The sequence below is a fragment of the Ranitomeya variabilis genome, chromosome 2 (assembly GCF_051348905.1).
Source record: "Ranitomeya variabilis isolate aRanVar5 chromosome 2, aRanVar5.hap1, whole genome shotgun sequence".
In the NCBI taxonomy this organism is placed as follows: Eukaryota; Metazoa; Chordata; class Amphibia; order Anura; family Dendrobatidae; genus Ranitomeya; species Ranitomeya variabilis.
Window position 1 is genome coordinate 386,382,283 of NC_135233.1, and position 61,197 is coordinate 386,443,479.

The window sequence follows — 61,197 nt, forward strand, 5'->3', positions numbered from 1 at the left end:
TTCATGACCTTAATGAGCGGTACCACGTGATCGCTCATTCAGGACGAGCTCCAGACGCCGAGACATCGCTGGAGCAGGGTGAGTATCGTCTTCGAGGAGGGTGGGTGGGAGGCGGGCGGCCGGGGCGGCAGGGGGCAGGGGATTGGGCGGTCGGTCAGGAGGTGACCCAGGACTTATAAAAAAACCCAAAAACAACGAACCTTGCTCAGGTGCTGCCCCCTGCATTGTCCCCGCCCTAGGCACGTGCCCTCAAGTGCCTAGTGGCAAATACGGCCCTGATCACCGATACTGGTTTTTCCAATACCGGAAATATCAGGATGTGTGAAAGAACCCTTAAGGGTGTAATTTCAAAAATGGAAACCACTTTGAAGGGTTTTCTGCTTTTCTAGCACCTTAGAGGCTCCCAAAGTGGAATAGCACGCTTCCCTTCTGAGCCATGTCATGTGCCGTTACTGTGCTTTCTTACCACATATGGGGTATTGCCGCGTTCAGGAGACACATTGCCTAAAATATTGTGAGCTCCATATTCTCCTCCTTTGTGAAAATGAAAAAAACTTGGAGCTAAAACATTTTAGTGGGAATTTTTTATTTTTTTAATTCTCAGGGCTCAGTAATATAAAATTTGGTGAAACACATTTGGTGTCAAAACGCTCACTACACCCCATGGTTCATTAAGGGGTATGACAAATGGGATGACTTTGGGTGGGTTTCTGCTTTTCTGGCACTTCAAGGGCTCTGCAAATGTGAGCACTCACCATCCGCTAAAATCCACTTCTTTATTATGACATGTAGTCAAAAGGCAGGAAGGATCAGGGAACAAATGTGATTCCACAAGACGACGGCCGTTTCGTGCTGCCGCGCTTCCAGGGGTCTTGAATCTTGCTCGCATTTTCTAATAGACTGTTGTACTTCACGTTTGGATTTTTTCATGGAGAGCACCCGATATCTGCATGGGCATTTACGCATTATGAGGACATTGAATAAGTGTGTGCAGGTGACATAAACCAGCTGTTGGTGCGGCTTCTTGCTCTCTTTTTTTCAACTATTAACAATCAGATTGGCAGTTTGTGGTAAAACCTTATTAGCGCAGTATTTATACCCATATATCTGGGATTTTCGCTCACATTGTGGCTCTATTTTGGCTTCTGAATGTGGCCTAACCTGTAATATATTAATCTCAATGTTCTTGTTTGTTTTTCTAAGGACTTTCAATAACTTTAATTTCAATAAATATTTTTTATGTTGTGTTCTTTGTGGCCTTCAGGTGCTTCATAGGAATAAACAGAAGGTGAAATAAAAAAATATTTTTTTCCATTCATCGGTTGATTTAGCCTCAAATATTTTATTTTTGTAAGAGATAACAGGATAACATGGACCCCACAATTTATCTAATTTCTCCCGAACGAGGCGGTTTACCTCTGTTTAGATACAGCGGGGCTCGCAAGGGAAGGAGCGCAATTTGATTTTTGGAGTACAAATCTGGCTAGAATAAATGGTGGATGCCATGTCACCTCTGAACAGCCCACAGAGTGCCAGAACAGCAGAAACTCCCAATAAGTGACCCCCATAATAAAAATTACATCCCTCAAGGAAATCATCTGTGGTGTACTGAGCATGTTAAGGTCACAGGTTCTTTTCAGAATTGTATAACATTGATCCATGGAGACAGAAAAAATTAGCCCCAAATTTTTCATTTTCACAACAAGAAACAGAAAAATAAGAAAGCAAATTTTCTAATAGACTGATTGTTAATAGTGACGAGCGATCATGCTGGAGTAAGGTGTTATCAATAGTGATGAGCGAGTATACTAGTTACTCGGGTTTTTCTGAGCACGCTCGGGTGGTCTCAGAGTATTTGTGACTGCTCGGAAATTTCATTTTCCTCACCTCAGATGAACGATTTACAGCTACTAGCCAGACTGAGTACATGTAGGGGTTGCCTGGTTGCTAGGGAATCTCCACATGTATTCAGGCTGGCTAGTAGCTGTAAAACATTCAGCTGCGGCAATCAAAACTAAATCTCCGAACACTAACAAATACTCGAAGATCCCCCGAGCGTGCTCTGGAAAACCCGAGCAATGAGTATACTCGCTCATCACTAGTTTATAAACAGGCAGCCCATGCATGTGTTGTGGCTGTCGATCAGGCTCAATACATGCAGCCGCAGGTACTCATGGTATTAGAGCACTCAGAAGATACTCTATTAGCATTCGGGCATGCTCAGATAACACCTTATCCTAGCACAATCGCTCATTACTAATTGTTAGCGACCACACCATTTTGCAGGTAAATGTCTGATGGCTGCACGGATTACAGGTGAAACTGATGTTTAGGCCGCGATCACACATGCGAGAAATACGGCCGAGTCTCGCATGTTAATACCCGTCATTGCCGCCGTCACTCAGGAGCGGAGCGTGCGGCTGCATGTATTGCAGTGAGGACGCATGCTCAGCTCCTGAGTGACGGTGGCAATGACAGGTATTAACATGTGAGACTCAGCCGTATTTCTCGCATGTGTGATCCCGGCCTTAGGTTCAAGTTCACGCAGCCAGTAGCAAACAACCAAATTGTGGTGAAACCACATGCCAGTTTTCATTCTCATGTTTGCAGCACCACTGAGTAATGGCAGCACCCTCTCTCCCTCCTGAAAAGATGGGCTGACATTGTGCCCTGACTTATTTGGAAGAGGATCGAGTGCCCCTGTGGCCGCGGTTCCTCCTCTGCACTCTGCACTTCTGTTGGTCTGCGCTGCCCCCTGTGGTCAGTGATTGATTTTCCCCTGTACGTCCTGTTTCCCAACTGTACATCTGAATTTGCTGTTTCTTCTGTAGATTATTATTGCATTAAACGTTTTGTTACCTTATGTGACTGTTACCAATCTTTACATCGTATTCTGTCCTCCCTCCTGGCGGAGAACCTGTCAGTAAGGCTACTTTCACACTAGCGTTAACTGCAATACGTCGCAAATGCGTCGTTTTGCCGAAAATACGCATCCAGCAAAAGTTCTTGCTGGATACGTTTTTTCGTCATAGACTAACATTAGCGACGCATTTGCGACACATTGCCAAACGTCGCGTCCGTTTTGCGACGCTTGGGCGTGTGGTAGCGGACCGTCGGGAGAAAAAAACGTTACATGTAACGTTTTTTGCTCCCGACGGTCCGCTTTTTCCGACCGCGCATGCGCGGCCGGAACTCCGCCCCCACCTCCCCGCACCTCACAATGGGGCAGCGGATGCGTGGGAAAAATGCATCCGCTGCCCCCGTTGTGCGGCGGAGACCACGCTAGCGTCGGGAACGTCGGCCTGACGCACAGCGACGGGTTGTTCCCGAGGCTAGTGTGAAAGTAGCCTAACAAATCCCCAGCAGAGAGAAGGTGATGTGTGCGCTCGCTATGACATCAGTCTAGGGCAACAAGACACTATTTTCTCTCATCCGACTGGTCAGTGGGATCTGATTTTCTTCGATGTGGAGAATAAAAAGTTTTTTTTAAAACTCTCCACCTTCTCCATTCTGTTAGTCCCTGAAAATTGGATCACACTCAGATGTCATCAGCGCGCGGCCTGATGTTTTCCACAGACATAAATGGTGCGATCCAATAATCAGATCCGACTCAGTCCGATGAAAAAAATCAGACGTGCACTGATGTCAAAAGTATGATATTTTTTCACTGAACCTAGACATGTTTGGTGTCTATGAACTCATAAAGACCTGGAGAGCCATAACTGCAGGTGCGTTTTAGCATTTAGTGAACATGGTAAAAACTGAGATTACACTTTTTTTTGCAATTTCACTGCACTTGGAATTTTTTTCCTTATTTTCAAGTACAAGATTTGGTAAAACCAATGGTGTCTTTCAAAAGTACATGTCCCGCAAAAAACAAGCCCTCACATGGCCGTATTGACCGACAAATAAAAAAGTTATAGCGCTGGGAAGAAGCGGAGCGAAAAACAGAAACACAAAAACGAAAAAGGGCTGCGGCGTGAAAGGGTTAATACTAAAAAATAAAACCCCATTCGGCAGCCGGCTACCTCATCATATTTAGATTTTAGAGCAATGTTTAGTTTTTCACACATTAAAATATTTCACGCCCCTGATTTCTGCCCGTTCCTCTAGTGCTCCCCGCTCACACTGCCCTGTCACTCCGTCTCTAAACTCTGAGGCGCTGACGAAAATCATCGCTCTGGCATTCTCATTTGCTGATTTCCATCAGCTGACCTTCCCGCGATGCCTTCTGGGAAATGCAGTTCATCACTGGACGTTTCTTGCTTAGAAAGAAGCAAACGAGTACTCGCCTTCCCATAATCCTCCTGGCCGCAGTGTCACACGTACAGCCTGTCGCTTACCAGATGTGTTTGCCACAACCCCACGTAACGCTGAGAAGAAATGGCTGCCGCGGGTGACTGCCGGCTGCTCCGCGCTGTGGCTTTTACCTGAGAGTGCGGCGCCAATGCAGACAGGAGGTGGGCGGGTGCGGACCTGGACGTGCACAGGTCAGATGTGTTCATCACTTATATGGTGGGCGTGGTCATACCCTACCGACACCCGGCGATGTAGTGACCCGCTATCTCCAGCGTACAGGGGTGGGTGTGTGTGTGTTGTAGAGCGGCCCCCCGGTATAGTGTGTGTGTTGTAGAGCGGCCCCCCGGTATAGTGTGTGTGTTGTAGAGCGGCCCCCCGGTATAGTGTGTGTGTGTTGTAGAGCGGCCCCCCGGTATAGTGTGTGTGGTGTAGAGCGGCCCCCCGGTATAGTGTGTGTGGTGTAGAGCGGCCCCCCGGTATAGTGTGTGTGTTGTAGAGCGGCCCCCCGGTATAGTGTGTGTGTTGTAGAGCGGCCCCCCGGTATAGTGTGTGTGTTGTAGAGCGGCCCCCCGGTATAGTGTGTGTGTGTTGTAGAGCGGCCCCCCGGTATAGTGTGAGTTGTAGAGCGGCCCCCCGGTATAGTGTGTGTGTGTTGTAGAGCGGCCCCCCGGTATAGTGTGTGTGTGTTGTAGAGCGGCCCCCCGGTATAGTGTGTGTGTGTTGTAGAGCGGCCCCCCGGTATAGTGTGTGTGTGTTGTAGAGCGGCCCCCCGGTATAGTGTGTGTGTGTTGTAGAGCGGCCCCCCGGTATAGTGTGTGTGTGTTGTAGAGCGGCCCCCCGGTATAGTGTGTGTGTGTTGTAGAGCGGCCCCCCGGTATAGTGTGTGTGTGTTGTAGAGCGGCCCCCCGGTATAGTGTGTGTGTGTTGTAGAGCGGCCCCCCGGTATAGTGTGTGTGTGTTGTAGAGCGGCCCCCCGGTATAGTGTGTGTGTGTTGTAGAGCGGCCCCCCGGTATAGTGTGTGTGTGTGTGTTGTAGAGCGGCCCCCCGGTATAGTGTGTGTGTGTTGTAGAGCAGCCCCCCGGTATAGTGTGTGTGTGTTGTAGAGCGGCCCCCCGGTATAGTGTGTGTGTGTTGTAGAGCGGCCCCCCGGTATAGTGTGTGTGGTGTAGAGCGGCCCTTCTGTATAGTGTGTGTGGTGTAGAGCGGCCCTTCTGTATAGTGTGTGTGGTGTAGAGCGGCCCCCCGGTATAGTGTGTGTGTGTGTGTGGTGTAGAGCGGCCCCCCGGTATAGTGTGTGTGGTGTAGAGCGCCTCCCCGGTATAGTGTGTGTGTGTGGTGTGTAGAGCGGCCCCCCGGTATAGTGTGTGTGGTGTAGAGCGCCTCCCCGGTATAGTGTGTGTGTGTGGTGTGTAGAGCGGCCCCCCGGTATAGTGTGTGTAGAGCTGTTTGCCCTGTTATGACTGACACGCGCTGTTCCTGGTGCTCTGCATTCTCTTGGGGTCTGTGCACACGGTCAGTATACGCTGCGGGTTGGATGCTGTGTACTTGTGCAGCGTCCAGATCGTACAGGATAGTGGATGGGATTTGAAGAACTCGTGCCTACTATGTGTGCTCAGACGCCCGCGAATCACCCACAGAGACGGACATGCGGCGCATCTTTCCAGACTGCAGCATGTCTATTTATCTTGTGGAGACGTGAGCCTCTGCAAGATAAATGTCCCCGTACAATAATGTATTAGATGTGGTGATTCCGCACGGTTCATTGAACACATGAGCATTCGCCTGTGTTCAGTACAGTGTTGGCCTTTATTATGGTGCCTGTTGCAGTATTACGGTGCAGTAGTCGTTTTCCCCAGTATCAGTACCTCGTCCCCTATATTATGGGGATCACTGATATTGGTAATTATGAGCTTGTTGTATTATATTTGTGTGGTTCTTATAACTCCTGTAGGGAGCATTGACAGCACACCAGCCGCCCTCCAAGTACATGATGATGTTATACTGGGCCCTGGATGGGTGCTGGTGCCAGGTGGTGTCGAGGGTGTTACAGCATTACCCCTGGCGTCGTCCTAGGTTGTATCTTGGAGCTCTTTGGTGTCTGTGCATTATGTGTTACTCTCTTTTTTGTCTATACGTTTCCCCTCTGATGTGTGCAGCACTGCGGAATATGTTGGCGCTATAGAGATAAGTGATTATTATCATTCCTCACCTACTGTATCCTCACCCATCCCTTGTAGATTGTGAGCCTTCACGGGCAGGGTCCTCTCTCCTACTGTACCAGTTATGACTTGTATTGTTCAAGATTATTGTACTTGTTTTTATTATGTATACCCCTCCTCACTTGTAAAGCGCCATGGAATAAATGGCGCTATAACAATAAATAATAATAATAATAATAATTTACTAGTCATTGAGACTCGGCGCAGAAACAAAGCCTGGTACTTCTGGTGCCTGTGGTCTCTGTGACGGGGGGCGTATTTGGTATTTTGCCTCAGTATTTGTAAGCCAAAGCCAGAAGCAGCGAATAAATAATGACATGAAATATAATGGAGAGATTTGCACGTGTCGCCCGTTGGATCCGCTCCTGCTTTTGACTTACAAATACTGATGCAAATTGCTGGTCGAGATACGCAGGTGTGACAGAGGCCTGGAGATGGAGACAAGGATAAAATGCTTTTTCAAGTTATTCCCACTTTGATCTGTTGACGTGGATTCATATAAACAATTGTCGGTGGAGTGGCGGACGTATCACCGGACGGCTGCGCGCGTAGCTTCCCGTGTCTGCGCCCAGGTGGAAATGTATGCGAGCTGATGTATTTGCACAAGCAGTTTACACGGTGGACTCTTCCATCAGTGCTGGCGCAGCGCTTTCCATGTGCTCCTTCACGCTCAGCACGTTATGGATCATCAGGGGAACCTTCTTACCAGTATCACACGTAGCTCCTCTTTTTAGGGTCCATGTTCATTAGTGGGCACCCCCTTTATTGGGGGCACTGACTATTATTACAAATACAATCCCCATATACCACTATACCAGGGGCGCTGGTTAGAGACTATAATTCTGGGACAAGTGTCTCACATTTTATCAGGTGCCTGGCTTGTGACAAAATGAGTGGTTTTGAGTTATTTTGGTTTTTTTTTTTGAGCCTCCATCAATAATTGTCACTGCGGTGTGTGTCGGATATGTAGAGCATCATTGCTCCGCTATATACAGAAGACACGACGCAGATGTGAGCGGAGCTGTGGAGCAATGGTTTGCAGAGAACCGAGCTTCCCCTCCATGTGTGCCTGTGGCTATGGGGGAGGGCGGTCAGCACGTCACACTCTCTGCAGTCAGCCGGATAACTTGGTTGTTTGGCAGAATTGAATGTGAAACGTGTGTTGGTTGTTTTTGGGGTCTGGATATAATATGGCTGCTGTGATGACATCTGGCTCTATGTGCACTCAGACTTTTATGCTCAGGGCTAGCATTTGCTCCTGAAGGCAATTTAATAATGACAGATGGCCACAGAAGCCGAAATAGTAAAGTAAGGAGGCAGCGAGCAAATCTGGTGAATACAGAAGGCCAGAAACGTGGACAGTGCCAGGCAGGGGTCTACTGACAGTCATCTTATCCGTCTGTCCCTAGTGATCAGCTGTATTTTGTGGATTCCCTGCAGCACCCCCAGGGGTGAAATGAGGCATTGCACTGTTCCTATTCATCTCAATAACCTGTATTATACATAGAAGTGCCGGGTCCTCCAGAGAGACTCACTTTGTAGCTAATTAGTGAAGATCCACAGCGCCATCTTCTAAAGGGGTTGTCCAATAGTTAGATATTGATAGCCGGTGATTAGCATCAGATCTTGGTGGTCTGATACACGACACCCCCACTGATCAGCTGTTACCAGCTCCTGCAGAGGCTGGATGGACAGAGCCAGATCAGCACATCACCACACACTCTGATCACAGGATATTAACGACCTTAATGTTAATCCATCTGTACCTAAGCCACAGACCACCCATTAATTTAGAGTTCCCTTTGGGGGATATTTGAGAATGTTTTCTCTTTGTGACTCCACACAACTATCGATAGATATTTTGTGCCCTCATGGCTCGCTCTCGTATTTTCTTTCTCACTTGTTGCAAAAACCCTGTAGCCTTTTTTCTGTCTTGTGATGGCTGCTGGTTCTAGATCACTAAGGGAAATCACATCATGGTGGTGAGGAAGGGGGTGGAAAATAGCACAGTTCACAGCATCATGTGATGTCTGCGGCCGGTGGAGGGAGGATCAGACCCTGCACTGGATGTCTAGTCTGCAGTCAGGCCCGGAGCTGCAATTCTATAGGCGAAATGACAATCTGTCCTCTTCAGCGGCTTCCCTGAATACAGTTATACACTTCTCAAAAAATAAAGGGAACACTTAAACCACAGAATATAACTCCAAGTAAATCAAACTTCTGTGAAATCAAACTGTCCACTTAGGAAGCAACACTGTTTGACAATCAATTTCACATGCTGCTGTGCAAATGGAATAGACAACAGATGGAAATTATTGGCAATTATCAAGACACCCTCAGTAAAGGAGTGGTTCTGCAGGTGGGGACCACAGACCACATCTCAGTACCAATGCTTTCTGGCTGATATTTTGGTCACTTGAACGTTGGTTGTGCTTTCACACTCGTGGTAGCATGAGACGGACTCTACAACCCACACAAGTGGCTCAGGTAGTGCAGCTCATCCAGGATGGCACATCAATGCGAGCTGTGGCAAGAAGGTTTCATGTGTCTGTCAGCGTAGTGTCCGGAGGTTGGAGGTGCTACCAGGAGCCAGGCCAGTACACCAGAAGACGTGGAGGGGGCCGTAGGAGGGCAACAACCCAGCAGCAGGACCGCTACCTCAGCCTTTATGCAAGGAGGAACAGGAGCACTGCCACAGCCCTGCAAAATGACCTCCAGCAGGCCACAGATGTGCATGTGTCTGCACAAACGGTTAGAAATCGACTCCATGAGGATGGTCTGAGTGCCCGACGTCCACAGATGGGGGTTGTGCTCACAGCCCAACACTGTGCAGGATGCTTGGCATTTGCCACAGAACGCCAGGATTGGCAAATTTGCCACTGGAGCCCTGTGCTCTTCACAGATGAAAGCAGGTTCACATTGAGCACATGTGACAGAGTCTGGAGACGCCGTGGAGAGCAATCTGCCGCCTGCAACATTCTTCAGCATGACCGGTTTGGCAGTGGGTCAGTAATGGTGTGGGGTGGCATTTCTTTGGAGGGCCGCACAGCCCTCCATGTGTTCGCCAGAGGTAGCCTGACTGCCATTAGGTACCGAGATGAGTTCCTCAGACCCCTTGTGAAACCATATGCTAGTGCAGTTGGCCCTGGGTTCCTGCTAATGCAGTGCAATGCCAGACCTCATGTGGCTGGAGTGTGTCAGCAGTTCCGACAAGATGAAGGCACTGAAGCTATGGACTGGCCCGGCCGTTCCCCAGACCTGAATCCGATTGAACACATCTGGGACATCATGTCTAGCACCATCCACCAACGTCACGTTGCACCACAGACTGTCCAGGAGTTGGCGGATGCTTTAGTCCAGGTCTGGGAGGAGATCCCTCAGGAGACCATCCGCCGCCTCATCAGGACTATGCCCAGGCGTTGTAGGGAGGTCATACAGGCACATGGAGGCCACACACACTACTGAGCATCATTCTATTTTTCTTGAGGCATTTCCACTGAAGTTGGATCAGCCTGTAATTTGATTTTCCACTTTGTTTTGAGCATCATTCCAACTCCAGACCTCCTTGGGATATTAGTTGTGATTTACGTTGATCATTTTTATGTTTTATTGTTCTGAACACATTCCACTATGTAATGAATAAAGAGTACAAGCTCATGGCTGGACATGTCTACCCTCTGAATGTAATATTACAGCTTATGTATATGAAAAGCAAAGCAAGTTTGTGCACACATCACTGATCTGAAAGGCGTTTGTAGGTTCTCTCTGTATTTGCGTGGGTTTCCTCTGGGTTCTCCATTTTCCTCCCACATTCCAAAGCCTGATGGGGAATCTAGATTGTGAGCCCCTATGGGGACAGCGATGATAATGTATGTAAAACGCTGTGCAATATGATAGCGCTATATAAGCAAAGCATAATAAATACTGATCTGGAGTTACCTCCTATATTATACTCCAGAGCTGCACTCACTATTCTGCTGGTGCAGTCACTGTGTACATACATTACATTACTGATCCTGAGTTACATCCTGTATTATACTCCAGAGCTGCACTCACTATTCTGCTGGTGCATTCACTGTGTACATACATTACATTACTGATCCTGAGTTACATCCTGTATTATACTCCAGAGCTGCACTCACTATTCTGCTGGTGCAGTCACTGTGTACATACATTACATTACTGATCCTGAGTTACATCCTGTATTATACTCCAGAGCTGCGCTCACTATTCTGCTGGTGCAGTCACTGTGTACATACATTACTGATCCTGAGTTACATCCTGTATTATACTCCAGAGCTGCACTCACTATTCTGCTGGTGCAGTCACTGTGTACATACATTACATTACTGATCCTGAGTTACATCCTGTATTATACTCCAGAGCTGCGCTCACTATTCTGCTGGTGCATTCACTGTGTACATACATTACATTACTGATCCTGAGTTACCTCCTGTATTATACCCCGGAGCTGCACTCACTATTCTGCTGGTGCAGTCACTGTGTACATACATTACATTACTGATCCTGTATTACATCCTGTATTATACCCCAGAGCTGCACTCACTATTCTGCTGGTGCAGTCACTGTGTACATATGTGGCTCTTATTACAGTGAAGGAGCAGAAGTGCTTTTTCACTTCAACAATTGGCCCTTGTCTCATCCTCGGGGACCGCAATGTTTAAAACTCCTGACGTCAAAAGTTTTTTTTATAAAGTGACAGTTACGCTCTAAAACTACAGAAACTGTTAAACTGCTGGTGAGAGAAAGACTGATGTGGAAGTGAGCGGCTCAGGACGTTGCCACATAACCCAATCTTCTCCTATTTCTTCTATAGGAGACCATCTGGAACATCAGTATAAAAGCATATAGCGTTACTAAGCTTTCAATATGACTTTTCACATTTTCCAGGCACTTTACCTGCACTTTGGTGGGGGGTCCTAAAACTCTCCCCGATTGCTCAATAGACCCCCAAGCAGTGCACAGGGCAGCAGACCGGAGTACACAGCTCTTGCCTTTGTTCACACACAGACCTGCATATAGATTAAAAAGAAATCTTAGGCTAGGAAGCCGTACGCGCAAAAGCTGTGCCCTCCTGTCTGGTGATCTGTGCACCGCTCGAGGTCTATTGAGGAATTGGTGGGTGTCTCAGGACCTGACGCCCACCAGTGTGCAAGCACATAAGATGCCTGCCAAATATGCAAAGTCATATTCAAAGTTTAGTATTCAGCTTAAAAGGACATTTGGTATGAAAGTATCCGCTATCTGTCAATCAACACAGCGGGAAATGTTCCTGGCAGTAAAGTTTGGCTGACATGCAGTGCTCTTCCCATCATGTGTCCTTTCCAGCAGGATGCCGGGGCAGGTTAATTTTAGCTGACAAAAGGCTCACACTACTGGGTTGACTGCAACTTGTAGAGGATAAAACAAGCAGATGCCAACGTTTTTGTTGCATGAGTCAATACTGAGTGTCGCTGTAATGATGAGAAAAAAAACAATAATAGTTGTCTGATTTTTGTTTGTTTGTTTTTTAGGATTACACCGCCTCTAATGACATATTGGAGGTTTTTTTTCCTCCCCTGAGTAGCATTCTGCTTTAAGAAAGAAGGACTCTGATGATGGAGCGCTGCCGTTCATTCAAGTCCCTTGGTAGGTTCCCAGGGTCGTATATGGTGTCAGTCTTAGGAATGTGTCCTAGCGTTGTGTGAGTGCACGACGCCGGAGTGGTGGAGCCACGGCGCTGTGTGAGCACGATGCTGGAGTGGTGGAGCCACGGCGCTGTGTGAGTGCACGATGTCGGAGTGGTGGAGCCAAGGCGCTGTGAGAGTGCACGACGCCGGAGTGGTGCAACCAAGGCGCTGTGTGAGTGCACGACGCCGGAGTGGTGGAGCCAAGACACCGTGTGAGCGTACGAAGACGTAGTGGTGGAGCCGCGACGCTGTGTGAGTGCACAACGCCAGAGTGGTGGAGCCACTGCGCTGTGTGAGTGCATGACGCCGGAGTGGTGGAGCCACGGCGCTGTGTGAGTGCACGACACCGGAGTGGTGGAGCCACGGCGCTGTGTGAGTGCACGATGCTGGAGTGGTGGAGCCACGACGCTGTGTGAGTGCATGACGCCGGAGTGGTTTAGCCACGGCGCTGTGTGAGTGCACGACGCCGGAGTGGTGGAGCCACGGCGCTGTGTGAGTGCACGACGCCGGAGTGGTGGAGCCACGGCGCTGTGTGAGTGCACGACACCGGAGTGGTGGAGCCACGGCGCTGTGTGAGTGCACGACGCCGGAGTGGTGGAGCCACGGCGCTGTGTGAGTGCACGACGCCGGAGTGGTGGAGCCATGGCGCTGTGTGAGTGCACGATGCTGGAGTGGTGGAGCCACGGCACTGTGTGAGTGCACGACGCCGGAGTGGTGGAGCCACAGCTGCGGACACTTCGCAGACTTCACTCCTGTATCATTACAAGCTGAACACTAATAACATAATAAATTGATCTGCTGCGGATTTATAATCTGCTCTAAGGCTACGTTCACATTTGCGTTGTGTGCCGCAGCGTCGGCGACGCAACGCACAACGCAAATGTGAACGCATGCACAACGCAGCGTTTTTTGACACATGCGTCCACTTTTGCATGGTTTTGGGCGCAGAAAAAACTGCAACTTGCTGCGTTCTCTGCGCCCTGACGCATGCACCACAGCGACGCATGCGTCACAAAACGCAAATGCAACGCATGTCCATGCGCCCCCATGTTAAATATAGGGGTGCATGATGCATGCGGCGCCGAACGCAAATGTGAACGTAGCCTAAGGTCACTTCTCGCTGCGCTTTTTCTGCAGCGTGTGGATAAATTCGTCTTCTTTGCTGCTGCTGTGATAGATGCAGATCAGCATCAGTTGTCACCATCAATCTCCATATATAAATGATGAGGTCCTGAATCTGTGGAGACCTCCTGCTTTTTATAGCTAAACGCAGTTGTCAGTTTCTTGTTGATTTGCATTTTGTTTGTTTTTTTCTTGAAGAATGTAGCATGGTGAAGCCGACAGTCATGGTGAAGATCGAGGAGGAAGACCTGTATGACCCGCAGTGTGACGGATTCTCAGAGACCAGCGCAGGTGACCATTCATTTAGTAAATAGGATCGGTTATCAGATGAGTGGGGGTCAAGTTCCCAAAACCCCCCACTGATCAGCTATTTTCCGTGGAGTGGACCACTGCTCCATACAGCGTGTAGTGGCTATTACTGGTACTGCAGCTCGGCTCCTATTCATATGCATGCACCCTGCGCTATTACGGCTCTGTACATGCGACTGGAGCTGAAGGCAGCTGATCAGTGGGGGTGTCGGGAATTATTAATTTGTATTAAGTTGTATTAATAACCTATGTTATGGATAGGCCAACAACATGACCGTTCTGTACAAGCCATTTATTGGATCTATAAATCTGCCTTCATCTGCCCCCTCCCCCCCCCCACAGGGCCACCTCTGTCTATACACACACCTGCCTCTGCCTGCCCCCACCACCAGGGCCGCCTCTGCCTGCCCACACCAGGGCCGCCTCTGCCTGCCCACACCAGGGCCGCCTCTGCCTGCCCCCCACCACCAGGGCCGCCTCTGCCTGCCGCCCACAACAGGGCCGCCTCTGCCTGCCGCCCACACTAGGGCCGCCTCTGCCTGCCCCCCACCACCAGGGCCGCCTCTGCCTGCCCACACCAGGGCCGCCTCTGCCTGCCCACACCAGGGCCGCCTCTGCCTGCCCACACCAGGGCCGCCTCTGCCTGCCCCCCACCACCAGGGCCGCCTCTGCCTGCCCCCCACCACCAGGGCCACCTCTGCCTGCCCCCCACCACCAGGGCCACCTCTGCCTGCCCCCCACCACCAGGGCCGCCTCTGCCTGCCGCCCACCACCAGGGCCGCCTCTGCCTGCCCCCCACCACCAGGGCCACCTCTGCCTGCCCCCCACCACCAGGGCCGCCTCTGCCTGCCGCCCACCACCAGGGCCGCCTCTGCCTGCCGCCCACCACCAGGGCCACCTCTGCCTGCCCACACCAGGGCCGCCTCTGCCTGCCCACACCATGGCCGCCACTGCCTGCCCACACCAGGGCCGCCTCTGTCTGCCTGTGCTCACACGGTGATATTTACGCTCCTCCTGACACTCGCACACTGCGTCCTGCACTGTACATGACACGTGAGCTCAGGGCGTGGAGACTTCGGCTCGGATGTAGAATTGTGTACCAGCTGCTTCCTTCCAGCCGCTCTCACAATCATTTCCTGACGGAGCCCAAAGATGTGGCAGGCAGGAATGAAAGGCAGGAAAAGTGAGTTAGAATAAATGTCCCTGACTCCTTAACCAGCAATAAATCGCACCCATGTTATCTCTATAAGGGGCTTCATAAAGTGACTGACTGAGGGGTTTTCTGGACTCCAGATAAATTTGCAGAAGAATAAAACTGATTTGAGACAAAAAAATAGGCAAAAATGTAACAATGAATCCTCAGTGGTTGGATCAAACCAAACTGTAAGTTCTCACCTCTCCACTGGTAACTTTACTGGAATACCCCTGTAATTCAGCTTTTTTTTTTTTTTTTTTGTTTGTCCCCCAAGAGGACCGTACTCAGGTCCTTCCATCTCTATCATTATTTATTACCCGTGAAGCTGAATGAAGCAGATCGGCTCCAACATGAGGTACAAGGGCACAAACCCGAATCTTCCTGACGACCCCGGCCGCGCCTGCTGCTGCTGACATGTCGTGTTATTTTATGTTTCGCAGGGTATTCAGTGATTAATCCAGAAATCGCAATAAAGGAAGAAAGAAACGAGGACGACTCCTCTACCAGGAACGAAGAAATGTACGAGGAGGAGGAAAGTCCGGAGAGCAGCGGAGGTGAGTGGTGCGAGCGAGGACTGCAGTCCCGGGGTTGTCGCCATTCTTTCATTGTGTCTGTTCACTGCCTGGGATTTTGGGGCGAAGAGGAAAAGGACGGAGAGAAGTACTTTTAAAGGTGACGTCCATCTAAAGAAAAGTGTTTCTGATAGAACTGCAGATAACATACTACTGTACACGTGTTGGCACAGCTCCTCCCATGTCCTAGTTTCACCATTGGTCCCGGTCTCTCTTTTATGTCATTTGCTAGACACAATAGCGAAAGACCAATGCTGTGAAGGAGGCTGGGCCACTAGTGATGAGCGAGCGCGCTCCGTTACGATGTTATCAGAGCATGCTCGAGTGCTAATTGAGCATTTCGGCGTGCTTGAAAAATATGCTCGATTCGCCATAGTTGCGTGTGTTGCTGCTGTCAAACAGCCTCGAGACATGCAGCTACGGCGACTCGAGCATAGTCTTCGAGCGCCCCAAAGACACTCAGAAAGCACACGAGCATGCTCTAACACCTTATCCGAGCACGCTCCCTCATCACTACGGACCACCAAGCAGAGCCAGCCCCTTATCATCATGGCAGCCGACTTACCAGTGGCCTGTGCATTCACACACACAAGATGAGCAGAAATAGCTAAGAACATCTTTTTAATATTTAGGGGCTTTTGACCCTTTGGCTGTACATGTAGAGCAGAGGTGCGTCCCACCCTATGGAGCTGAGCTGGTGACATCCAATGAGGGCGCCGGCTGTGTTACACAGCTGTCAGCCCGTAGTAACTCCTAGCGTCCATGTACAGTGCAGACTCATCATCGGGTCCCGGTTGGACAGACTTTCTCTTTGGATGTTTTTTCCCCTCCATTTTATTTCTCCTCTGCACTTGATCTGCAAAGTAACAGCTGGCCGCTAATGCAAATTCTTCTCTTCCCCCAGGTCATTATGTAAAACACATCGTGGTGAAGCATGAAAAAGATGAAGGGGCCTATGGAATAGCTGAGCATCAGTATGAAGAGAGGATCAGCTCCCCCGAGCCCAGTCCAGGTAACTCTCCATCGCAGGCTCTGGGAATGGGGGGGATTAGCCTGTCTGCTAGTAGATGGGATCGATTACTTCATAATGGTGACGCAGGGTCATAGGGAGGACACACTGCACAATCTGCTGTTCTGGTGCTTTGGAAATGGTCTAGATTGAAAATCAGCTTTTATTGTGTGTATGCAGCTCCCATGCAGGCCTATGTGTCGTCATCAGAACAAACCCTCCATGTCGCCTAATCATGTAAATGTGTCATTGTTCTCCTCCCAAAAATCATCTGAGACACAGAACTGCATCTAAGCTGCATACGCAAAACGGAGATTTCTAATCTAGACTTTGCAAAGTTGCAGGTTTTTTTTTATGTATTGGAAGAATATGTATGACTCCGTAAATCTTCATACCCTGTAAGTAAATAGTCAGGTCTGACAGGTGAGCAGCTTTCACTTGTGTACCGTCGTGTGAGAAGATGACGGCTGGTGTTGTAGAAGGGGAAGCGGCTCTTCTCGGCACGCAGATACGGCCGAGGTCTCCTGTAATGCAGATTACTTTCCTCTTTTTCTTCTTTTCTACTTCACTATTCCAGTAACGTGGCTTTTGCTGTTTTCGATACCATTGGGGCCTTGCTCCACTCCCTGAAGCCGCTGCTTATCTTTCTCTCTGTCTTTACACCTCAATCTGATCAGTCTTTAACATCCAAATTTCCATCTGGGCGGCCCCAGAGGAGCAGGAAATGTCCCGCGGCCGACCTGTTTTTTCTGTAGAGAGCCAGACGGCCTACAAGGTGCGCAACAGGAGGATGGCAATCAGGGTGGAAGAACTGATCCGCCAAGTCCAGCATCACCCTGCGCTCTGGAGGCCATCGGACCCCGGATACAGCGACCGCTATAGAAAAGCTACGGCGTGGCTCGCGGTGTGCCAGAGCCTGTACCCGGATTGGGATGAGCTGGATGAAGGGGATAAAGGGATCCTAGGTAAGCCCATCGTACCAATGTAACGTGTATTACCAGTCTGCACAGTGTGTGAGACGAGCCGACGATGCTGTGCCACCGCAACCTTCTCCTCTGATTAATTTCCTGTCAACCTTTTTATTACCGGGTATTTGACCAAAAAGAGAAATCGGGAAACGTAGATCTGTTCCAGAATTACACAGAAACCTTCATTATAATATTAAATCACAGTATTTTATTTTTAAGTTTCTGCACTGTTCTGTCACTTTTTAATTCAACTTTTCCAGGAAAAATGAAACCATGGACTGACAGACTAAAGGGGCTAAGGGGCTTTGTGATCCACAGGGGACTTGCAGCGCATTATTCCCATGGTTCTCCCATGACCGGGTATCCCTCATCCGGGCCATAGACCACTAAATGGAGCTCCATGTACGGCCTTTCCACTCAGCGCCGACCCACCGTGATTCTGGCGATTGGTGGCACCTGCATCCTTATAATCTGTCCACCAGATTGGGAGTGACGTTTGTAGACTGGATTGTCCCTTTAGCAAAAGTAACTGTGAAAAGTGACTGCACATCATGGGTCAGACTTATCACTTATGGTTTTGTCTTGCTTTTTTTTTTTTTTTGCTGGTGGAATCTGCTCCAAGTTGTTCACAAATGGCGCAGAGGAGCTGACTACTATTTAGCAAATTTAATTATATATTTCTTTTGTGGATTTGCACCTTTTTAGAGTAAAGTCGTACAATCCTTTGTTTTGAAAACTGTCCTGCGCCGTTTAGAATTAGCGCATAACATGTTAGACTGATTCTGCGCCCTCCAGGGCTGGAGGACGATTATCAGCGTGGAGTGGCATTGTGAAAAGGTGCAGATTATGAATTGGGCTAAATATTTGGAGAATCAAGATGACGGCGAAAATCACTTTGGCTTTTTCTGTATTTTCCTCAGCTGAATTATGACCACAGATAACATAAAAGTTGTATGTGCAGAGAAACACAAAGCCTTTAAAAGACCAACGGCGCAGCAGGTTTAATGAAACCCAATTATTATCTTTAGCAAAAATTATGTAGAAAAAATAAATTCCCCTAAGGAGGACAACCGATTTGAGGAAGGACAGGTGTGGGACGTCTAGAGATAAGGATTGGTATGTGAATGTCGATAAATTTTAACTCCATGATGGAATCTGGAAATAATTGTTATAACAGCAAATCCACTGTGAAGCTCTCGGACAGTCCTTGGTGTGAGAACATTGACCACCACGGACCCTCCACCTGAACATCACAGAATGTGTTGGAGAGGACTGGAATCGTGAGAAGTGGAAAATGTCCCAACATACAAAAACCTTTCTAACTACTTTTTTTTTTAAACTGAAAACTAAACACGTGTCCCGAAAGAAAGGTGTAATAATGGAAGTCTCCACACAAAATATTCTGCTACGTTTTCCATTTCTTCTTTTTCTGAGATACTTTGAGTGTTTTGACTGGAAATTGAACAGAAGGGAGGTCCTGATTGATAGATAATCCATCACTGTTATTTCTCATCGTCTGACATCCGCTGCAGGCGTCATATTTACCTCCGTGTATATACATGGCCCCCACCACCCCATTATATAAGTGACGCATGATGACTTTATCGATTTGCGCAGTTGCATTTTTACTCAGGATTTTACATATTTTTCTAATTAGTTCATTAATATTTGTGTTTTCTTGTCTTTGCAGAGAATCTTATCCAGAAAAGATGGAGGAGCGCTCGTGATCAGTTTAGAAGGGAAATAGTTAACTACGAGGGTCTGAGCGGGTCGGCTCCACTCACCAAGAAGCCGTACATGTACCTCCAGCAGCTGATGTTCCTGAAGCCCGTCCTGGACCTGCGGCCGTAAGTCTACTTTCCATTCTTTTTTTTCTTTTTTTTTCTTTTGGCTTTGTTGCCATTTTTGTTTTGCAAATGTGTCTAATCATTTTTCTTATGTTTTACTATAGTGCAAACTCCAAGTCTGGGACAGAGGGAGATGCCAAGGTGGCCCGGGAGCACCTGCCGGGGGAGACGGAGCCTGAGCTGAGTGCAGCTAGACCAGCAGTTGTGGTCCCCGAGAGCTGCATCGAGCTTCCCGCCAACACCCCTGCCACCTTCCAGCACGCTCCACCATATCGACTTCCAGGGAGGAAAAACAAGAAGTCGGCCGCCCCCCCGAGCTTTACTACTGTGGAAACCTTTGACGGCCAAGTACTCGACTTCGTTCAGAGAAACATTGAGGAGGATTCGGAGGATGCGTTCTGCCGCAGCCTCGGACATTACATAAGACAGGTCCCTCAGGGATGGAGGTTGCGTCTGCGCACTGCGATACAGACCCTCATAGAGGGATTCATGCCCCCCAATAACCCAGAACAGGTTCTCGGCTTACTCAGCCAGGTTAAGCTGGCCCGTCCTGCTTGTGCGGCTCAACCAATGCACGTTGAGACTTCTGCCACGTCTGCGCCAATGTCTGCCTACCAGTCACCCACTCAGCTGATCAATGGCCGCTCTGCTTCCAACAGGACATATGCGTCTTATCCACAGTCCTCTCCCCGTCATCACCTGCCGCAGTCCAGACTCTCCTCAGGCTATGGCCACCATTCCCAGCCTGGCTATCCCGTCCATCATGAATCAAGTCCTCCCGTCCCTCTTAACTCCGGGGTCTCCTCTAATTCTGTTTCTCCCCCCTCTCACATCCCACCCTCCTCTCTGTCCCCCAATCATTCCCACCATCTGCCTATTTCATCCTGCCCTACCTCATACTATGGGCCCACCACCCGCACCCAAGCCCCCTACTCCGACTCCTGCTCACCCGAGTCCCATCAGTCCTCCCCTATGAATGTTTCATCCTCCCCATCGTCCCCTCCCAGGTTTTTAGACTTAAATTAACAATTTTTATTTTACAGGGTCACATTTGGGGCTTTTGTATTTTTATGTATAGAGATATTTATATAGATATTTGGGTCATGTAGGGCGAGATGGACGGTTATTACTAATGCACTGGGTGGTGAATGTACGGCATCGAGGCGGGTGAAGAAAAATGTCTCCTCCGCTGCAGAGAAAGGATAAGTCCAAACCACGTGCACCTTCATGTAAGAGGCACGAGATGATCACAGCACACAAGTGCATAGTTAATGACCCGGACTGGCCGCTCCATAGGGATCCATGATGCTCTCATGTCGGGGTCAATAGACCCACAGATCAGAAAAGGCGATTGCCGGATAATCTGCCCAGACACCAGTGATTCGGGAGCTTCCAGGTACCGTACAACTTACACGCACAATGCGGAAAGTTTATTAAAAGTAGTGCAGGGAGAATGGGGGCAGTTGTCCAAAGCAACCAAAGTCCATATTTTTTGGAAAAAGAAAACGGAAATCTGATTGGCTGCTGTGGGTACTACAACTCCCAATTTCCTCTGCATCACATTTGGCAAATGATCTGCACTCTGCAGTGTCAATTAAAGAAAAGTTTTCCCCAACTTGGGGACATAAAAAGTGAGTGGGTGGGTTACGTTACATCTTGTTACTTTGTCACTAATATGTGATTTTTTTTTTTTGTTATTTAATGATGTTTGTACATATTTTATTCAGTAAAAGTATTATGTTACTACTCTGTGTATGTGACTTCTGTCAAAAGACACAAAGCTGCTTTATAATGGGGGCGGCGAGGGTGTCGGGGGCTTATACAGCGATCTGATACAACCGTAATAAAGGGTCTGTACATGTAGATATTACATGCGGGGATTAGTCTTAGGCCGGGATCACACACAGCGAGATACGGCCGAGTCTTGCAGGTTAAAACCCAGCTCCGGAGTGCCGGTGCCAGTGTTTGGTTTTCACCTGCGAGACTCGGCCGTATCTCACTGTAGTGTGACTCCAACCTTAGGGACGGTCGTTCATACTTGTCTTCGGGGTACAAATGGCACCTCAGAGGTCCGCTAGGGCGTTTCCACCTCTGGTTTCGGATTGTGGTTTAGTGTTGAGCAAGGACATTTGGACTCGCTCGATTCACTGAGGACTAGCGATGAGAGAACCTAAACTGAAAAGTTCAGGGTTCGTACTGGACAGTGAATGTCTGGTGTTAAACGCCGAACCCTGATTTCTCACTGATAGCCATTGTGATGTTCGGAGGTCAAGGGAAGTCCTCTGCAGAGAGACCATTTTCCAGCTCAGAAGTTTGGTCACCATTGTTTTCAGTGGAGTTGTGGTTAAAGGTCAGGTACAGTTCTGATACCAGAGCCTGAACTTCCACATGTCCGCTCATCCCTACTGAGGACCCCTGCTCGCGCCTCCATGACTGCAGCTATAGTTCCCCCCTCTCCGCGGTTCTGAGGCAGCTTTGCTTGTAGTGACAGGATCGCCATTTTGGTGATATCCCAAATCCACTTATCCAAATCTACCAGCAGAAACTTGAAATGCAGCGAAGCCCAGAAATGGAGAATAAAAGCTGATATAAATATACTAGTTGGCCCGTGCGAAATTTTCGCACATTGGTTGTCAAATGTAAATATATGAGATGATGAACACAGAGGTATATGTGTCACTCACATATAATATATATAATATATATTTTCACGAATGTTTGAGCCCATGGATCCATTACATGTCCATTTTGCAAGCCTGCGAGAAAATCTCGCCATACGGATGCTTACATGAGAGAAAATCGCATCCTCGCACTGCAACTGCACACGGATGACATACGGATCACAGTTCAGGGAACATTTCTGTGATTCTCGTCCCTGTAAAACGGACCGTTTTTTTTTTTTTTTTTCTATTTATATGTTGTGTGTGACTCCAGCCTAAAGGAGATCCCCCAACATTAAACATAATGGTATTTTACTTACTGATCAGAAGGGGTCTGATTGTCAGGACCTTGCAAAAGAACAGGGGCAGCAGCATTTTTTTTCCCCTCCACAGCAGCACTGCCACCTATCTGCAGTGTAGGGAAGTGCAACATAGCCCTATGTATGTGAACGGAGCAGCTCCCTGTAAAGCACTTACTTTGACACTGCCACTTTGACAGTAAAAATAATGGAGAATTGACCCCATAACTGAGCGCATTTACACCATTGTATTATAATTGGGAATATCCCTTTAAAAAAAAAAAGTAATATCTGCAGATTATTTTACCTTTTTTTTTCTTCAATTTTTGCAAGGTTATTTCCACCAATCTCTCCCATCGGGAAATAATGTACAGTCTGAGTTATGTCAACGCTGCAGTTTTTTCTTGGAACCAGAGGGGACTCCAAGTCACCAATAAGCTGCAACCTTAGAAGGAAGATAGACTTTTCAATGACTGTCCAATAATACGGAAAATCTGATGGTTCAGAACCTGTCCGGTCCCTTTTAGGCTGCATTCATTTATATCTTCAGTTTTAAACCTGAAGTCTTAAACAGGTAAAGTTTTACTTTTGATTCTACTTCCACATATGTAGCAAATATTTTATATATACCTGCCTGAAATTGGCTGGGCAAGGAGTGCAGCAAGCTGGAAAGCCCCCAAGGCAAATGTTAGGATTTGTTTCAGCTTTGTGGTATTGTGCTTTGGGGTAGTGTGGTGCCATCTGCAGGTCATTTTTCCATACTGCAGGTTTATGAAAATTAATATTTAAAGTGTATTTTGTGATCACATCGTGGATGTGTGGTTTGTTTGGCTATTTTATTGCTGAAGGGGGCAAGTTTACCTTTCAAATGGTGTATAATTTGTGTTTGTGGGTGCAGTATGAACGGAGATACAAAGGAATCACCGAAAAAGAGTGTTTTGAACTAATATAGAAGGATATCTCGGTATGTGACCACAGTATTCAAAGTTGTAGTGTGAACTGATGGAAAATGTGCATTTAAACCAAATTACTTCATTTTAGCTTTTGTTTTACACACTTATCGTTAATTAAAATTATAGTTTTAATCTTACATTTTTTGCACAGCCACAACGTTGGCAACATCAACTGTGAATCCGATCGATTCGCAAAAATATTCTAGCAAATCACAGAATTCACAAATCTATTCAACAATAAACCTAATATCCATCTATTTATATAAAAAGGTATCAGCCACGCCCACTCCACTTAGCCCCAACCAATCGTTAAGCATGAGTGTGTATCAGCCACGCCCATTCCACTTAGCCCCAACCAATCACTAAGAATCTTTCATTTCACCAGAGCTGTTTAAAATAAGCTGAGCTGTGATTGGTTGCTATGAGCAACAGTTTTCCTTGTAGACAGTTGTGGTAACTGAGGTCTATTATTCTTCTCATTTCTGTGTTATCATCCTTCTGTAAAGCTGGAAATTAACACAATTTATTACCGTGCCGACACAGACCACCCTGTGCCACAGACTGCAGGGGGAGCCCAGAATCAGGAACTTCTTTGTCTGACATGAAGCATCTCATTAACTTCCAACACATTAAAAAAAGAAACACAAGATGAATTTCTCCAACCCAGGTATCATTTTAATAGGTGTAACAGCGCCAACCTGACAATGTTGTCTGACCGGATGATGTGGGATATTAGGGGTAGTAATCTGGTGGCTCTGACGAGATGATGTGGGATATTAGGGGTAGTAGTCTGGTGGCTCTGGCTGATGGGAGGATGTGTGATATTAGGGGTAGTAGTCTAGTGACTGGCTGTTGGGAGGATGTGGGATATTAGGTGTAGTAGTCCGGTGGCTCTGACGGGATGATGTGGGATATTAGGTGTAGTCCGGTGGCTCTGGCTGACGGATGATTGGGATATTAGGGGTAGTAATCTGGTGGCTCTGGCTGACGGGATGATGTGGGATATTAGGTGTAGTAGTCCGGTGGCTCTGACGGGATGATGTGGGATATTAGGTGTAGTCCGGTGGCTCTGGCTGACGGATGATTGGGATATTAGGGGTAGTAGTCCGGTGGCTCTGGCTGACGGATGATTGGGATATTAGAGGTAGTAGTCCGGTGGCTCTGGCTGACGGGATGATGTGGGATATTAGGGGTAGTAGTCCGGCGGCTCTGGCTGACGGTGAGATGTGGGATATTAGGGGTAGTAGTCCGGTGGCTCTGAAGGGATGATGTTGGATATTAGGGGTAGTAGTCCGGTGGCTCTGACGGGATGATGTAGGATATTAGGGTTAGTAGTCTGGTGACTCTGGCTGACGGGATGATGTGGGATATTAGGGGTAGTAGTCTGGTGGCTCTGGCTGACGTGATGATGTGGGATATTAGGATAGTCCGGTGGCTCTGGCTGACAGGATGATGTGTGGGATATTAGGGGTAGTAGTCCGGCGGCTCTGGCTGACGGTGAGATGTGGGATATTAGGGGTAGTAATCCGGTGGCTCTGAAGGGATGATGTTGGATATTAGGGGTAGTAGTCCGGTGGCTCTGACGGGATGATGTAGGATATTAGGGTTAGTAGTCTGGTGACTCTGGCTGACGTGATGATGTGGGATATTAGGATAGTCCGCTCTGGCTGACAGGATGATGTGTGGGATATTAGGGGTAGTAGTCCGGTGGCTCTGGCTGATGGGATGATGTGTGGGATATTAGGGGTAGTAGTCCGGTGGCTCTGGCTGATGGGATGATGTGTGGGATATTAGGGGTAGTAGTCCGGTGGTTCTGGCTGACGGGATTATGTGGGATATTAGGATAGTCCGGTGGCTCTGGCTGACAGGATGATGTGTGGGATATTAGGGGTAGTAGTCCGGTGGTTCTGGCTGACGGGATTATGTGGGATATTAGGGGTAGTAGTCCAGTGGCTCTGGCTGACAGGATGATGTGTGGGATATTAGGGGTAGTAGTCCGGTGGCTCTGGCTGATGGGATGATGTTGGATATTAGGGGTAGTAGTGCGGTGGCTCTGGCTGACGGGATGATGTTGGATATTAGGGGTAGTAGTCCAGTGGCTCTGGCTGACAGGATGATGTGGGAAATCTGTTCATCTTTGCATCGGAAGGAAAAACCAAAGTTGTTTACCAAAAGGCTCTTGAATGAGTTGAAAATAAAATACTATCAATACTTGGGTAATCATTTAGTTAATTTGTGTTGCAAATCTGTAGTGTTGAATATATGATGTGAAATGTTTTCATGTGCAATATAATCATTATAATTTGTTATAACTGACCACAGTGTGTTACTATTCCCGGCAACGCCGTGCTCTTCAGCTAGTATAATATATTGATGAATTGCAATATCATTAAAAAGAAAAGACCAAGCACAACAGATCCACAAATGAGTACGGTCTCCAATCCCATGAATTCAGAGAAATGTTAGAATCATTTCCATATGATGCCGGTCTTCTAAAGGATTGGACCCGGAATCCTATTTCTCTGTTTCTATGTACCTGAACTACATCCTCTGACACCTAAAGGACAAAACGCCTGACGAGAATGGAGCGACTCTGAAGCATGACCCAACAGCGTGAATATAACCCCACGTCAATACCACATTTTACTCCAGGAGCTAAAAGCCCCATTTTATGGTGTCTGGAAGGAGCATAATAAGATCTATGAAATAATCAGAATTGGTTCGAGATGTCCTGGCACTGTTCTGCCGATCCTGCGGCATCAAGCATATGGCCAGGGCCCGATCATAGATGGAGACTATAAGACTCTACATCTCATAACTTGTATACCATATACAGTTAGGTCCATATATATTTGGACAGAGACAACATTTTTCTTATTTTGGTTATAGACATTACCACAATGAATTTTAAACAAAACAATTCAGATGCAGTTGAAGTTCAGACTTTCAGCTTTCATTTAAGGGTATCCACATTAAAATTGGATGAAGGGTTTAGAAGTTTCAGCTTCTTAACATGTGCCACCCTGTTTTTAAAGGGACCAAAAGTAATTGGACAGATTCAATAATTTTAAATAAAATGTTTATTTTTAGTGCTTGTTTGAAAACCCTTCGTTGGCAATGACTGCCTGAAGTCTTGAATGCATGGACATCACCAGACGCTGTGTTTCCTCCTTTTTGATGCTCTGCCAGGCCTTCACTGCGGTGGTTTTCAGTTGCTGTTTGTCTGTGGGCCTTTCTGTCTGAAGTTTAGTCTTTAACAAGTGAAACGCATGCTCAATTGGGTTGAGATCAGGTGACTGACTTGGCCATTCAGGAATATTCCACTTCTTTGCTTTAATAAACTCCTGGGTTTCGTTGGCTTTATGTTTTGGGTCATTGTCCATCTGTAGTATGAAATGACGACCAACCAGTTTGGCTGCATTTGGCTGGATCTGAGCACACAGTATGGCGGCTCTGAATACCTCAGAATTCATTCGGCTGCTTCTGTCCTGTGTCACATCATCAATAAACACTAGTGACCCAGTGCCACTGGCAGCCATGCATGCCCAAGCCATCACACTGCCTCCGCCGTGTTTTACAGATGATGTGGTATGCTTTGGATCATGAGCTGTACCACGCCTTCGCCATACTTTTCTCTTTCCATCATTCTGGTAGAGGTTGATCTTGGTTTCATCTGTCCAAAGAATGTTCTTCCAGAACTGTGCTGGCTTTTTTAGATGTTTTTTAGCAAAGTCCAGTCTAGCCTTTTTATTCTTGATGCTTATGAGTGGCTTGCACCGTGCAGTGAACCCTCTGTATTTACTTTCATGCAGTCTTGTCTTTATGGTAGATTTGGATATTGATACGCCGACCTCCGGGAGAGTGTTGGTCACTTGGTTGGCTGTTGTGAAGGGGTTTCTCTTCACCATGGAGATTATTCTGCGATCATCCACTACTGTTGTCTTCCGTGGGCGCCCAGGTCTTTTTGCATTGATGAGTTCACCAGTGCTTTCTTTCCTTCTCAGGATGTACCAAACTGTATATTTTGCCACTCCTAATATTGTAGCAATTTCTCGGATGGGTTTTTTTCTGTTTTCGCAGCTTAAGGATGGCTTGTTTCACCTGCATGGAGAGCTCCTTTGACCGCATGTTTACTTCACAGCAAAACCTTCCAAATGCAAGAACCACATCTCAAATCAACTCCAGGCCTTTTATCTGCTTAATTGAGAATGACATAACGAAGGGATTACCCACACCTGTCCATGAAATAGCCTTGGAGTCAATTGTCCAATTACTTTAAAAACAGGGTGGCACATGTTAAGGAGCTGAAACTCCTAAACCCTTCATCCAATTTTAATGTGGATACCCTCAAATGAAAGCTGAAAGTCTGAACTTCAACTGCATCTGAATTGTTTTGTTTAAAATTCATTGTGGTAATGTCTATAACCAAAATAAGAAAAATGTTGTCTCTGTCCAAATATATATGGACCTAACTGTATAGAGATGTCACAGGCTGATTGAGATGCGAGCATCTTAATGATCCAGCTTGGGGTGCTACTGGAGCGTATTGAACCTCAGGCTCAAAATTGGGGTACATTGTGTTGGTTAACAAGGTGATGACACCTGACGTTGCTCCTCTGGGTAATTCCATCATTCTTTCTTTTCTACTAGATTATATTGTAGTAAAGATTAAAGAGGAAGAAGAGGAACCTTATGGGATGGATTATCGGCCAGCCATAGGCAGAGGCAGTCGCCCCCTCACCAATACAGGTGGGTGCCGCATCTTATTTTACTTATATAGCGACATTATTTCCACAGCTTTACAGACATTGTCATCACTGTCCCCATTGGGGCTCATAGTGACAGTGTAGATTCCCTATCGGGATGTCTGTGGAGTGTGGGAGGAAACTGGAGACCCCGGAGGAAACCCACAAAAATATGGAGAGAACATAAACTCCATGCAGATGTTGTCCTTGATGGGCGTTCTACCCAGAACCCCAGTGCTGCAAGGCCACAGTTCTAACCACTGAGCCACCCCTTCCCTATATATGGCACAGTGCTAACCATTGAGCATCTTATTTAGATAGGGAGGCAGTACTATCTGTTCTCACATCATTTATATGGATAGAGGAAGCAGGTACTATCTGTACCTTTGTGAAGGAGAAAATGGCTAATGAAATCAATTATTAAACCTTATATAAGTCAGTTCAGAGATGGTGTAACAAGATGGCGATTGTGTCTTCGAAACTGTCTTGAAGATCCTTGAAACGGTCTTGGAAGGAATCTATGGAATGCAGGAGTGAAGGCACTGGAATACACCATATTTGGAAATGAAGCTTGGAATGAACCAATTACAAAGTGATTAACTATTCTGAAGTTGTGCGACCTCCCCCATTTTCTGTTTTTAGTATTATCCTTTGTTCAGAATAAAGTAGTTGTGAGTGAGCCATCACTGAGAGAGGAGTGTGTGTATCGTCTCTGTGAATCTGATACATTCTGAGCCTCTAAGCGCGCACTCAGCTTATATTTGGTCAGGTTCAAGCAATCATATTGATCTCACTTTAAGAGCTCACCCTCACACCTTCAGGGATATAGAGAGAGGCCAGACTCAGTACTAACATCATTTAGGCCTCCATCACATACCCTGGTCATTCCTGTACAGGAAAAACCATTACTGGTGACATCCGTGGTCCGTGTCCATGTGACATCCGTGAGTCTGTTTGCTGTCCGTGTGACACGTACCAGCGCCTGGATAAAGCAGTACAGTTTGCGCTGATCCCAGGCTCCGGTGGCTGAAGGCAGTTGTCATCCTTGTCACCTGGTCTTCCTGAGATTAGCGCGACCAGGTGACAATGATGGGCGTTGTACTCAACAGCAGCTGTGTACCTCCTGTGTAAAATAAAGAAATATAAAAAAAAAAAAAAATGTGGTGGGCTTCTGTGTAATTTTTAGAACCAGTAGAGGAAAAGCCCATGGCTGGAAGATGATGTTAATAGTCTGGGAGAAGGAACAATACTCAGTAAGTTTCCCACTCACAGCTGTTTGCTTAGCCTTTCCTGATGAATATACGGGGTACCCGAGAAAAAAAGATGTAGGACCCCACTATAAATTCAAACCAGCAAATGCTAAACAGACAGCTGTGGGTTGATATTAATAGCCTGGGAAGGGGTCAGAGATATCCATAAGATGTGCCAAATCTGGCACTTAGCCTCGCTCTTCCCACTTACCCTGTTGCGGTGACAAGTGGGGTAATAGGGTTGGGGTTGATGTAACTTTGTATTAGTAGCTGACATCAATCCCTGGGGTTAATAATGGAGAGGCATCTATAAGACCCCCTATTACTAACCCCATAGTAAGTTTGGAAATAAACACACAGCAAGAATAAAATCCTTTATTTGAAATAAAACTCAACACCCTGTTTTACACATTTATTTAAAAATAAAAAACAAAGTTATACTCACCTTTACGCCTAAAATCCATTGAAGCCCATGTCCTCTGTAAAAAAAACAAATAATAAATAACCATATCTCTCACCTGTCCGACGTGACGATAATCCTCCGATGCCCATGTCCCCAGTGAATAAGCAAAAATAACCAAATGCCTTGCCTGACTGACGTGAAGATAATGTATCCATGTGAGAACTTTCTCACGCTAGCGGTGACGTCAGTGAGGTGAATGTGCTATCACCCACATCTCAGGGTCTCTGCTTGATGGCAGACTGAACGCTCGCATCATGCCACTGTTCAGCCTGTAGATGTTATAGTGCTAGACTCGTCAAGGGACAATTGGATTATCTTCACATAGGACAGGCGAGGGAAATGGTTGTTTATTATTTTAGTGTTTTTTTTTTTTGCTTTTTTTTACAGGGGACATGGGCATCAGTGGATTAGGCGTAAGGTTTTTAATCGTATGAACGTATATTTTAACATCTTGTAAGAATAAATAACAAACCATAAACAGTGATTGAAAAAAACAAAGGAACAGAAATCAGAGTTGGATATCGAGGTTTTCTATGTATGCAATAACATTATCATTTCCAGTGTAGAAATGATTCTTGTCACCAGTGTAAGATCTGAGGGGACATTCCTCGACAATGTGCTGAATTGTTTGATGGTCAGCTCCACAGTCACAGGCTGGAGAGTCAGATTTTCCCCACTTATGTATAAGTTCTGCACAGACACCAAAGTTTGTTCTGATGCGATTCAGAGTAACCCAGGTTTTCCTTGGTAGATTAAAGCCTGGTGGTGGATTTTGTAAGTGAGGAAATGTTTGAAGCTCACCGTCTACTGCACTGACCCAAAGTTCACGCCATTTCTCTTCTAAATTGAAATCATGTTCATACAGGGTAATTGGGATTCAGATAGGTGGATGTCTTGATTTCAGTCGCAGTATTTGAATATTTTGGATATTTTGATGTATTGGGAGGTTTTCATTATTCACTACTTAGGTGTATTCTTTAAGTAGGAGCTTTTGTCTTCTCAGATTTGCAGGTGCGATATGCTCAAGAAAGGTAACCAGTGGACAGGCGTAGGTATGATGGCACCAGATATTATGCCCATAGAGTTGTTCAGCTGAGTGTCGATTGCATTCACGTGACAACTATTCAGTCATACTGGAGCACAATATTCTGCGGCAGAGTACACCAAGGCAAGGGTAGACGTTCTCAAGACAGATGTTGAAGAACCCCAGGAGGATCCGTATAGTTTCTGAATAATATTATTGCGTGCTTTCAGATTCTGTGCTGTCTTATCCAAGTGAGATTTGAAGGTTAGGCTTCTATTAAGGATTACGCCTAAATACTTAGGATTGAAGTTGTTTGACAAGTTGAACTTCAAAATGTACTTTGAGTTCAGTCTTAGCACTTGCGTTGTGTAAATGAAAGCAACATACTTTTGTTTTTGATGGATTGGGCTTTAGCCTCCATTGTCGAAAATGCTTTCCCATTACACTAAGATCTTCTGTTGTAACCTCCTCTGCTTCCTCCATTGTTTTGCTCACTGTAGCAAGTGCCCAGTCATCGGCGTATCCAAATTTCTGTGATATTGTGTCAGGAATGTCAGCTAAGTACAAGGCAAACAGGAGAGGTGCCAGCACTGATCCCTGGGCCAAATAATTGTTTAAGGTTTTCTTACAACTGGTTGAATCACCCATGATAAGTTGAAAGGTTCGATATGCAATCATATTATTCAAAAGGTACATACATTTCTTACATGGGATCACCTTCAGAAACTTGTATAGAAGTCCTTCCCTCCACGCAGTGTCATATGCGGCAGAAAGATCGATGAACGCCATTGAGACCTTCTTGTTCTTTTGAAATTCAGCTTCAATTAAAGTCGTCAAGGCTAAAACTTGGTCACCACAGTTTCGATCAGGTCTAAAGCTGGCTTGCTCTACAGGTATTGAGTCGAAAATCTTTAAATTGATCTTGTTATAGATTAAGCGTTCTAAAAGCTAATATAGGCAACTCAATAAAGCATTGGGTCTATATCTTGATGGATTTTCTTTAGGCTTCCCAGGTTTTAACAATTCAATGATCTTTGCGTATTTTAATTACCGGATTTTTGCGCTATAAGACGCACTTTTTCCCCCCGAAAAATGTGAGGAAAATGGGGGCTGCGTCTTATAGTTGGAATGCAGGCTTCCCGGCAGTGGTGGTGCGGCGGCAGAGGTGCGGGGATGATGAGGCGCAGTGAGCGGGGTCCCTTTCACAGGTGAGGTGACGCAGCGGCCCGGTATCCAAGGTAAGCTGCAGAGCCGGGTGAATCATGGCTTTATCGGTGGCGGCGGCCATCTTCCTGAGGGCACGCGTGCGCAGATGGAGTGCTCTGCTTCCCGGGGCTTCAGGAAAATGGCCGCCACAATCTCCATCTGCGCACGCGCGGCCTCCCGCAGCCATTTTTCTGAAGCATTTTTCTGCGCATACTCAGCCTCAGGAAGATGACCACCATGATTCACCCGGCTCTGCTGTTTACCTTGGATACCGGGCCGCTGCGTCACCTCACCTTTGGAAGGGACCCTGCTCACGCCATACCGCTCACTGTGCCTCTTCATCCCCGCACCTCTGCCGCCGCCACAGCACTGCTGCAACCCCCCCATGGACACCAGGCCGTGGCGTCGCCCACCAAAACAGGAAGGGACCCTGCTCAGGTGCACGCCATATCGCCCACCGCTCCTGTGCCGACACCATGCCTCCTGTGACCCTGCTCTGCCACCGCCAGCCCTCAGGTAAGATACTGTAAATTCGGACAATAAGACGGACCCCCATCTTATAAAAAATCTTTTTTTCTGCAATATTCACCCCAAATTTGGGGTGCGTCTTATGGTCCGGTGCGTCTTATAGTCCGAAAAATACGGGTAACTGGGTACTTGAGCATTCTCCATGATATCTGAGAAGAACTTTGCCAGCCATTTTTTTACAAAAGGTCCACAATTTTTGAGAAATTCAGGATGAATCCCATCAAAACCAGGAGCTTTGTTACTTTTAGTATCAACAAGGGCAATTTTAATGTCATAAGTTGTGAAAGGATGGGAATATTCTTCAGTTGATGCCACAGATGATTTTAGTAGCTTAAATTTATTTTTAACTTCTATGGTATGAGCTAGGTCTTTAGGGTTTCTTGAGGTGTTCACAATGTGTGCTGCGATTTGATTTGGAGTCTCGCAGACTGCGCCTGGGTGGCCGCACAGGCGCAGTCTGCGAGACTGCATCTGAGGTCAGACGGGCAGCGTTCACTGCGCCTGCCCCAGGCAGAACAAAACAGCGCAGGCGCCGGATTTGATTTGAAAACAGCGCGGAGGGGGCGGCGCCCGGCGCCGAAGAAGCCCTGAGTGACGGCAGTGTGGCGTGTGCAGCAGGGGGGTTAAGACCTGCCTCCAGGGCTAAAGACAGGTATTTTTGTGAAATTCTAAAATGCTTTATTTCTGCTTTGACTGCACCAATAACTAAAAGAGCCACCTTGGGGGGCGTGGCTATGTAGCAGAAGAAGCAGGAAGCACCTAAGAAGAGCTCCATCTATCCTGAATTAACTTTGCCTTAAATAATGAATGTGGCTGAACGAATCTAAGCTAAACCGGAGCCCCATACACTAGAGAGCCCTGTGGACCTCCCGGGAGACCGCTGCGGAGATTTGTGGAGCCGGGAGCGGCGAACGCTGAGACGGGCAGGAGGCCCCCCACATGTAACGGCGGCCATTTCTGGAGCGCACGCCGGGAGATACAGAGCGTGGCGCTGTTTTTGTCTGGAGCCCCGGACCCTCTGCCGCCTTAGAAGCCGACCTCGCTGGTGGGAGCAGCGGGGTGCCTGCACACGGGAGGGAGGAGAGCATACCGGGTGCGGTGCTGTTCCTTGCCGGAGCTGGATCCCTCCCTCATCTCGGAGGAAGCGGCGGTGTGCGATACTGGTGGATGCGGTGAGATACCTACATGCAGGGGCTGTTGGGGCTGACACTCCGGACGGCTGCAGCAATAATCTGAAGCAGCGGGAGCTGCGAAGACAGAGACGCCAGGAAGACCCACGTGCAGCGGCGGCCATCTTGGGCGCGCGCGTTCTGGATTGCAGGACGCGGCGCCATCATTTTCTGCTGGGACCGGACTTTTCTTTCGCTGGAGCCGACGGAGACAGGGCCGCAGCGGTGAGAACGTGGTCCGGTGTGCAGAGACAGGGAGACCTGAGGGGGATAGCGGTGCACGCGGGGAGTAGTACCCATTAGTATAGCACGCTCCCTGACAGCAGAGGGAGTGGTGCCTTCCAAACCTGCGGTGCTGTTTGGGGGATAATTAAATCTTATAAAAATAATTTGAGGGGTGGTGCGGTGTATGTGTGCCCTGAAACATTGGGCCCTGTGCCCCCCCTGTCATACAGCCGCCTCGTTAACGGCACCATAATACTGGGAGTTAACCCCTTCACCGCTGTTCCCCCTATATTCATAAACTGAGCGTCTGGCCTATCATATTGGACCTAAGTGATCACCCAGACAACAACCCGGTGATTCTCATTATTTGTCATATTTGTGGAGTCTTGGAGCGCAGTCCAGCACTATATATATAAGACCTGGGGTCGGAGTTCGATCCATTTAACATCATAACATTAGAGCACAGTTCATCTACAACTACTTTTGTGGTTGCTCTGTGGGATCCCCCCCTTGCGTATACCCGCCATGCAACATTCTAGAGGAGCGGCAGCGGCTGAAAAGCTTAAAAAATATGCCAAAGATGACTCTCATGATACTACACGCAACCTTAGAAACAACCCTACATCATCTCAACGCAGGGGTCGCCCCTCTGATGGTACTGGGGAGGGGGAGGAGGAAGAATTGACTCTTAAACAGGCATCGGAGCAGTTGATGCAAGCCATCTCCCTCACTAGATCATCTCTTACTGAGAAAATAGAGGATGTACATACGGAGGTGGGCCGCCTGCGGCATGACATGCAAACTATGAGGGGACGTATTTCTGAGGTTGAAACAAGGGTATCCCATATAGAGGACACTATCACTCCAATGGAGGCTAAACTGGCTAAAGCTACTGGATCCGTAAATGCGTGGAAGCAAAAGGCAGACGATTTGGAAAATAGGCTACGTCGCAACAATATCCGAATCATAGGTCTCCCGGAGCGTTCGGAGGGTCAACGACCTGAACAGTTCTTAGAGGAATGGCTTAAATCTTCATTGGGGGATGAATTCTCCTCAACATTTTCGGTAGAGAGGGCCCATAGGGTACCAACGAAGCCTTTGCCTCCTGGGGCCCCGCCGCGACCTTTCCTGGCACGCCTCCTTAATTGCAGAGACAGGGATGCCGTCCTCCGCTTGGCGCGACAGAAGGGCCTTATCAAACTCAATAATGCCACCATATCAATTTTTCCAGATTTTTCTATGGAACTTCAAAAGCAGCGGGCACGATTTATGGATGTTAAGAAACAACTCAGGGATAAGAACATCGTCTACTCTATGCTCTATCCAGCCCGGCTCCGTGTCGTGCACAATGGCTCTTCTTTATTCTTCACGGACCCAGCGGAGGCAATTGATTGGATGCGATCTCGCGGGGGTCCGAATGTGGACAATCCCTAACCTGGACTCCTTGATCAAAGGCAACATACCTAGAGCTTTCTGTAGGGGTGCGGGAAAAGAGTCAACAATACCGGACACTGTATCCAGTGAGGGTATCCCCTTTTCAATCTGACTGCGGGAGAATGGAAATACTCTCCCCTACTGTTCAAGTTTTCTTGTTCTTGTTTTTTCTTTTGGTTTTATGCACCAGTTTTGATTGTTTATTAAGTAAGACTGCCGCTGATACTAACTCTTCGCCCTGTATGATACTGATGGATTGCACCCGAATAATAATGTTATGCATTAACTTTTTCTTTAAAGGTAAATATGGGGGCTGAAATTATATGTATGACATGGAATATACGAGGTATCAAAACCCCTAGAAAGAAAATTAAGGTATTTTCTCAGATTAAAAGGTACCATCCCCACATTGTAGCACTAATAGAAACACACTTAACAAGAGATACGGCTAGGTGTGTGCAAAAACCATGGGTACAATGGGCCTTACATGCCTTCCACACCAGTTATTCCAGAGGGGTTTCTCTACTGATACACAAGGAGGTCAGATGGGAGGCCAAGGAGGCGAGACGTGATCCCGAGGGTCGCTTTGTCTTTGTGCATGCATTCATCAACTCACGAGAGTATGTATTGTTATGTATCTATAATCCACCCCCTGCCAACATGTCGGTTCTTCGTATGGCTCTAGGCTTCTCCTTAAAATATCCAGAAGCAAATGTTATCTGCATGGGAGACTTTAACTTAGTTATGGATCAATCTATGGACAGATTGAGACTAGATGACGTAGCACCAGGAGACACTTTACCTCAACCCCCCTCTCAATTAGCACAATTTATGGATGGTAGTGGATGGCTGGATTTGTGGAGAATGAGTCATCCGGGGGTCAAGGGGTACACTTGCCACTCATCTACTAGACAGTCACTATCTCGAATAGACTATATATTTGGATCGAGTGGATTGGCATTATGGATGGATAGTATTGACCATGGTGGCCGGGGGATCTCAGATCACAGCCCAATCATTCTTAAACTTAAATTTGGACAATCTAATAATAATAGTAAGTCCTGGAAATTGAACCCCTTCTGGTTAAAATTAATAGACGCCAGCGATAGGACGATTGATCAGCTGAATAGTTTTATTCTAACACACTCGGAACTCCAAAATCTTGGTTTATTTTGGGACACCCTGAAGGCATATTTGAGGGGATGTCTGTCCTCTACTATCTCCTATATTAAGAGGGTGACGGCGAAAGAGGATGAGGAGATGGAACAAAGATTAAAAGACTCAGAGGCCACTTATATAGCCAACCAGTCCAGCAGTAATAGAATTGAATGGCTTACTTCCCAGAGACTATATACCCAACATGCAGATGTTAAGTCAAAGCGCAAATTGTTTTTTACTCGCCAAGCCTATTTTGAACTGGGAAATCAGGCCAGTACACTTTTGGCCTTTTTGGTACGCCAACATAATACCTCTAACACAATATTGCAGATCCGGGTGTCTGATGGCTCTTTGGTGTCCTCTACTGAGGGGATACTTCGGAGCTTCTATGACTATTATACCTCGCTATATAAATCTAGCAGTGGTTCTGGTATTGATGAATGTTTAAATTATTTATCAGATATAACATTCCCCTCACTGAGCCCATCTCAGCAAACCCTTATGGAGGCTGAATTTACCCTGGAGGAGGTAGAACATGCTATAACAGATATGGCAGCTGGAAAAGCCCCGGGACCTGATGGATTTCCCATTGAGTTCTATAGGAAATATCGTGACAAACTGGCACCTATACTGCTGAAAGTCCTCAAAGGAATATGGGAGGGGGAATCTGTACCCGAAACGTTTTATGATGCTAATATTGTTGTACTCAGGAAGGAGGGGAAGGATCCTCTGGATTGTGGATCATATAGACCAATCTCCCTAGTGAACGTAGATTATAAAATTTTCACTAAAATCCTAGCCACTAGATTGAATAAGATCATATTAGACCTCATACACCCGGATCAAACCGGTTTTATGCCGGGGAAAAATACTTCTATCAATATCAGACGGGTACAGTCGGTCATACAATATAGCTCTTTGGAACCAGACAATAAGTGGGCATTGGCTTCGCTGGACGCAGCCAAGGCTTTTGATTCCCTCGAATGGCCCTTCTTGATTGCATGTTTACGGAAGTATGGGTTTGGGAATAAATTTTTGAGGGGGATAGGTACATTGTATGCAAAACCTAGGGCACGAATGGTGGTGAATGGCTCAATGTCTGCACCGTTTTCTTTGCATAGAGGAACTCGACAGGGGTGTCCTCTCTCCCCAGCTCTATTTGCCTTGGCGATAGAGGCCTTGGCAATACGAATGAGATCTTCTGTAGACATTAAAGGGATACATATCTCTGACAGGGTGGATGTCATCGGTTTGTATGCTGATGACATGGTGGTGTTTATGGATCAAACGGAGGAAACATTACCGAAAGTAATAACGATGATAGATAGATTCAGCAAATTTTCTGGCCTTTATATAAATTGGGAAAAGTCTGCCCTGATGCCTCTCTCCCATGCTCCGATGCCCTGCCTTGAGACCCTCTCACTGTTACCTATTGTCTCCAAGTTTAAATATCTAGGAATATATATGTCCCAGAGTAGTCACTTAGACTTGCATCTTAATATATATCCGTTACTAGGTGTGGTTAAATCCAAATTTGCTACCTGGGACAAACTACCATTATCTGTGGCTGGACGTATTAATCTCATAAAGATGATTTTGCTCCCAAAGCTGAGCTACTGTTTTCAACACAGCGCAGTCATAATTCCTAAATCTTTTTTCACAACCCTAAATTCCCTTACTACATCTTTCATATGGGGAAAGGCTAGGCCTAAACTTAAGTTATCCACCCTGCAAAGACCCAAACAAGGGGGTGGGATGGCTTTGCCAGACTTCTACCTATATTACCTTGCTGGTCAGGCTAAAATGTTGAATATGTGGATGCCTGGGAAGGCTCTTCCTAACTCTGAAAACCATATTCTGTACTCAGCTAAAATTGATTGTCCACTGGGATTTCTGGAGATGGAGAGAACTACTGTTCCTCATTTATTACCTCTGCTTCGGTTGGCGCGATCAATATGGAGGCAAATTAAAAAGGTAACGGGTTTTGCTGATATAGCAGCTGAGATGCCATTGTGGAATAATGGTTATTTTTCGGTATTACTGGGCCATCCGTCCACCGAATTCTGGATATCGTATAGTGTCCTTACAGTAAGAGATCTACATAATCAGGGGATTTTTGTTTCCTTCGAACAGTTACAAAATACCCACAACATACCAAAATCTCAATTTTTCCGTTACTTGCAACTAAGGTCAGCCTTCCAGTCACATATGCGGAGTGTGGGCACGGGTCGAGCTATCTCAGATCTACCGTTAATAGGTATCCTTAATTCGCAGGGTCCCCAGGGACTTATCTCCTCTTTGTACACCTATCTGTTATCCATGGGTGAGGGATCTACCACAGATTCAATTAAAGGGAAGTGGGGACGGCTTCTGCCTGATACACTGGGAGAGGAATGGGATGAAATATTGGAATCCCCAACTAAAGTCTCCCCATCAGCTAATAATAAGATGACCCAACTATATATTATACACCAATCCTATTTGACTCCGATCCGTCTTTTTAGAATGGGTCGCCTACACTCATCAGACTGTTTGAGATGCCATTCTAGCAATGCAGATTTTATTCACATGGTATGGGAGTGTCCTATTGTCTTCCAATATTGGAATGAGGTTACGACATTATTGACGTCATTGGTGTCGATCCCTGTCCCGCTAGAACCCCTGGTGTGCTTATTTGGAGTGTGGGAGGCGGGGACCTGGGATCATCATACGGGAATTTTTCTAAGGGAAACGCTGTTTTTGGCAAGAAAGGTGTTGGCTTTGAGATGGATGGGTGGTTCTTGTCCAACTCTTAGGGCATGGATGGACTTGGTGAATTCCATTGTTCCGTATGAGCGGACGCTGTACCAAAATAGAGGTAATCCAGCTAAATTTGAGAAGATATGGGAAAGATGGAATTCCTCCTGTCACACTGTTTAGGTTAAGTAATTTAACGAATATATAGGGAAAAGGTGTAAGATGGTGGACGTTATCTACTCATAGAGTAGAATTTATCTAGAATTCTCCTTTAAGCGGCAGCATGTTAATGTTAGCTTTAGAGGTTCTGTTAGAAGTTAGTGTAGTTAAAGTTTGAATAGAAGTAAACAAATGATTGACATGCATTGCTTGTAACTTTTACAACATTCCAGACATGATTATGTGTGGTAATTCTATGTATCTAATGGATAATTATGAATATAAGCAAATGTATGTATGGTTCATGCGGTAATTAATAAACGAATTTAAAAAAAAAAAGAGCCACCTTGTCAGAATGCAGCATTACTGCTGCCCAAGGTGGCTCTTTTAGTTTATAACGGCTGGAGGGGGTGACAGAGTCCCTTTAAGCATTCGTTTTCTGTTTTGCTTTACGGTTTCCTTCTAGTTTTCTTAAGACACCACGCTTTTCTACTGGACCTTTTAAAGTCTTAAGGCGTAAGGTAAGTGCAATGGTTGTTTATTATTTTTAAATGAATGTGTAAAGCAAGGTGTTGAGTTCTATTTCAAATAAAGGATTTTATTCTTGTGTGGAGGGTCTTATAGACACCTCTTCATTACTAACCCATGGGCTTGTTGTCAGCTGCCAATACAAAGCTGACATAAACCCTTTTACCCCACTTGCCAACGCGCGCAGGGCAAGTGGGAAGAGCGAGGCTAAGTGCCAGATTTGGTCATCTTATGGTTGTACCATTTCTGGGGCAGCTGACAGCTGATGTTGGTAGGCTGGGAGAGGGAAAAATATCTCTGCCTCCTTCCCAGGCTATTAATATCAACCCACAGCTGTCTATTTAGCCTCTGCTGGTTTGAATTTATAGAGGGACCCTATGTCATTTTTTTATGCGGTTGGTACCCTGGGTGGAGGAGAGGAGACTCTCCTCCACGGACTGGGCACCATATAATTGGTAAAAAAAAAAAGAATTAAAATAAAAAATAGTGATATACTCACCTTCGATGTCTTCCCGCCTCTCCGCTGCATGCTGCTGCTTCGGTTCCTATAGCTGGTGTGCGGTGAAGGACCTGCGATTGGTCGCGAGACCGGTCATTAGACCGCTCACGTGACCGCGACGTCATGGAAGGTCCTGCGCACACACACCAGCTATAGGAACGGACGCCGCTGATGAGATCAGCTGTCTGCAGGTGAGTATAACCATTTTTTTATTTTTTTTATTATTTTTAAACATTCTATCTTTTACTATAGATGCTGTATAAGCAGCATCTATAGTAAAAAGTTGGTCACACTTGTCAAACAGTATGTTTGACAAGTGTGACCAACTTGTCAGTCAGTTTTCCAAGCAATGCTACAGATCGCTTGGAAAACTTTAGCATTCTGCAAGCTAATTACGCTTGCAGAATGCTAAAAAAAACGCGAAAAAAACGGGAAAAAAAAAATGCGGATTTCTTGCAGAAAATTTCCGGTTTTCTTCAGGAAATTTCTGCAAGAAATCCGGACGTGTGCACATACCCTTAGGCTGCAGACAGTAAGAGTGAGCTAATCCAATTATCAGCCTTTTGGAAGGTAATTGAGACTCTAGACAATATGGGGAATACACAGAATGATACAGGCCAACAAGAGAACACTATGAAAATCAGTAAAGTTTAAATATACACAAAATGATACCCACATAACATATCACACCATTTATTGCAGGAAACAGTACTATCTGTCCCTATACCATTTATTGCAGAAAGCAGTACTACCTGTGCCTATACCATTTATTGCAGGAAGCAGTACTATCTGTGCCTATACCATTTATTGCACAAAGCAGTACTATCTGTGCCTATACTATTTATTGAAGCAAGCGGTACTATCTGTGCCTAAAACCATTTATTGCAGGAAGCAGTAGTATCTGTGCCTATACCATTTATTGCACAAAGCAGTACTATCTGTGCCTATACTATTTATTGCAGGAAGCAGTACTATCTGTGCCTATACTATTTATTGCAGGAAGCAGTACTGTTTGTGCCTATACTATTTATTGTGGGGAGCAGTATTATCTGTGCCTATTCCATTTATTGCAGGAAGCAGTAGTATCTGTACCTATACTATTTATTGTGGGTAGCAGTACCATCTGTGCCTATAATATTTATTGTGGGAAGCAGTACTATCTGTGCCTACGCCATATACAGGAAGAGGCAGGGATGCAGTACTATCTGTACCAATGTCATTTATTTTATTTGCAGTTTAGAAATTTGATATGGTGACATTTATGTAACAAGGTTTCTCCTCCCTCTTTGTATGACGAGCCAGGAAGAGAGAAATACAGCAGGGTCCACCGGATGTCTTCCAAAATGGTCATCGACATCGATCTGCTGATTCAGATGGTGCACGATCGTCCTGAGCTCTATGACCCCAAAGTGCCTTCCTACGCGGACCGCTACAAAAAGAAGAAAGCGTGGGATGAGATCTGCGCTGTCGTTGTTCCAGATTGGGATCTATGCAGTGAAAGAGAGAAAAATCTCAAAGGTGAGTCTGGGCTTTATGGCGTTTATGTAAATATTGGAAACGAAATGATAAAAAACAAAAGTTTGAGAATAAGAATCCGGATAATGAGAATATGGAAGGTTCCTGCCGTCATAGCAGGGGGGCAAAATTATCCCCATACTCAGTGCCAGTCATAGTGTACACCCAAACAGAGGGTGTCCCCAGAAATTTCAGAAGATTTGGGAAAGGTGGTGTAACTCGCCATTGACGCATTTGGCTCCTGGCGCTATGGTCTCTTCGATCTCGTGATACAGTCCCTGATGTATATCCATTCTGGACCATGAAAGTGGTGATTTGTGTAGGATTAATAACGTGTGTCTATTATAACCTGACCTGGTACGAGCTTAAAAACTTTTAGGCTATGTGCACACGTCCGGAATTGCCGCAAAAAGTTCCACGGCAATTCCGCAACTGTGCCGCGGGTAAAACGCATGCGGAATTGGCTAGCGTTTTCCAAGCGATCTGTAGCATCGCTTAGAAAACTGATTGACAGGTTGGTCACACTTGTCAAACATAGTGTTTGACAAGCGTGACCAACTTTTTACTATTGATGCTGCCTATGCAGCATCAATAGTAAAAAGATAGAATGTTAAAAATAATTAAAAAAAAAAAATCGTGATATTCTCACCTTCCGGCGTCCCCTGCAGCCTTCCTGCTCCTTGCGAAGCTCCCAGCAGCTTCCGTTCCCAGTAATGCCTCGCGGCACTGACCCCAGGTGACGTAGCTTCACGCGAGACCGCACGTCATCACAGGTCATTGTCGCAAAGCATCACTGGGAACGGAAGCATCGCGAGGAGCGGGAAGGCTGCGGGGGCCGCTGGAAGGTGAGAATATCACGTTTTTTTTATTTTTATTTATTAATTTTTTTTAACAATTATATGGTTCCCAGGGCCTGGAGGAGAGTCTCCTCTCCTCCACCCTGGGTACCATCCACACATGATCCGCTTACTTTCCGCCTGGTGGGCATAGCCACATGCGGAAAGTAAGAGGATCAATGCATTCCTATGTGTGCGGAATCCCCGCGATTCCACACAAAGAATGAACATGCTGCGTTTTTTTCCGGAATGCGATTCCGCCGTGGAAAAAAACACAACGTGCACAAAAAATTGCGGATTGCATTCAAATATTAGGATGCTTAATGTGAGCGGGTTTTTTTTGCGTTTTTATAGCAAAAAACTAGAAAAATCCTAAACGTGTGCACACAGCCTTATAAAGACTCCGTTGGTTCGGAAGTACAATGCCTGATAGAATATATTATACTGAAGGTTATATTTCATCTGTTTGTTTACTTTATTATTGAAAGTGTGATGTCATATTTACGTCAATGTGAACAATGATATACAGATTATTTCTCTGTCGCCCATGACGGCACCACGGAGAGAGGGGATCCGCCCACCAAGGACAGGGAACCTACAGCTAAAAAGGCGGTACCACTCTCTCGCATCAGTTGGTTTCCTGTCCTTGATGAGAGACCTACGGACTTACCAGAGAAGAATCGACGTGGGATTCCGGGGCCAATCAGTCCGACTCAGGCAGCTGGGGTCCCTCTGCCTCGGCTGGTGTGGTTACCCGAAGCGCCACCGCTGGGGCTAGTGGGCCTTTAGGGTGTGCGGGGGAGGTGACATGGAGTACGCGGTCACCTCCCGGGTAAGATGCAGCAGCGCAACATCCAGGGGGGTCCCTCTGTGGTTGCGGGAGGGGTGGCAGCCCTCCCAGAAAAAGCGTCAGCCTGCACACTGCATTGCCATCCGGCGTGCAGAGCCGAGCCCGGCGGGCTGCTCCAATGTGCTTTTCGGGCGCCATCTTGGGCCTACAGCGCAAGTCTGAGACTCAAGTCTCACGATAGCTCGGTGAGCTCTGGAGATGCGCGGGCGCATCTGCGCAAGCGCCGGCGGACGCATCTGCGCAGGTGCCGGCGGCAGGCACTTCGGCGCAATGGGCGCTTCTGCGCAGGCGCCGGCGGTGGGTGCATCTGCGCAGGTGCCGGCGGCAGGCACTTCGGCGCAATGGGCGCTTCTGCGCAGGCGCCGGCGATGGGCGCTTCGGCAGGCGCCGCGGCGATGATCGGCGCGGAGTCCGGCTTCTGCGCAGGCGCCGGCGGCGGGCGCATCTGCGCAGACGCCGGCGTTGACGCTCGGTGCAGACGCCGGCGTTGACGCTCGGTGCTGCGCAGGCGCAAATTCAAAAAAAATCGGCGGGATCTCCCGCATAAGAAGGGAGCTGCTTCAGCTACCCAGAGGCACCGCAGCGTCATCCGCAGCACAGGCCTCAGGCAGCAGCAGCACGGGCTTCAAGCCGCAGCGCGAGCCTCGAGTCGCAGCACCAGCCGCCACAGCAGCAGAGCAACTGCAACGCCAGCCGCAGCACCAACTGCACTATGAGTGACCCGGCATCACCCTTGCCAGAATCACCACCACCACCAGTATCGCCGCAGCAGCAAAAACGTCGACAACAGAAAGGACACCAGGATGCTACCGGTAAAGAACGCCAAAGGTCCCAGCATAGCAAGGAGTCCAGCACGGCGTCGGGGAAAAAGACAGACGCAGAGCATCCCCAACCGGTATTTATGGGTCCTTGAGGTGGTAAGTGATCTTCGTGAAAGTCAGAGGCAGTAAGGTTATTATTTGTCTCTTTCATAGGGGAAGAAAAGCTTAGGAAAAACTAAGCATAGAATCTGTGCCCTTTGTAGAGAAGATCTTCCATCTACCTGGGAAAAGAGACTATGTAATACATGCATACAGCAAACAGTATCCGAAAGTCTTCCAGGGTTCGCAGCCGATCTAAAATCCCTGATCAAGGATCAGGTAGAAGACACCTTTAGAGCCCTAAAAAAAGGGAAAAAACGGAGGAAGACCAGACACAGGTCCCCGTCTCCTGCATCGAGTACAGACAGTGATAGTTCGAGCTCAGTTTCCTCTAACTCCTCTTCTTCATCCTCCTCCTCTTCCTCGGGGGGGCACAGTTGTTTTCCCCTAGAAGACACTGATGGTCTCATAAAAGCAGTGAGGAGCACTATGGGGCTAGTAGACTCCCACCCCAAAAGATCGGTTCAGGACATTATGTTCGAGGTCTAGAGCAGAAAAAGAAAAGGGCCTTTCCGCTTAATGACGCGATATCGGCACTAATTAAAAAAGAGTGGAGGAAGCCCATACAAAAGTCGCTGTTAATTCCAAAAAGGAAGTACCCCTTTGAGGACGAATCCTGTTCATTCTGGGATAAAGCTCCTAAACTAGACGTCGCCATTGCTAAGGCATCAAAGAAATTCGCCCTCCCTTTTGAAGACATGGGGGTCCTAAAAGACCCTATGGACAAAAAGGCAGACGCCTTTCTCAAAAGTTCCTGGGAAGCAGCGGGAGGAGGTCTAAAACCGGCAGTGGCAGCCGCATGTACATCCCGCTCCCTAATGATCTGGTTGGATCAACTAGAGGGCCAGCTTAAAGGGAAATCATCACGTGACTCTATACTGAGCACCTTGCCTGTAATGAGAGGGGCAGCTGCATTTTTGACGGATGCTTCTGCCGATTCCATCAGATTAGCCGCTAGATCAGCGGTCTTCTCGAACGCGGCTAGGCGCGCTCTCTGGCTTAAATGCTGGCCAGGGGACTTGCAAACAAAAACCAAATTGTGTACCATCCCCTGCGAAGGAGAATTTTTGTTCGGGTCCACCCTAGATGACATACTGGAAAAAGCAGGGGATAAAAAGAAGTATTTCCCCTCCCTGAATTTCCCCTCTTATAGGAAGCCCTTTTGGAGCAAGAGGTTTTTCCGTAAAAAAACGGGGAGAGGCCAGGGGAGATGGGAAGACAAGAAAAATAAGAACAAGGGATTCATCTTTAATAAAAATCCCAACGATAATAAAAAGCCTTCCCAATGAAGGTTTGCCCCAGGTGGGGGGGAGACTGTCTCTCTTTCTCTCGGCCTGGGAAAAAATTACCTCCAGTCAATGGATTCTGAGCATAATAGAATCAGGACTGAAGTTGACATTTCAAAGATACCCTCGTCCCTCCTTTATGATGACATCTCCAAGGTCTTCAGCGGAAGAACAATTGGCACTGGAGAACGAACGGGAAAGGAGTACTCCTGGAAGTTCCCCCACAAGAAAGAGGCCAAGGATACTATTCCCCTCTGTTCCTGAGAAAAAAACCAGACGGGTCCTACAGGACGATCATAAACTTGAAAACCCTAAACAATTTCCTAGAAATTCAAGCATTCAAGATGGAAACAATAAAATCATCTATAAAAATGCTGTTTCCTCAATGCTTCATGGTAGTCCTGGACCTGAAGGACGCGTATTACCACGTCCCCATACACAAAGATCACCAAAAGTTTCTCAGGATGGCAGTTCACATCGGGGGGGTGTTACGCCACTTCCAGTTCTCGGCCCTACCTTTTGGCCTTGCCATAGCCCCGAGAATTTTCACAAAACTAATTGCGGAGGTAATGGCTCATCTCAGGGAACAAAACACCCTGATTGTACCATATCTAGACGACTTTCTGGTGATAGGCTCCTCCCCCCAACACTGCGAAAATTAGCTGGCAACGGTAATAGTCTTTAAAGGAGCTGGGCTGGCTAATAAACTTAAGAAAGTCCAGACTGTCGCCCTCCCAGGTCCAGGAGTATCTAGGTCTCACCCTAGACTCCATAAAAATGGAATGTCGGCTCCCGGGGGACAAAATACAAAAAGTAAAAAGTCTAGTATCAAAAATTCAATCTCTACCCTCCATAACTCTCCACCAGGCCATGTCCCTCTTAGGCTCCATGATTTCATGCATCCCCGCAGTCCAGTGAGCTCAGCTTCACTCAAGAGACCTCCAATGGCAAATCTTGTCAGAACAGGTCTCTCTAGGGGGGAATTTAGAAGGGTGGTTAACATTATCTCCTCGAACAAATCATTCACTGATCTGGTGGACATCGCAGGAAAATCTTTCCCGGGGAGTCCTGTGGGTGTTCCCTGTTTCAAAGGTCCTCACCACGGACGCAAGTCCCACGGGGTGGGGAGTTCATCTGGGCGATCTAGTGGCTCAGGGCACTTGGTCATCAGCGCTAGCAGACAAGTCTTCCAATATGAAGGAACTTCTTGCGGTCAAATTTGCCCTGGGGGAATTCTTGGGGTCCCTTCACTCTCACCATGTCAGGGTGATGTCAGACAACCGGGTGGTGGTATCATACCTAAATCACCAAGGGGGTACTCGTTCCCAAAATCTAATGGAGGTGACCAAGTCAATCCTACAAATAGCCGAGAGCAACCTTCTATCCCTGACAAGCCTGCATATAAAGGGGGTGGACAATTTCAAAGCAGACTTCCTCAGTCGCTCCAGTCTAAAACAAGGGGAGTGGGAGCTAAATCAGGCGGTATTTACTCAGATCACAGAAAGATGGGGTGTACCCGAGATAGACCTCTTTGCAAACCACCTAAACAAAAAAGTAGACTTCTTTTGCTCCGTAGCTCCACTGGGGAACCCAGTGGTTGTGGACGCATTCCTGATCCCTTGGCGACATCAGCTGGCTTATGCTTTTCCTCCTCTTGCTCTGATTCCGGCAGTGCTGAGGAAGATTCGGGAGGACGGGGCTCTTGTGATCTTAATAGCCCTGTTCTGGCCGAAGAGGCCTTGGTTTTCTTGGATGAGGAAGATGTCAGTATCCGACCCATGGGTGTTACCAGACCTCCCAAACCTACTATCCCAGGGCCCGGTCCATCATCCACAAATCAAGAGCTTACACTTGACAGCTTGGCTTTTGAGAGGAAGCTATTAGAAGGCAGAGGGTTCTCTCCGGGGTTAATTTCAGCTCTATTACAAAGTAGAAAACCCGTTACAACAAAACAGTACGGGAAGATATGGAAAAAATTCCTTTCATCATCAGGTGCAAAAATAGGGGAAGAAATCCCCCTTAAATCCATATTAGAATTTTTGCAGAAGGGATTGGAGATTGGTTTAGCCACGAGCACCCTAAAAGTTCATGTAGCTGCTTTGGGAGCCCTATTCAATTTTGATCTAGCTTCAAATAGGTGGGTTTCTAGGTTTATCAGAGCAGCTGGGAGATCAAGACCTCTTCCAGTAAGGGTTATTCCCCAATGGGATTTAAATTTGGTCCTTAAAGCCCTGACTAAACCTCCCTTTGAACCATTAGATGAAATCTCATTAAAATTCCTATCCCTCAAAACTTCCCTGTTGGTCGCCCTCACATCTGCCCGTAGGGTTAGTGACATGCAGGCGCTTTCAGCTAACCCCCCTTACACACAGTTCTTAGAGGATAGGGTCATTTTAAAGATAGACCCAGCATACCTCCCGAAGGTGGCTTCCAGGTTTCACAGATCTCAAGAGATATCGCTCCCCTCCTTCTGTCCCAACCCTAAAAATATGGAGGAACAAAGATTACATACATTAGATGTCAGAAGATGTCTCTTGCAATACTTAGAAGCCACCAGACAGAGTACGGAGGATGCCTCTCTTTTTGTGTGTTTCCAGGGTCCCCGAAAGGGGAAAAAAGCCTCCAAAGCCACTCTAGCGAGATGGATCACGGACGCCATTAGCCTGTCGTACTCGGCAAGTGGAGTGTCCACTCCAGGGGACGTCAAGGCTCACTCAACGAGAGCAGTAGCAGCCTCTTGGGCGGAGAAGGCTGTAGCTTCTATTGACCAGATATGTAGAGCTGCTACTTGGTCATCACCTTCCACATTCTATAGGCACTATAGATTGGACCTTATCTCCTCTTCAGACCTTACCTTCGGTAAAAGGGTTCTGGAAACGGTGGTCCCTCCCTGAATGTACAAATCTATGAAATCTCTCCGTGGTGCCATCATGGGCGACAGAGAAAAATATAGTTCTTACCGATAACGGTATTTCTCTGAGCCCATGACGGCACCCGTACATTCCCTCCCTTCACGCATGGGTGTACACACCAACATAGTGTCATAGATTATTTGATATTAGGTCACGCGGTATCTTAATTATACTAAGTAATGTTAAAACTAACAAGGTTTTTTCGTAGTCTCCCATTATTTTCTATGTAAACAACTGATGCGGGAGAGTGGTACCGCCTTTTTATCTGTAGGTTCCCTGTCCTTGGTGGGCGGATCCCCTCTCTCCGTGGTGCCGTCATGGGCTCAGAGAAATACCGTTATCGGTAAGAACTATATTTTTTGACTCTATGCTATGTTGCCATATGTTTATTGAAAAATTCCACAAAATAAGATAACAGAATTTAAAAAAAAAAAGAGTACACCCATACCCAGTGCCAGCCCAACATCCCCAGTGCCAGCCCAACATCCCCATACCCAGTGCCAGCCCATGTATCACTATGCACAGTGCCAGACAGCGTCCACCCATACCCAGTGCCAGCCCAACATCCCCATACCCAGTGCCAGCCCATGTATCACTATGCACAGTTAAAGACAGCGTCCACCCATAACCAGTGCACAGTGACATCCTAGGTATCTCCAAACACAGTGCTAGAAATAAAGTATACACATAAAACATTGCCGGCTGAAGTATCAACATACACTGTGTGATACAGAGAGAACACTCATAAACAGTGCTAGTCCGTGTCCCCATACACAGTGCCAGGCAGAGTACACCCGCAGACCTTGGTGTCTCCATACACCGTGCCAGGCAGAGTACACCCGCAGACCTTAGTGTCTCCATACACAGTGCCAGGCAGAGTACACCCGCAGACCTTAGTGTCTCCATACACCGTGCCAGGCAGAGTACACCCGCAGAGCTTAGTGTCTCCATACACAGTGCCAGGCAGAGTACACCCGCAGAGCTTAGTGTCTCCATACACAGTGCCAGGCAGAGTACACCCGCAGAGCTTAGTGTCTCCATACAGTGCCAGGCAGAGTACACCCACAGACCTTAGTGTCTCCATAAACAGTGCCAGGCAGAGTACACACCCACAGACCTTAGTGTCTCCATACACAGTGCCAGGCAGAGTACACCCGCAGACCTTAGTGTCTCCATACACAGTGCCAGGCAGAGTACACACCCACAGACCTTAGTGTCTCCATACACAGTGCCAGGCAGAGTACACCCGCAGAGCTTAGTGTCTTCATAAACAGTGCCAGGCAGAGTACACCCCCAGAGCTTAGTGTCTCCATACACAGTGCCAGGCAGAGTACACCCGCAGACCTTAGTGTCTCCATACACAGTGCCAGCAGAACGCCTTTATGAATTATGCTTTTGTTTCAGTGATGCAGAACGTACCGCCCCCGTTGTGCTGAGCGGCAGAAAGTGACACAGTGACTCTTGGATAAAAAATGCTGAAATAATCAGTAATCCACAGTAATCTGCAGATTCCAGCACTGGATGGGTGGATCTGTTTGGTCGCTCTCTACTTTTTGTTGCTTTATACGCTCGATAGACAATTGCAATAGGTTTTATTTGAGGCCCCAGAGACGTTGATGATCAGGCAGATCGGTACCAATATGTCCCCTCCAGAGTGTAATAACTTGTGTAATTTCTAAATTTAACCCTATCTCTGTCCTCCGTTATTAAGCTTCTCATCTTTATTACATACTGTCCACAGCCAAAGAAATCCAGACACGATGGAGGTCCCTGAAGGATTGCTTCAGGCGGGAGCTCACTCTGCAGAAGAAGCTGGAGAACTGCGGGCTCCCGACACTTCGGAGGAGGAAATACGTTCACTACGAGGGTCTGTTGTTCCTAGAGCCCACCATGAGGCTGAGAGTGTGAGTGCCGCTGCTTCTCGTGGAGACCACCGTCTACTGTAGGGGTCTCAGAAGCCAGGCAATGCCCCCCGGGGAAAAAAAATCTGCTAATCGCTCTCCTCCTGAAGGACTACTGTCCAGAGGAACAAGCTGGTAATGTTACCGCCCCACTTAAAGGGATTGTCCTGTTTGGACAGATGACACGCTGGAGGAGCAGTGAATCAGAAAGAATGCTTTACTTCTGGGACACCAACACTATCACAAGGGAGGAGATGATGCATGGCGCCTTATAAAAGCAGCGAGTAATTTTCTGGTCGAGGCGTGACACAGGCAGTCAAAGGATGCGTAAGAATATATCGTGTCAGACGCGGCCCTCAGAGACCCTGAATTTAGGGAAATGCAGCAGAACTATGAATTCTGCTCTGGCTGCCTCAAGATCAGAAGCTGTTTAGTGTGACCTCTTTGAGGTTACGTGCACACGTTGCGGAAAGTCCTGCGGATTTTTCCAGACTGATTGTGGTAAGTCTGCAGGTAAACTGCACTGCGTTTTACCTGTGGAATTACCGCGGATTTACCGCGTTTTGTTTTTATTGCGTATTTCACATGCGGTTTTACACCTGTGGATTCCTATTATGGAGCAGGTGTAAACCGCTGCAGAATCCACGCAAATAATTGATATGCTGCGGAATAAACACTACGTTTCCGCGCGGTATTTTCTGCAGCATGTGCACTGCGGATTTTGTTTTCCATAGGTTTACATGGTACTGTAAACTCGGGGAAAACTGCTGCGGATCTGCAGCCATATCCGCAGCGTGTGCACATACCCTAAAGGGATATTCCCAACATTTAAAGTAATCACATATGCCCCACCTGATCGGTAGTGGTCTGATCACTGGGACCTCCGCCCATCCTGAGAACTGCTCTTAAATTCTTTGTTAGAATCATGCAGATTTCCATTTTTTGTTGTTGAGACTGCTGGAGACAGCCAAGCGCAGCCGCACGTACAGCCGAGCGCAGCCAGATGTACAGGTCCTTCTCAAAAAATTAGCATATAGTGTTAAATGTCATTATTTACCATAATGTAATGATTACAATTAAACTTTCATATATTATAGATTCATTATCCACCAACTGAAATTTGTCAGGTCTTTTATTGTTTTAATACTGATGATTTTGGCATACAACTCCTGATAACCCAAAAAACCTGTCTCAATAAATTAGCATATTTCACCCGACCAATCAAATAAAAGTGTTTTTTAATAACAAACAAAAAAACCATCAAATAATAATGTTCAGTTATGCACTCAATACTTGGTCGGGAATCCTTTGGCAGAAATGACTGCTTCAATGCGGCGTGGCATGGAGGCAATCAGCCTGTGACACTGCTGAGATGTTATGGAGGCCCAGGATGCTTCAATAGCGGCCTTAAGCTCATCCAGAGTGTTGGGTCTTGCGTCTCTCAACTTTCTCTTCACAATATCCCACAGATTCTCTATGGGGTTCAGGTCAGGAGAGTTGGCAGGCCAATTGAGCACAGTAATACCATGGTCCGTAAACCATTTACCAGTGGTTTTGGCACTGTGAGCAGGTGCCAGGTCGTGCTGAAAAATGAAATCTTCATCTCCATAAAGCATTTCAGCCGATGGAAGCATGAAGTGCTCCAAAATCTCCTGATAGCTAGCTGCATTGACCCTGCCCTTGATGAAACACAGTGGACCAACACCAGCAGCTGACATGGCACCCCACACCATCACTGACTGTGGGTACTTGACACTGGACTTCAGGCATTTTGGCATTTCCTTCTCCCCAGTCTTCCTCCAGACTCTGGCACCTTGATTTCCGAATGACATGCAAAATTTGCTTTCATCAGAAAAAAGTACTTGGGACCACTTAGCAACAGTCCAGTGCTGCTTCTCTGTAGCCCAGGTCAGGCGCTTCTGCCGCTGTTTATGGTTCAAAAGTGGCTTTACCTGGGGAATGCGGCACCTGTAGCCCATTTCCTGCACACGCCTGTGCACGGTGGCTCTGGATGTTTCCACACCAGACTCAGTCCACTGCTTCCTCAGGTTCCCCAAGGTCTGGAATCGGTCCTTCTCCACAATCTTCCTCAGGGTCCGGTCACCTCTTCTCGTTGTACAGCGTTTTCTGCCACATTGTTTCCTTCCAACAGACTTACCATTGAGGTGCCTTGATACAGCACTCTGGGAACAGCCTATTTGTTGAGAAATTTCTTTCTGGGTCTTACCCTCTTGCTTGAGGGTGTCAATGATGGCCTTCTTGACATCTGTCAGGTCACTAGTCTTACCCATGATGGGGGTTTTGAGTAATGAACCAGGCAGGGAGTTTTTAAAAGCCTCAGGTATCTTTTGCATGTGTTTAGAGTTAATTAGTTGATTCAGAAGATTAGGGTAATAGGTCGTTTAGAGAACCTTTTCTTGATATGCTAATTTATTGAGACAGGTTTTTTGGGTTATCAGGAGTTGTATGCCAAAATCATCAGTATTAAAACAATAAAAGACCTGACAAATTTCAGTTGGTGGATAATGAATCTATAATATATGAAAGTTTAATTGTAATCATTACATTATGGTAAATAATGAAATTTAACACTATATGCTAATTTTTTGAGAAGGACCTGTATAGCCAAGTACAGCCGCACGTTCTGCCAAGCACAGCTAGATGTACCGCTGAGTACAGCCAAGTGCAGCCGCACATACAGCCGAGTACAGCCTCATGTTCTGCTGAGTACAGCTGACTGCAGACATGTACAGCCGAGCACAATCACACGTGCAGCCGAGTGCAGCTGGAAGTACCGCCGAGCACAGCAGCACATCCAGCCGAGCGCAGCCCAGTTTACTGCCGAGTACAGCTGAATGCAGCCAGATGTACCGTTGAGTGCCGCCGCTGGTTCATTCCAGTAAAGCATTTTAGAGCACTACTAATCAGAAATTTACCCCCTGTCCTGTAACTTGGTGATGAATCTGAAATGGTTTTTACTAATATGTAACGTTATTTTGGGCTTTTCAGAAGCTGTATTCTTACAATTTTGCTTACTTGCCACATTCTTAACTCTATTTAAATATTATTTTAGACATTACAATTGGGGTGGAATATGGCACTTACTAATGAGCAGCAACCTGGAAGATGTTATTCAGCTGTATTGAGCAATGTAGCTGTGCATCCAGGTCTGGGGTGAGATGAAATACTTACTAGAAAGCAGCAGAATAAAGGACATTATATTTGGTATTTATCTGATTGGGATGGGAGGTTCCTTTGATCTTGGCTGTTTCTTTAGGATTCTGGCTGTCAGTCCCGCCAGTGACGTGTGATCACCAGTTTGTACCATTATGACTAGAAGCACTGAGGGATACAATATAATGCGTCCAAGTATGAGAGATTTATAAACTGTAGAATAAGAGGAGCTTTAATGGACGGTGCATTGTGTATTCCAGTGTGTGACTACTGTTTCTGTCTTTAGCCCCTTCGCTGGCAGCGTTGTGCCCACATCCACCAGCAATAACCGGGAACCTGTGGAAATTCTGCAGCCGATAGACATAGAAGGGTCAGCGAGCTGCACTCCTCCTCCACCAGCGCTGCCGCCAGCACCTACACCCCCGGCACCAAAAAGAAACCGGAAAAAAGCTGCAAAAGCGTCAGAGAGCGACTGGGAAACGCACCTTCTGGACGTCATGAACACCCTGAAAGAGAAGAGCGAGGAGAAAAGCGACTCGGACGAGATCTTCCTGAGGAGCCTCCTGCCTTTTGTCAAAAAAGTTCCTGAGGAGAGAAAAATCGACATGCAGCTGAGCATGATGCACGTGGTGAAACGGTTCATGGGGGCGCCGCCAGTCACACATCAGCACAGCAACAACTCCACCCGGATCCCACCACAACCCACATTCAAACCCACCCGGAGACACCGACACCAGCGGCCAACGTCCCCCCAGCACTCGATGCCAGCACGCGACCCATCACACAAACTCCTGGACCCTCAGACTCACCCAGCGGCCCCCCAGAGATCTCAGGAGCCGGAGTTCACCCGTGGTCCGCAGCCAAATTCTTCTCCATCGTCATCCCCCTCCTCCATCGACCCGTCGCCCTGGAGTCAGAGACACTCTCCGGACTACTTTGACTTGTAGCTGCCATGCTGCTTATATATTTTTATATATATTATTTTTTTTTACATTATTTATATCACCAGCATTTCTTCCAGATTGTTCTGCTCACCCGTTATAGCTAAACTTCACTTCTACGCCCTCCCCTGCCCGGCGTTCCCGGGACCCCCCGTATTACAGCAGACGGAGGTGAAGTAAAATCCTCCATAAAGCTTTCCTGTTCAGTCTCGTTACTGGTAATATAGACTGACCCGAAATACGAAGGAACCAGAACCATCTGTGGTGTGTACGGGAGGAATAATGCCGCGACGGGGCAATATATCACCTATCCCTCTAAAGTTCAGTTGTCTCTGGGCTACTGGGTGGAGATGAGCCACAATGGCGTCTCCTATACACAGCACACAGACATGAAAGGATACCCGGCTCTAGGCAGCTTATGTTTACACGCAGCAGCAGCATGGAGGACATTTTAGAGCAGTACTGAGCAGTGTAGCTGTGAAACCCACAACTGGATTTAGACAAAGCTGCAGAACGTAATAATAATTGTATTTCTTTATCGCCTCTCATTGAGGAACACCGGAACCATGGGTGTATGCTGCTGCCACTAGGAGGCTGACACTATGCAAATAAAAAAGTTAGCTCATCCTCTGCAGTGTACACCCCACCGACTGGCATTATACTCTTCAGTTTAGCTTAGTGTCAGTAGTAGGTGGACACGGGTCTTTCATTAGACCCTTATCTACCTCAATGTGCGTCGTTTCTTTTCAGGTTTTTTTCGGAGGGATACAGGGTGAACAGTCACACCTGTAGTCCCAGAATACGGACTATTGAGTACGGCGTGTACTGCCACCCCGTATCCTCATAGATCCCTCAGCAGGACCATGATCCTGGCACACAAGCGTGCTCAGAAGTTCGGTCCTGGCTCTGTCCCCCACCCACTCACCCGCCAGAGCCTGTCGGTTGCGGAGACGAGGACTTCCATGAGCTCCCTGGACGTCTCATTCCCCTCAGGTTAGTAACGGCGTGGGATGTTTAGGTGAGTATTTCCCCTTCCATTCCCAGATCTTTCGGAGGGGGGGGGGGGGGTCTTGCTAGGGGCTCCCTGAATACCTGGTCGTCGCTTACACAGTTTGCAGCGGCACGGCCCGTGATTGCTGTATTGCGCGGTGGCCTCTGCAGGCAGCCGCGTTTCTTCCTTCGACCATCTCAGCTGCGGCCCCTCTGCCTTCTATTCCGGCGCGGGGCCTCTACAGGCTACCGCGCCGCTTCCTCCCCCGACGCCGCAGGAGATTCCACACGTGCACCGCATTTTTGCCAAAGAGTTCCACAGAGCGCTCTTTTCTGGGGGCACATCACACAGTCTGCGCAGATTGCAGCACCAGAAGCCGCAGGGCAGGAGCTCCACCTTTTTCTCCGGAGATCCACACAAGCGGGACATCCAGGCCGGCAGCAACTTGGTATCCGTTTTCTCGTCTGCCGTGAGTAGTTCTGCACTGCAGACTGACACCCCCCTCTGCCCCACTGTCCCCTAACCCGCTGGCATTTTCTTCAGGGACCTCTTCAATATGTCTAACTCTAAAGGGGGCCGCTCTCGTCCTCCTCCTTCTTCTTCCTCTTCTACCTTAGTCAAGTACTTTGCATGTTCTTCATGTAACAGCAAACTTCCCTCAGGTCAGTCCTCTCCGCTCTGTCAGGCCTGCAGCAACCCGATTGTTCACACTGCCCAGGATTCCCCGGCCGATCCGGCCGAGAGTGATACCCCCATCCCAGGCTGGGCTTCCTCTCTGTCAAAATCGGTGGCCGATCTAACACGGGTGTCTCAAACTCTGGTGTCAGTGCTGGACCGATTACCCCTGCAGACTCCCGCAGTAGCCAACGGGTCGCAGGAAGCTCCGTCCGAGCCCTCCATTGCAAGCCGCAAAAGGTCCAGACAGGAACGCCGGTCTGAGTCTTCTCGCTCCATCTCACCACACGGTCCTTCTCTGCGGTCGACTTCCCCCCGGTCCTCCTCCCCTGAGTCAGGCGAGGCGTTCTCTGATGCACCCTTGGAGGATGTTTCGGAGCTGGATTCGAACCAAATCGCTACTATGAGGGATATGGTTCAGAATCTCATTGGAGCGATAAATCAAACCTGTGGCATCAAGGAGTCCTCTACGGAACCCGCAGATCAGGCGGTTTCGTTTAGACGGGCTAAACCACCTTCCAAGTTTTTCGCTCCTCACCCGGAATTCGAGGAGATTATGACCAGAGAAGTAGAGAACCCGACCAGACGCTTTCAGAGAGGAAAGCGACTTGGCGTTTTATATCCCTTTTCTCCGGAGCTCACCGCTAATTGGACTGCTTCCCCTTCGGTGGATCCTCCAGTTTCCAGACTGTTCACCAACACGGTTCTTCCACTGTCCGGCGGAGCATCTCTGAAGGATTCCAACGATAGGGTCATAGAATCTTTCGCAAAGTCAGCCTTTGAAGCGGCCTCAGCTAGTCTTTGCCCGGCCTTCGCTTCCACTTGGGTTTCAAAATCCATATCCAAATGGGCCACACAACTCAGTCGGGGCTCCGCCCGGACAGCTGGCGGAACTTGCCAACCAGATTTCTCACGCGGGTGAATATCTGGTCTCCGCCTCCCTGGACGCCGCGTCTTGTGCGGCTCAGGCGTCCAGCAACGCGGTTGCCATCCGCCGGACCGTTTGGCTTAAGGCCTGGCAGGCGGATTTGTCTTCTAAAAAGTCCCTTACCAGCCTGCCTTTTCAGGGGTCTCGTCTCTTTGGTTCTAAGCTGGACCAAATCATTAAGGATGCTACAGGGGGCACAAGTTCCCTTCTTCCCCAGGCCAAGCCTCGTCGCCCTCCTCCTAGGCGTCAATTTCGGCCTTTTCGTCGCTTCGCGGCATCAAATTCCTTCTCCCAGCAGCAACAGAGGCCACAGGCACGTCAAGAGAAGAAGACGGTATCCTTTAGGCCCACTCCTTCCTGGCGTCTTCGCTACTCCCAGGGTAGATCCTCCAGGTCAGGTCCAGGACTGGAAGAACCACCTCGGCATGAGTCTCGGCTAGTCGTCAGCCCACCTCCCAGGCTGGGCGGCCGTCTCCTCTTCAGGGACGTCTGGATCTTCTCAGTAGAGGACGCATGGGTCAGGGAAGTTGTATCCTCGGGATACAAGATAGAGTTTCACGACCCCGGGATCGTTTTTTCGAATCCCGACCTCCAAGAGATGCCGCTCTAGTTCCGGGTTTCTTCGCAGCCATCACCTCTCTCCTCAAAGCCGTGGTAATTGTTCCCGTCCCAGAAAAAGAACCGTTCACAGGTTTCTATTCAAACCTTTTTGTGGTACCGAAAAAATTGGTACTCAAATTGCTGAACAAGAGAGTTCGTATGAAGCACTTCAGGATGGAATCCATTCAGTAATTGCTTCCATGGAGGCTCAGGAATTTCTGTGTTCCATAGATATTCAGGATGCCTACCTCCATGTTCTGATATTCCTGGGACATCACCGATACCTGCGCTTTGTAGTGCTTCAGGAACATTTTCAGTTCGTCGCCCTGCCGTTCGGTCTTGCAACCGCCCCAAGAGTTTTCACGAAGATCATGGGCGGCGCTGATGGCCATCTTGAGGGTCAGAGGCCTGGTTCTGTTTCCATTCCTCGACGACATCCTTATCAAGGCTCCGTCCTTTTCTCAGGCCCCACGAAAGCCTGTCCATTGTTCTCGACACCCTAGTCCGTTTCGGGTGGCTGGTCAACCGGAAGAAGTCCTGCCTTATTCCTTCTCAGCGCATCATCTTTCTGGGCATGCTCTTCGACACTCGTCAGACCAAGGTCTTTCTTCCCGAAGACAAGAGATCCATTCTTCGTCGGGACATACGCGTGCTCCAGGGCCTTCGGTCTCCCTCCTTCCGATCGGCCATGAAGGTTTTGGGGAGGATGGTAGCAACATTGGAAGCGATTCCCTTCGCCCAATTTCACTCGCGACCTCTTCAGCAAGCCATCCTGTCTCAGTGGAACAGGTCTGTCTTCTCCCTGGACCGCCCGATCCGACTCTCTCCCCGGGTCAAACAGTCTCTCAACTGGTGGCTCACGTCACCTCTCGTCTCCCAGGGCAGGTCCTTCCTTCCAGTTCACTGGCAAGTGGTGACGACTGATGCCAGCCTGCTCGGCTGGGGTACGGTGTTTCGCCACCTGACTGTACAGGGCCGCTGGTCAGCGCAGGAGTCAACCTTGCCGATCAATGTCCTCGAGATCCGGGACATTTTTCTGTCCCTTAGTCACTGGGAAGGGATTCTCAGGGGCCTTCCAATCCGAATCCAGACGGACAATGCCACGGCGGTGGCATATGTCAACCATCAAGGGGGGACTCTGATCTCCTTGGCCTTGGCCGAGGTATCCAAGATCCTCCCCTAGGCAGAGGCAACGGTTCCGGTGATATCTGCGGTGCATATCCCCGGCGTGGACAATTGGGCCACCGACTTCCTCAGCCGCGAGGGTCTCGCGGCAGGGGAATGGTCCTTACATCCGGAGGTCTTCCATCAGATTTGTCTTTGATAGGGGACTCCGGACGTGGACCTCACGGTGTCTCGAATGAACAAGAAGGTTCCGCAGTTCGTCTCCAGGTCTCGCGATCCTCTTGCAGTGGGCGTCGACGCTCTGGCCATTCCTTGGTCACAGTTTGTACTGCCCTACCTGTTCCCACCCCTTCCATTACTTCCCAAACTGTTGAAAAAGATCAAATCGGAAGGGGTGCCGGTCATTCTGATCGCTCCGGATTGGCCCAGGAGAGCTTGGTTCGCGGAGCTCGTCAATCTTCTCGCGGACGCTCCCTGGCGCCTTCCAGACAGGCCCGATCTGCTGTCTCGGTCCGATATGCCACCCGAATTCTCGGTCGCTCAGTTTAACGGCGTGGCTGTTGAGACCGCAGTTCTAAGAGCATCCGGCCTTTCGGACAGGGTGATTCATACCATGATTCAGGCTCAGAAGCCTTCGTCTTCCAGGATCTACTATCGTACCTGGAAGGCTTACTTCCGTTGGTGCGAGTCCAACCGCGTTTCATCTATGTCCTTTTCCCTGCTTTCCATTTTGACCTTTCTTCAAGCAGGGCTGGATTCGGGCCTAGCTCTTAGTTCCCTGAAGGGCCAGGTCTCTGCGCTTTCCATCCTTTTTCAGAAGACTTTAGTTTCCCGACCACAGGTTAAGACCTTCCGTCAAGGAGTAGCCCACGCTGTCCCTCCGTACAGGGCCCCTGTGGATTCATGGGATTTAAACCTGGTACTGGACGTTCTGAGGGTTTCCCCCTTTGAGCCTCTCAGGGAAGTCCCCCTGTTAGTTCTATCTTGGAAGGTGGCCTTTCTTGTGGCCATCACTTCTATCTGCCGTGTTTCCAAGTTGGCGGCCCTGTCTTGCCGTCCTCCGTTCTTGGTCATCCACCAGGACAAGGTGGTCCTCAGGCCTCCGCCTTCTTTTCTTCCTAAGGTGGTTTCCACCTTCCACCTTAACGAGGACATCGTTCTACCTTCCTTTTGTCCAGCTCCGACTCATCCTCTGGAGCGATCGTTGAACAAGCTGGACCTCGTCGGGGCAGTGAAGATCTACCTGGATAGAACGTCCTCTTTTCGTCATTCCTGATGGCTCACGCAGAGGTCAACCGGCTTCTAAGGCGACTATTGCTCGCTGGATCAGAACGGCTATTCTGGAGGCTTACCGGGTCAAGAACTGAGTGCCCCCTCCTGGGATCAAGGCTCACTCTACCCGGGCAGTCGGCGCCTCCTGGGCGGTGCACCACAGGGCTTCCGCCCTACAGCTTTGCAAAGCGGCCACCTGGTCTTCCATCCACACGTTTGCCAAATTTTACAAGGTCCATACCTACGCTTCGGCGGACGCCAGCCTAGGCAGAAGGATCTTGCAGGCGGCAGTGGTGAGTTCTCTGACCTGATGGAATTCTGTTTTTCCCACCCCAGGGACTGCTTTGGGACGTCCCATGGTTCCCGTCTCACCCAATGAGAGGCGATAAAAAAAACAGGATTTTTGGTTGCTTACCGTAAAATCTGTTTCTTGGAGCCTCCATTTGGGGGACACAGCACCCTCCCAATGTTTCTCAGTTTCTATTGTTTTATGTTCTATGACTGTTCTCATGTTTCCAGTTCTCAAGTTTGTGGTTGTGGTTATGGTTTTCAACCTTGTTATTTATCTCCTACTGCTTTCTGATTGAAAGAGTATAATGCCAGTCGGTGGGGTGTACACTGCAGAGGAGGAGCTAACTTTATTTGCATAGTGTCAGCCTCCTAGTGGTAGCAGCATACACCCATGGTTCCTGTGTCCCCCATGGAGGCTCCAAGAAACAGATTTTACGGTAAGCAACCAAAAATCCTGTTTTCTATATTCCGCAGCACTTTACATTTTAGAGGAGACTTGTACAGATGATAAAGATATTACAGAATAACACACAACTTCGATACCAGGAGCAGTGGGGGTCCGGCTGCTCACAAGCTACAGCCTATGAGGAAATAGGGGGGACTCGAATGGTAAAGGGTCACAACTGCTTGTATTGTAGGGTCCGGACATAATATAATAAATATGAAGTTCACATAATGCTGCATGAATCGGTCAGCGGCCAGTGTGTGCACAG

The 61,197-nt window shown here is 47.7% G+C and overlaps 1 protein-coding gene across 5 annotated transcripts; it reads left to right on the forward strand.

Annotated features, from left to right (window-relative positions):
* Positions 1-4,121: 4,121 nt before the first annotated feature.
* Positions 4,122-54,800, forward strand: LOC143806208 (uncharacterized). Of its 5 annotated transcripts, none has more exons than XM_077286338.1 (9): positions 4,265-4,490; positions 12,054-12,168; positions 13,530-13,622; positions 15,276-15,389; positions 16,312-16,419; positions 27,794-27,892; positions 41,570-41,785; positions 50,328-50,490; positions 53,948-54,800. In XM_077286338.1, the coding sequence occupies exons 2-9, from the start codon at positions 12,135-12,137 to the stop codon at positions 54,606-54,608; spliced, it is 1,488 nt and encodes a 495-aa protein (XP_077142453.1). In that variant the 5' UTR covers positions 4,265-4,490; positions 12,054-12,134; the 3' UTR covers positions 54,609-54,800. The 5 variants fall into 5 exon arrangements, with proteins under 5 accessions (XP_077142452.1, XP_077142453.1, XP_077142454.1 ...); XM_077286339.1 differs by lacking the exons at positions 27,794-27,892; positions 41,570-41,785; positions 50,328-50,490; positions 53,948-54,800 and adding exons at positions 15,110-15,190; positions 17,130-17,381; positions 19,075-19,231; positions 19,336-20,975 and having other exon boundaries at positions 4,319-4,490; XM_077286337.1 differs by lacking the exons at positions 27,794-27,892; positions 41,570-41,785; positions 50,328-50,490; positions 53,948-54,800 and adding exons at positions 17,130-17,381; positions 19,075-19,231; positions 19,336-20,975 and having other exon boundaries at positions 4,122-4,490.
* Positions 54,801-61,197: the final 6,397 nt, after the last annotated feature.

What these genes read in the sequence shown, in the direction of transcription:
- LOC143806208 (XM_077286337.1), top strand. Translation starts at nt 12,135, where the DNA reads ATGATGGAGCGCTGCCGTTCATTCAAGTCCCTTG. An exon ending in ATTCTCAGAGACCAGCGCAG is followed by an intron (nt 13,623 to 15,275) that starts GTGACCATTCAT and finishes TATGTTTCGCAG; the next exon opens with GGTATTCAGTGATTAATCCA. An exon ending in AGGGGATAAAGGGATCCTAG is followed by an intron (nt 17,382 to 19,074) that starts GTAAGCCCATCG and finishes TTGTCTTTGCAG; the next exon opens with AGAATCTTATCCAGAAAAGA.